At 44.6% G+C, this 70,578-nt stretch overlaps 3 protein-coding genes across 4 annotated transcripts; 1 reads left to right on the top strand and 2 right to left on the bottom strand.

Annotated features, from left to right (window-relative positions):
* The first annotated feature begins 4,504 nt into the window (after positions 1 to 4,504).
* Positions 4,505 to 17,895, top strand: DNAJC21 (DnaJ heat shock protein family (Hsp40) member C21). Its single transcript, XM_033163865.1, has 12 exons — positions 4,505 to 4,959; positions 8,265 to 8,358; positions 8,531 to 8,654; positions 9,518 to 9,640; positions 10,465 to 10,769; positions 12,158 to 12,303; positions 13,056 to 13,143; positions 13,380 to 13,538; positions 14,323 to 14,362; positions 15,525 to 15,715; positions 16,846 to 16,927; positions 17,582 to 17,895. Exons 1-12 carry the CDS (start codon positions 4,863 to 4,865, stop codon positions 17,750 to 17,752), a joined length of 1,620 nt encoding a protein of 539 aa, XP_033019756.1. The 5' UTR covers positions 4,505 to 4,862; the 3' UTR covers positions 17,753 to 17,895.
* A 1,084-nt stretch (positions 17,896 to 18,979) lies between these two features.
* On the bottom strand, positions 18,980 to 36,758 carry AGXT2 (alanine--glyoxylate aminotransferase 2). 2 transcript variants are annotated; one of them, XM_033163862.1, is made up of 14 exons: positions 36,634 to 36,758; positions 33,887 to 33,972; positions 32,800 to 32,984; positions 31,032 to 31,155; positions 30,287 to 30,381; positions 28,676 to 28,769; positions 27,774 to 27,867; positions 26,254 to 26,354; positions 25,196 to 25,288; positions 24,109 to 24,241; positions 22,963 to 23,051; positions 22,368 to 22,517; positions 21,080 to 21,178; positions 18,980 to 19,292 (listed from the first exon to the last, which is right to left on the bottom strand). In XM_033163862.1, exons 1-14 carry the CDS (start codon positions 36,725 to 36,727, stop codon positions 19,179 to 19,181), a joined length of 1,551 nt encoding a protein of 516 aa, XP_033019753.1. In that variant the 5' UTR covers positions 36,728 to 36,758; the 3' UTR covers positions 18,980 to 19,178. The 2 variants fall into 2 exon arrangements, with proteins under 2 accessions (XP_033019753.1, XP_033019754.1); XM_033163863.1 differs by lacking the exon at positions 36,634 to 36,758 and adding an exon at positions 35,962 to 36,055.
* A 7,372-nt stretch (positions 36,759 to 44,130) lies between these two features.
* Positions 44,131 to 60,366, bottom strand: PRLR (prolactin receptor). Its single transcript, XM_033164730.1, has 12 exons — positions 60,168 to 60,366; positions 58,632 to 58,764; positions 57,368 to 57,537; positions 56,024 to 56,190; positions 52,928 to 53,069; positions 51,021 to 51,150; positions 50,710 to 50,879; positions 48,948 to 49,114; positions 48,020 to 48,161; positions 46,673 to 46,772; positions 46,052 to 46,121; positions 44,131 to 45,317 (listed from the first exon to the last, which is right to left on the bottom strand). Exons 1-12 carry the CDS (start codon positions 60,364 to 60,366, stop codon positions 44,301 to 44,303), a joined length of 2,607 nt encoding a protein of 868 aa, XP_033020621.1. The 3' UTR covers positions 44,131 to 44,300.
* Between the last annotated feature and the right edge of the window lie 10,212 nt (positions 60,367 to 70,578).

A 70,578-nucleotide genomic window follows, 5' to 3' on the forward strand; every position in this document is an offset into this window, starting at 1 on the left:
AGAATTAGACAAATTCATGTTCAACAACATTTTTTTTTAATAAAGATTTTATTATTTTCCATATATAAACAAAAGAAAATTCAAAAATACATGATAAACAACAAACAATAAACAATAACAATAAACATAAGAAAAACACAAATACATAACTAAACATATACCTATCTCAATCTTCTTCTTAATTCTATCTTCTTTACATACTTTTAGACTTCCCCCGTTCCCCCTCCTGCATTCAAAACTAGTATATAAATTGGGTAGCTTTGTATATTTTTCCACAAATCTTAATCTTATCTCTCAATAAACTTTAAATTAATTAAACAAATATAGTTTCTCACTTAAACTCAATATCTTTATATAGTCTTACACATTCATAACATTTACCTCTAAACTTCTTCTACACTATTATATCTGACATAAACATGCTAAAGCCAATTCTGCTAGCTAACTCTGCTCAGATGTTCAATTTTACACATTTGACTAAATAGTCCTTGAATTTCTTCCAATCCTGCGACATCTTCTCCTCCCTCTGGTCTCGGATTCTCGCGGTCAGTTCGGCGAGTTCCATATAGTCCATTAGCTTCATCTGCCATTCTTCTACTGTCGGGATCTCTTCACCTTTCCAGTTCCTTGCCAATAAAATTCTAGCAGCTGTTGTGGCATACATAAAAAATACTCTATCCTGACTGGGAATCTCTTCATTGGTCATGCTCAAAAGGAATGCCTCTGGTTTCTTACTAAAGGTAATTTTCATTACCTTCTTTAACTCGTTATAAATCTTATCCCAGAAAGCATTTACCCCTGGGCATGACCACCACATATGATAAAAGGTACCTTTCGTAGACTTACATTTCCAACACACATCAGACATTGTAGGATTCATCTTAGCAATCTTAACTGGTGTTAGATACCATCTATAAAGCATTTTCATGATATTTTCTCTTAAACTATTGCAAGCTGTAAATTTGATACCTTTCTTCCACAATCTCTCCCAGTCATCCATCATAATATTGTGTCCCACATCTTTTGCCCAGTCTATCATTGTCGATTTAACCAGTTCATCTTTCGTATGCCACTCTAGCAACAAATTATACATCTTGGAAAGGTTTTTAGAGTTCGATTCAATCAGTTCTGTTTCCAGTTTTGATTTTTCCATTTGAAAACCAATTTTCTTGTCTGCTTTAAATATCTCATAAATCTGATGATATTGCAGCCAGTCTGCGACTTCGCTTTTTACTTGATCGTAGCTTTTCAGCTTAATCGACTCGCCTTCTTGCTGCAATATATCTGCATATCTCCACCATCTTGCAGACATATTAGGTCTCTTGTATGCCTTGGCCTCCACAGGTGAAAGCCATCTAGGAGTTTTCCTCTCTAACAAATCTTTATATCTCATCCAAACCTGATACAAGGCTTTTCTAATTATATGATTCTTAAAAGTCTTGTGAACTTTTACCTTATCATACCAAAGATAAGCGTGCCATCCAAACATGTTATCAAAGCCTTCCAAGTCCAACACATCCACATTTTCCAATTTAAACCAGTCTTTTAACCAGCAAAAGGCCGCTGCTTCGAAATAAATCTTTAGATCTGGCAGGGCAAAGCCTCCTCTCTCTTTAGAGTCTGTTAAAATCTTGAATTTAATTCTAGGCTTTTTTCCCTGCCATATGAATTTCGATAGGTCCCTTTGCCATATTTTAAAACAGTCCAATTTATCCACTATTGGAATGGCTTGAAATAGAAACAGCATCCTTGGTAATACATTCATTTTAATGGCAGCTATTCTGCCCATCAATGAGAGTTTCAATCTTGTCCAAATCTCTAAATCTTTCTTTATCTCTGTCCACAGTTTTTCATAATTGTCCTTGTACAGGTTCAGATTTTTTGCTGTAAGGTTGATACCTAGATATTTTACATTTTTAACAACGTTGAGGCCAGTATGATCTTGTAGTTTTTGTATCTGTTCTGAGTTCATGTTTTTTGTCAATACTTTGGTTTTCTGTTTATTGAGTTTGAAGCCAGCTACACGTCCAAACGATTCAATTAATTCCAAAGCCTTGGGGACACTGCTTTCCGGTTCTTGTAGGGATAGCATCAAATCATCCGCAAAGGCGCGTAGTTTGTACTCCTTCTCCCCCACCCTTATTCCTTTTATCTGTTTCTCCGTTCGTATCATATTTAGGAGGACCTCCAGGACCGTAATAAACAATAAAGGGGAGATAGGGCACCCTCATGTTCAACAACATGTCTCTGAATACCAGTTGCTGGCAACTGCAAGCAGGCAGTGTTGTTGTGCCCATGTCCAGCTTGAAGGCCACATAGGTATCTGATTGGCTACTGTGATAACTCTACCACTTTAGCAGTCATGGCTTCACCCACCTCTCAATTTTTGGGGACTGTAGCTCTTAGAGGTCCCCTAAAAACTACACCCATGAAATATAGTTCTCAGGATTCTTAGGGTGGGGGGGGGGAACTAGGACAATGGTATAAAGGTGCTTTAAATGAAAGTTGTGGATGAGACCAAACAATGCATATTCATAGTCTGTTCCTCTAAAGAACAGCTGAGTGTGCTGCACTTGCAGTCATCCAGTTCTACCTTCTCAGATAGGCTCGGCTCAGAGATAATAGCTGTAACAAGATCATGAAGTGACCTTTGTGGGTGGTGCAAGACCAGAACTGCAGTCTCCAGTACCTTGCACCGCTGTTTGGTATCACACTGGTTTGGCTCTGGTTTGTTGTTCTTTTTTTTAAATGGAAGGTTTCTAGTGCATTGCAAAAAGAGACTCACTGCTGTCTTCTAGCCTCTCACTATAAAAAATGGAACTTTTTACATTATGTCTACTATATTCACTGCTGGGGAAAGAGCAAATAAGCTCACCCCGCTTGCACAACCTCAGCTCTTGCTTATTTCTGAGCAAAATAACGGCAATTTTGCAAAACGACAAAATACCGCGTTTTTATTGGTCTCATTAAGAACAAATCAACCTGAGTCTACTTAGGGAGATAGTTATTCGGAAAAAGTGGAGAAAATACAAGTCTTGAGTGGAATTATTCATAAAAAAGATCTACTTTCCACAGAGGAGGCTTTTCAAAAGTTCTATACAATGGAATCATGCCTTGGCAAAGAGCTGGGAGAGGCGTTTGAAAGATGGTCTGAGATGGCTGGGCAAAACCGGGGAAAGCAACTGGAAATGGGAAAACTTACAATATCCAGACCCCGAGGTGGCAGCTCGGGGGCGAGGGACATGGAATTAGAATTTTTACAAGAAGAAGAAGCAAAAGAAACGGAGGAGCCCAGAATGCAGATGAGGAACGCCTTGAGGCTTGATGCGGGGTTTGCTGTGGATGCAGCCTGGATCTGTGGACACTTGGAGGAAGACAATGGGAGATTTGGCGCTGGAGTAAGACAGGAAAAGACAATGGACAGAGGAGGAGTGGGTTGAAGAACTAAATGTATAATCTAAATGGTCTGCCATGGTATCCGAAGTCGGAGTGTGAAGTCTCTTAATGATAAGTTTATTTTAAATAAGTAAGGAGATATTGAATTTTAAGTTAAAAGCAGCATGATAAAGGACAGAAGAAATAAGTTTAGCTATAAGAATATTTGGTTACGATTTAAGGTACAATGCAAAGATGGAGATAAGTATGTTTTCTTTTTTTTTTAAGTAAAGTTAAGTTTTTTACAGAGAAAAGTTGTTAAGGAAATAGTATATTGAATTAAAACCGAAGGTGAAAAGGCGGGGGAAGTCAAGCGTCAAGATTCAGAACTAGAAATTTTTTTTGTAAGGTTACAATTAAGAAGAAGAATCCTGACTTTATGTGTATTTGTAGTTGTTTTTGTATTTGTAGGTGTGGGGTTGGGTTTATGTTATATTATGAAAATGTTAATAAATTCTGTTTAAAAAAAAAAAAGTGGAGAAAATAAACATCATGAAACAATCGTTCTTACTCGCTTTTAACGTCAACGGTGTTCCCATGAGTTCTCCCCCCTCTACCTATTCCGGGGGCGTTTATAGCTTTAGCACGCACATCTACGGGCTGCCTCCCCTACATAGTTCTCGAACGTTCAGGTTTCCGGCGTTCTACTAACCCATGGACTGCAAGAAGATCAAACCTATCCATTCTTAAAAGAAATCAGCCCTGAGTGCTCACTAGAAGGACAGATCCTGAAGTTGAGGCTCCAGTACTTTGGCCACCTCAGGAGAAGACTCCCTAGAAAAGACCCTGATGTTGGGAAAGATGGACGGCACAAGGAGAAGGGGATGACAGAGGATGAGATGGTTGGACAGTGTTCTCGAAGCTACTAACATGAGTTTGGCCAAACTGCGAGAGGCAGTGAAGGATAGGTGTGCCTGGGGTGCTCTGGTCCATGGGGTCACGAAGAGTCGGACACGACTGAACAACAACAACAACAACTAACATCAAAGGAGTGTCCGCTGCTCCGGAACTTTCGCGTCTTGGGAATTCTGACGCCGCCACAGCGCTGGCACGTTTTGGTTTCCGGCGTTCTATCAACATCAAAGTGGTACCCGCTGCTTCGGAACTTTCGCGTGCCGAGAGTTCTCCCCGCCACCAAAGGCTTCTCCGCTCAGCGCTGCGCCAACTTCCCTTCCATCCAAGAGGCGTCCCCAGCGCTCACTCCAGCTGATCCCGATCTGCCGCTTCGCTCCGTCGTCAGCTCCGCCTCCCAACCCGGCAGCGGGAAGTGGCTTAGGCCTCCTGTATGGCTCCTCCGCTCCTTCCGGTCCCTCCTCTCCTCTCGCCGGCTGTTGTCTTTCGGTGCCCTCAGCACGAGGGTGCCGGCCCAGGAGGGCTCCCCAAAACGCTCTGCTGAGTGGCGCTGAGTCCCGCAGGCGCCTCCCAGGATGAAGTGCCACTACGAGGTGCTGGGGGTGAAGCGCGACGCCTCCGACGAAGACCTGAAGCGAGCCTACCGGAGGTTGGCGTTACGTTGGCATCCAGGTATTTATTATTCACTTGTGTTATAAATACACACACACACACACACACACACACACACACACACACCGCTTGGTTTGGGGATGGAACAAAACAAAACCCCAGAGCCGTTTTCAAAAAGATAAAACAATAAAATGGGAGCGGGGGTGGGGCGCGTTACAGTACATTGAAACACAGAGAAATTAATGTACTAAAACAGATTAAAATTCACAGCAGCATTTCTAAGCCTCTGGGTGGCCTTGTCTAAACGAGAATGTTTTCAGCAGGTGCCGGAAAGAGTATGGTGAAGGCGTCTGTCTGATATTATTAGGCAGGGAGTTCCAAAGGGCAGGTGCTGCCACACAGAACGATCGAATTATTACAAATGCGGTAATTGGGTGTTGTGTGGCACCTGTAGTGGCGTCAATTACAGCCAGGCCTGACTTGGGAGGGTCGAGGTTGTTTCTGTCTGATCTCGTGGGACCCACCTGGCCTCTGGGTTGTGCCCCCCCCAAAAAAAAATCTGGAAAGAAATGAAGCTTTGAGAGAGAAAAACAGCGTGCAGCGTTTATTTCCGATTGCCTGAGATTCAACTTCCTTTAGCCAGGTTTTGATCCTATGCACAACTACCTGGGAGTAAGCCCCAAAGGGAAAGCAAAGAATTTACCTCTGAGATGTAATACAGGTGACTGCTCTGTAAGTTTGTTTAATAGCTGCACCTAGCAGTTCTGTTAAAATGAAAATCAAAGTGTCTTACTTTTCAGCGTAAAATCATTGCATGCTCTGCTTAACAACATTAACAGTGACAATAATGAGGGCTACAGACTTGGTGCCTGTATATCATAAAGGTAAAGGGACCCCTGACAATTAGGTCCAGTCGTATCCGACTCTGGGGTTGTGGCGCTCATCTTGCTTTACTGGCTGAGGGAGCCGGTGTACAGCTTCCGGGTCATGTGGCCAGCATGACAAAGCCACTTCTGGCGAAACAGAGCAGCGCATGGAAACGCCGTTTACCTTCCCACCAGAGCGGTCCCTATTTATCTACTTGCACTTTGACATGCTTTCGAACTGCTAGGTGGGCAGGAGCTGGGAGCGAGCAACGGGAGCTTACCCTGTCGCGGAGATTCGAACCGCCGAACTTCTGATCAGCAAGCCCTAGGCTCTGTGGTTTAACCCACAGCGCCACCCGCATATATTATGACTAAAACTAAATTAAAGTTAGTAGCCTAAAATGAAGCTGTATACTTAATCCAACACCTGATTAGTTATTAATTCTTGCTAGCTTAATATCCTGCTTTTTGACCCTCTTACTGTCTGCAGAGGGGCTTACAACGGAAAACAGTAGTTTGATGTAAAATATAAAATAAGCAATTAAGCCATTGTTTGATATATTTCCAGGAGTGAAGCTTTGTTAGTCTGTTGTAGCAAAAATTAGCAAAGACTCCTGTTAAAGAATAACAAATTTATTATGGCGAAAACCTGCACCATAACCAATTTGTTAGCCTTTAAAAGTGCTAAAGAATCGCAGCGGTTTTCGTCCAATATATTAGATATATTGAATAGCCAACTAATATATTAGTTATACTCAGAATAGACCATTGATTTCAGTGTGTGTACTCTAAGAATGACTGGCATTGGGTGCCAACCATATTGCTTTGTTATGTTGTACTCTTGCATTATCCAAACACAGGAAGGGTGTCTCTGCATAGTTTATTAATTGTTTCAGTGAGGTCATAACAACTGTGGCTGGCAGCACAAATGCTATGGAGTGCGCTTTCTATGAGCAACCTCTGACAACATGATCCTATACATGTTTACTCAGAAATAGATCCCATTGAGTTCAGGGAGGAATCAGCAGCAGGAGCCCCAAACACTGCAGAAGCACAAAACCACCAATGTTGTGGGGGGGGGACACCCCAGAAAACAGCCCAATGAGGACTTGTAGGCTCAGTGGCTTTGGAAGACTGCCTGGCTGATATGGGAGCTTTTCGATGTTTTAAGGCACGTCCCATGTGGAATCTTTTATGTCTTGAGCCTAAGCCTTCCTACTTGAAAGCACATCCCATGAGAATCAATAGGATTAATAACTGCCCTTGATGGCTAGGAATGATTAAGGGTCTGGAATCCAAGCCTTAGGAGGAAAGGTTGAAGGACCTGGGTATGTTTAGCCTGGAAAAGAGGAGACTGAGAGCAGGTATGATAGCCATCTTCAGATATCCAAAGGGCTGTCACATGGAAGATGGAGCAAGCTTCTTTTCTCCTGCTCTGGAGGTTGGGATTCAATCCAATGGATTAAAAGTTACAAGAAAGGAGATTCCAATCAAACATCAGGAAGAACTTTCTGACACTAAGAGCTGTTCGACTCCCTCCCAAGTTGGTGGACTCTCCTTCCTTGGAGGTTTTTAAGCAGAGGTTGGGTGGCCATCTGTCATGGATGCTTTAGCTGAGATTCCTGCATTGCAGGGGATTGGACTAGATGACCCTTGGGGTCGAAACTCTACAGTTCTCTGAATCTAGGAATGCATTTCCAGTCCGGGCTGGTTCACCAGCTATGGCCCCTTTTGGCCAGAGATACTTGGCCACTGCACTTGATGCTCTGGCATGCAGCTTCCAGGTTGGATTACTGCAGAATGCTGTACGTGGGGCTGACCTTGGAGATGACTCTGAAACTTCTAAACGGATCCAAAACGCAGCAGACGGATTACTGGCTGGTGTGCCATTCTAAACCTGTGCAGCCCATTTAAAAACAGCTGCACTGGGCCCAGTTCAAGGGGCTCACACAGGTCCCTAAAACCTGAAAGACTCCCTCTCCTTCCCTTATGACTTTCCCTAAGCTGTGGAATCCCCTCCCCACAGAGGTGCACCTGACACCTGGATCATATCGCTTTCTCTGTATGCTGAAGACTCGCCTCTCTACCCAAACCTTTGACACCTGAGTTACATGAGTTGTAGCCAATGCTCACTCTCCTCCAAGTAGATTCATTGAAATGGCACCAGCCAGTTGGCTCCTGATTTGAGGGCCGTGGGTTCAAGCCCCACATCGGACAAAAGATTCCTGCATTGCAGGGTGGCAGGCTGGATGACCCTCGTGGTCCCTTCAAGTTCTACAGTTCTGTGATTCTATAAGTTGGTCATGCCTATTAATTTCAGTGGGCTTACTCTGAGGGAAACGAATATTGGATGAAACCCTACATTTTTTGGACCCACCCTGTTCATCTTGCTGTAAATTGTTTTGGCTGATTTAATATACAGGTATTTTACTTCCTGCCATGTTGCTGGTGCTTTCCCATTCTGGCCGTGTTGCTTAAATCCCTCTGCTGTCTCCGCAGACAAGAACCTCGAAAACGCTGAAGAAGCGGCTGAGCAGTTCAAGCTGATCCAAGCTGCGTACGACGTCCTGAGCGATCCCCAGGAAAGAGCCTGGTAAACCTCCTTGCCTTCTCCTCTTCTGGATGGTCGCAGTCTGAATCCCCACTCAGCCACCTATGATAAACTCTAAGCCAATGCCCTGGGATTGAAAGAGGGATGGTGATTTTCTTTCATTCTGCACTGAAAAGCTTCAGGCTTTGCTTTCTGACCTTTTTTTCCTCCCTAGGTACGACAATCACAGGGAAGCTTTGCTGAAAGGGGGCGTTGATGGAGAATACCAAGATGACAGCCTGGACGTCTTCCGATATTTCACCGTTACGTGTTACTCCGGCTATGGAGATGATGAGAAGGTAACTCAACATGAAGAGAACCACAGATTTAGGCAGTGTCCAGTGAGACCTGTAACAGATGTTGTTGCGCTGTGGAAGATTCCTGTCCACAATTCCAGCCAGCCGTGCCATTTTCAAGATACTACGCTCTGTTTCCCGTCTCAATATCCCTTTTATTTGTTTTATCAATCAACAGATTTCTGTGACTGCTGAGCTCACGGGACTCTTTCTCTCCCCCTCCCCTTTCTCCTTAGATTCTTCCCACAAAATATTTTTTGTGCTTCTGCAAACCTTGGCATTCCTCCAAGTCCAGAGACATCTACCTCCCTTATGCATAGGTTTTAGCTACCCAGAGAACAAGTTCACTAATTTGCAACCCCATTGATCCGGAAAATTGTGGAAGCAAAGCGATTCAATTGAGGGGGGGGGGGATACCAGCGTCCAGCTCTTTCCTTCTGTTTTCCTGGAGGAACAGATGCATGTGTCGTGTGCAGAAATTAGGGGGGGGGGGAGGGAGTAGCGACAATGCCCAACGATGTTGGTACCCTGCACCCACTGGTGTGAGAAAAATTTAGAATGACATGCCCATATATTGGTTAAAAAGTCACATTTCCAAAATGCAACACGTCCTGCAGTGTGAAAGGAACATTAGAAAACGGACCAGAAGGGCTAGCGTTATAATTGGGGAAACTAACAGGGTATTCCTCACATCTAAATGCACCTTAAGTGGGAATGGTTACCAACCAGGCCAACAGCTGAATTGTGTATCAGAAGCTTAGAAACCTGAACAATTCTTCCCGCACACCATCACCTCCCGTTTAGTCACCTGTGCAGGTAACTGAGCCCTGCCTTCTCTCTGGGATTGACCGTGCGATCTCTTGCAGGGCTTCTTCGCAGTGTATCGGCACGTCTTCGAAATGATTGCGAAGGAAGAAATGGAATCCATGCCGGAGGAAGATGCTGAAGAATTTCCAAGTTTTGGAGACTCCCAGAGTGACTATGACACGGTAAGAGAGCAAGGCTGTAGTCCTGTACACACCTACCTGGGTGTGAGTCCCACTGCACTCAGTGGGGCTTACTTCCGAGTAGACATATATAGGATTGCACTGTCGAATCATTGGCTCATAGAACTGTAGGGTCGGGAAAGGGACCTCAAGGATCATCTCGCCCAAAACCCTGCAATGGAGGACTAATAGATTAACAGCACAGCTTTTTGCATGGTGCATCTGTAGTTTTGTTTGCTGCCAAATCGCCCCCATGTGCTGGTATTACGTAGTGGACATTCCTCTTCTCCACCAGTGCAATTGTTTCTTTCCAGAAATTTAGACTGGTGATGGGGAAATTGACTCCTATGGTGAGCCATTCTGTATGAACACATTAAGATCTACCACGGCACCTCCACAGAGTAGAGGGCCCCCTCTTCTGATCCTGATACCCAAGAGAGTCTGTAGGGAAGGAGGTCGTCTTCCATGTCTTTTGGGGGCCTCCGTTATTTAGGTCTTCAAACTCTAGCGTGAGCATCTTGAATCGGGCCTGGAAACAAACTGACAGCCAGGGCAGCTGTTTGGAAACAGAGCCTATGTGAAGTCTGAAGGGTACCCTGCCACTAATCTGGCCGCTGCATTTTGGGCCAGTTTCTGAGTCGTCTTCAAGGGCAGCCCCATGTAGAGCACATTGCAGCAATCCAGCCTGTAAGTTGCTAGGCCATGGCCTACAGTGGTCAGGTCCTTCCTGCCCCAAAGGGGTTGTCAATCATCCATTTAAAGGACTAATTTTGAAACGTAGATAATTGTTCCTTCTGTGCTCTCCCCCTCCTCCTCCTCCCAAGTAGGTCGTCCACCCCTTCTATGGTTACTGGCAGAGTTTCTGCACCCGGAAGAATTTTGCCTGGAAGGAAGAGTACGACACCCGGCAGGCCTCCAACCGCTGGGAGAAGCGAGCGATGGAGAAGGAGAACAAGAAGACCCGCGACAAAGCGAGGCGGGAGCGCAACGAGCTGGTCCGTGAGCTGGTGGCCTTCATCCGGAAGAGGGACAAGCGGGTTCAGGCGCACCGGAAGCTTCTGGAAGAGCAGAACGCCGAGAAAGCGAAGAAGGCGGAGGAGCTGCGCCGGAAGCAGAAACTGAACCAAGCAAAGTATGGTTAGCCGAGAGCCCGTAGCTGATTTATTTTGATGGTTTATATCCTGCCCTTTGCAGATTGCGACAGTCAAATAGGGAAGGATCCATAAAAGAACACCACCCTTTGCAACACATAACAAAAAAATTAATTCATCCCTGCCTGTAGAAAACTAGCACGTCAAAGCAGAGGCGAGGCTGGAAGTTTCCTTCCTGAAATGCAGTTGTCTATTTGCAGGGGGAGACGTAGGGAAGGGCACTGTGCTGGCTCCCATGTTTTTTTGGGGGTGGGTGGGCTTGGGCAAGATGCACTTACCATGCCCTGTTTGCTTCCTCTAATCCTCACCACTGCCCAGAAAGGGAACTTGACATAATGATGGAGAAGCTGCGGAGCTCCAGATTGTTGTGGAACCTCAACTCCCATCATGCCTGGCCATAGGCCGTGCTGGCTGAAGCCAATGGGAGCTGGAGTCCAGCTTCCCCGCATATGCTTGGTCTGCTCGCTCTTGTCACTGCTTGCATTCTCGCTGGGGGGGGGACAGGCAGGAAGTGCAGAGGGGAGCAGCAGCAAGGGCACGAGCCTCTGAGCATGTGCAGTGGGCCTAGATGACTGTCCATTGATTCTGGACACCAGCCCTGAAGACAGAGACTCTTACCACTGTGCCCCCCTGTGCTCTGAAACGGTCCAGGGACTCATAAAATCATAGAACTGTAGAGTTGGAAGGGACCTTGTGGATCATTTAGTCCAACCCCCCTGCGATGCAGGAATCTCAACTAAAAGCACCCATGACAGATGGCCATACAACCTATGCTTAAAAACCTCCAAGGAAGGAGAGTCCACAACCTTCCAAGGGAGTCGGACAGCTCTTAATAGTGAGAAAGTTCCTTTCTTGTAACTTGAATCCATTGGTTCGAGTCCTACCCTCCAGAGCAGGAGAAAACAAGCTTTTGCTCCTCCTTCCACATGACAGCCCTTTAGGTATTTGAAGATGGCTATCTTACCTCCTCTTAGTTTCCTCTTTTCCGGACTAAACATGCCCAGATCCTTTAACCGCTCCTCATAAGACTTAGTTTCCAGACCCTTGATCATCTTGGTTGCCCTCTTCTGCTCACTTTCCAGCTTGTCAACATCCTTCTTAAATTGTTCTGTCCCTTCATCTCAGCGCTGGATTTAGGGCAGTGCCTATATTAGTATGGCTGCCTACTGAGAAGATGAATAAAAAAGCAACTATACCCAAAAGGAATTATTGTGAAAACAAGAAATATTTGTTGGGGAAGGAAGCACCAAATTTTGTCCTTGCTCAGGGTACTATATTTCCAGAGTCTTCCCCCTGCTTCATCTGCTGTTTGGTGAGGCCATTTTGATAGCTAAGCATGTCACACAAATCAAACCTCCTCTTTTCAAAGGCTGGTAGAGCAGTATAAGGAGCAGAGCTGGATTGTCATGTCCGATCTGGAGCGAGAACTGCAGCAGATGGAAGCCCAGTACGAAAAGGAGTTTGGAGATGGTTCTGATGAAGGAGAGAAGGAGGAAGAGCAGGAGTCAAAAGATGGTAAGGGAGAGATTGCCACTAACGGCAGAGCCAGGTAAATCTGCCAGTGTTTTCTGCTGGGTTCCAGACTAGGGAACTTGCCAAGCAGCCAGAGGTTTTCGAGTCAACTTGCAGCTGTAGTTTAAGACAGAACAAATACTCAAGTGCGTTGCTGTAATGTAACTGCAATCCAGTGGTATTTATTCCCAAGAGAGATTAGAGCAGGCATAGGCAAACTTGGCCCTCCCGATATTTTGGGACTGCAACTCCCATCATCCCTAGCTAACAGGACCAGTGGTCAGTGATGATGGGAGTTATAGTCCCAAAACATCTGGAGGGCCGAGTTTGCCTGTGCCTGGATTAGAGTGTCGGGAAAGGACCTGGGAGACCAGGGTTCAAATCCCCATTTGGCCACGAAACTACTGGGGAACACTGGGCCAGTCACTGCCTCTCAGCATAATCTACCTGGCAGGGTTGTTGTGGTGGTTAAATGAGGAGGAGAACTTGCCACCTTGAGCTCTGTGGAGAAAAAGCTTGGAATTTAAATGCTATAAGGAAATAAATAAAAAAATAACTCTGCATAGGATTACAGACCAAATGGGATTTCCTCTTGACTAGGCATGACTATCAGTCACTTGTAAGGCTTCAGTTCAAAATGTAACACCTATTAATGCCACTCGGTAGGACTTAGCCCTGAATAATCAAGCGCAGAAATGGAACAGTAAGTATCTTGAGTCATTTCAGGTTCCTCTGCTGTTGCTTATCCCTTTCAGATAAATTGAGTGAGGAGGGAGAGGAGGCTGACTTTTATGATGATCTCTACTGCCCTGCTTGTGATAAATCCTTTAAGACTGATAAAGCGTGAGTTTCTCTCTTTTTCTAACCCCCTCGACACCCCCTACAAAGAAAACTGGCCTTCCGGCGGGAATATATGGACCCTTTGCTTGTCACGTGTCGCAGACTTTCTTGGAAGAAAGTTGCATGGATTTCCAAGGCGCTTGTCCCAAGTGTGCCTGTGTTTAATCCACTTCGGCGCTTGTCACGCCGCTCAGGCCCAGCTGCTCTCTTCCTAATGCCTCTCTGACAACTCTTTGCAGCATGAAGAACCATGAAAAGTCCAAGAAGCACAGAGAGATGGTAGCCTTGTTGCGGCAACAGCTGGAGGAAGAAGAGGAGGGATTTTCTGTTGCTGCGGCTGATGAGAATGAACTGGATGCTGACGAGGAAGAGGAGACAGAAGAACTACCCAAACAAAAGTACTTATTGCAAGAAAGGGAAAGGGCAGAGCTCAGTGGCAGAGCGTCTACTTTGCATGCAAAAGCTCCCAGGTTCAATCCCAAGCATTTCCAAGGAAGGAGAGACTTCCTATCCGAAATCCTGGAGAGCTGCTGCCAGTCAGTGGATGCAGTACTGAACTAGATGGGCCAGTGGCCTAACTCAATATAAGGCAGCTTCCTATGTCCCTCAGCTGTTACTGTAAAAGCTCCTTTGGTAATGGGATTTTGTAAAAATCGATGTCTTTAATGCCACTGCTAGGCAGATGGGAGCGTGTTTGGGGTAACAAAAGCATGGAGCAAGATGTCTCCTGCTTGAATAGCGGTCCCATGTTCATGACCATAAAAGTGAATGGCTCTTACTTAAGCACTTGCTTTTTCCTCCTTCCTCTGGGTCCTTTTTCCTTGTGTGTTGTGTCTGTCTAGATTGTATGTCTGAGAGCAGTGGCCATCTCAGTACTGATTTTTGTAACCTTTAGGCCCCAGACAAAAACGTTCCTCTTTAACCAGGCCTTTTTGGGTGACTGACCCCTGATGCCTTTTTAAATGTGTTGCTGAAGGTGGCATTAATGGGTTGTTTTTGTACTTAATTTTATTTATTGTGGTTTTATATTGTGAACCACTGTGATATCTATTGGTATAGGGCGGTATACAAATTTAATTAATAATAACAATGACAATAATCTTAACTTTTTTAAAAATAGTGCTTCCTTTACCAGAAAAAAAAAATTAAAATGAGCTATCTTAATACTTTGTTTTTTTACAGGCTCTCAAAGAAGCAGAGAAAGAAACAAAAACCAAAGATGGTAAGAAATTTGTGTGTGTGTGTATTCCTGTTGCATGTCTTGTGTTGCATGTCTTGTGTTGTATAATCTCCAACAGCAATGGCTTTATTCACTCTTGAGTTACACCACTGCAAATGCCTTGGCTGCAAATTGTCTTTTCAGTTTATGTGTTCAATTAATTTACAGCATTTGCTCCCCCACTTTCCCCCAAGGAGTTCAAGGTGGCGTGCATGGTTAATCCCCCCACAACCCTGTGAGAGGTAGGTTAGGCTGACAGAGGCAATGACTGTGGCCCAAGGTCTCCCAGGGAGCTTCCTGGTTGAGGGAGGACTTGAACCCTGGTCTCCCAGGTCCAACACTCTTTTAAGTACTGTACCACATTGTCTCTCGGTTGACAGTAGGAAACGGCTAAGGCTGTGAGTACATTGGAACATAAGAAGAATCTGCTTGATCAGGCCAATGGTCTTCTTATAGTCTTAGGCTCTTATTGGCTTCTGTTGGTAGATCTGCAGTTGAAGGCAACCTGAATGATATCCTCGCTACAACCATTTCTCCCATTATCGCTCTTAACACATGATGAAAACTGGGCCTTGAGAGCATCCATGCCTGGGGGGGCCTCCCCAGGAATCTCATATCTGGTCCCCGGCTGCATGCCTTCCATTGCTGCTTTTCACCCTCCTTGAGTGTTTTTGCCTAGCTGGAATGTGTCATTGGATTCTGATTGTGCCTCCTACTTGCCTGGGCTAGAGAGGAATGAGTGCGGGTGGGAAAAGTTGCCTTTTGTACAATGGTAACATTTTGCACTTATTGCTCTGCTCACTTTTGCCTCTGGCAGGTGGCTCCAAGACGGTTAGTCTGGAGGGAATGAGGCCCTTGGTCTGAAAAGGACTCCCCAACCCTGATGGGGGGAGGGACAGGTTTTCCTGCCATTGCTCCAGGGATGGATCTACACTGGTCGCTTATAACGTTAAAAGCACATTATTAAAATGTGACACCAGAGGGTGCTCTAGAGCAGCCAGCCTTCGACAATGGAAAACTGCACTGAGTTTTACATAACGTTAAATTTGATAACGATTTTACAGATCAATGTAGATCCTGCCTAGATCTCAGAATACAGATTTCTCGGGTGTGTCTGCACCGCAGCGTCTCTTGGGTGTCACGAATGCTTCTCTTATTTAAACAGGCGCAGGAACACCCTCCCAGCGACAGAAGCCCAGGGGAGCCCCCAGCCGAGGAGTCTACGCAGGCCGGTAGCACCAAGCAGAGCAGTGAGACTGATGAAGCGGGAAACGTCAGCCAAAGCCACAACCTGGAAGATGCAAGCGCTGAGGAAACTGCAGAGCCCACCACAGAGCCCAAAGCAGAGGTGAAAAGGTAAGCGGTTAAAGTTGCGGGGATGGTGAACGCAGCAGTCTGCAATGCTGTTTGAATCCTTTGTGGTGCAATTTAAATTACACAGGTGCGTGGAAAGCTGTGTCACTGTCGATTTTGTTGGGACTCCTTTTCCCATCAGTCCCTACCAGCATGGCCGGCATTCAGGAATGGTGGGGGTGCATCCTGAGGACATCCAGGGCATTGGTTCCCAAAGTGGGCAGTGCAGCCCCTTGCAAGGGTGTCCAAACTTTATTCAAAGAGGGCCAGATTTGATGAAGTGATGAAGTGAACATGCGTGAGGGCCAACAGCAGGTCTGGGAGGAGGGCCAACAGCAGGTCAAAGAGGGCCACAGCAGGTCTGGGAGGAGCGCGGAAGGTGTAAAATGACTGCCAGTCTTCTAAAAGCATGTGCTGCTGTTATTATTTATTCAATTTATATATTGCCCTTTATCAAAAGATTCCAGGGTGGTGTACAATATTAAGAACACATTTTGCTGGGCATAGAAACAAAAGCATAATACAGAGCATAATAATAGACAACATAATCATAACAGTCCCCCCCCCCACACACACCAGCTTTAACGGGCCATAGATTATTTAATGGCCAAAGGCCTGGGTAAAGAAGAATGTTTAATGATGGTGCCAGGCGAGCCTCTCTGGGGAGAGCATTCCACAGATGTTAAGGTAATCAGTTTTGTACAGTTAATAAAACTAAATAGTTTTAATTGGATTTTGAGTAGATGTGCAATTAATCATCACTATTTTGCATTTTATCGTGGTGTTACCTTACTTAGTTAGCCATAAAATGAATAGTTCTTTTTATAGGGGGTGGGGCGCCACTGGTGATGAGTATGGAAGCAATGGGTTGGTGCGCCAAAAATGGTTTGGGAGCGACTGGGCTAAAGAGTCACTGGTGCTTTGGTATATATAGTGGGATCATTTTTAAGAATGTGCTGCAAAGGATTTTATTTTTTTAAAATGCTAGTTTCAAAGTCCTTGAATCCTTGCATGTGCCATTCCTGTTAATTCAGCTTCCATCTGTGCCACTGAACTCGAGAGTGGCTGACCAGGGTGCTCAGAGATGGCAGTGCAGGGGAAGAAAATGGCTCTTGTTCTTTTTTTTCTTTTAGCAATACGAAAGCGAAAGGGAAGAAAGCGAAAGACACAAAGAAAAGCTCTGCTGCAAGAGGATCTTCAGAGCATCAAACAATGGTATGTAGAAGTGCTTTAGGTGTGCATTATTATTTTTTACCACCTCTGTCAGCCCAAGCTGTGCGAGAGGCTGGGAGAAGGTGAGAGGTTCCACCCCCTTCTGTGTGAGATAAGTGTTAAGACAGGCATAGGCAAACTCCAGCCCTCCAGATGTTTTGGGACTACAACGCCCATCATCCCTACCTAACAGAACCAGTGGTCAGGGATGATGGGAATTGTAGTCCCAAAACATCTGGAGGGCCAAGTTTGGCCATGCTCTGGGTTAAGATCTGCCCTGATAGAGGGCTCTGCATTTTCTTTTTCTTTCTTTGGTTTGGTTTTTATTGTATGTTGAAAAGTTTCACTAAAAAATTGGAAACAAAACAGGGCTAGAAAAACTTTGGGGCAGACCCACCCTGAAAATTTGAAGTACATGGCTTCCTCCCCAGCCCCCCCCCCCAAATTCCTGGCAACTGTAGTTTAAGAATACAGGGAATTGGAGGCCTGCCATGGGAGAACTAGCTTTCCCATGATTCTTTGGAGGAGATCATGTGCTCTAAATAAGTGCTGTGGCTCTGGAGCCCTGTAAGGCGAAGTTAAACATTTGTGCCGTCTACGGGCAAGGAAGGCTCACAAAGCACTTGAACATTTCTTCTTCTTCTCCCCCACTGCTAGCACGAAGCTTCCCTCCAGTGTGTTACCTGCAGCTGCGAGTTCCAGTCGCGGAATAAGCTCTTCGAACATTTAAAAGCTACGGGCCACGCCAAAGCAGTGCAAGCGCCGGCTATGAACGGAGCCGTCAGCAACAGCAGCAGGAGCAAAAAGGAGAAGAGGCGGAACAGATAGCAGGACTTTCTGGGATGTGCGAGAGGAACTCCTGATCGGTTTGGAGGGCCTCCGTGGCAAAGGCCCCCTCGCTTACCCCAAGGAGGTACAGGATTTGCACCATGAATTAAACAGGGTCAGAAACACCTAGCCCCGTAACACTGTGCTAGCGCATTGTTTAAATTGTTCCTTGTTGTTGGGTGTTCTGCCCCCACAAAAAACCAGTCCTTTAAAATTGATGCCTCAATTGCGCTAACATTTCATAACCCCCCCCCCAAAAAAAGCACAGCTACACCATTCATACAAAGAGGATCTTCCTTACTTGTAAGGAAAGCCATGTACAGGAAGAAGCAATAAATTATTTTTACTGTACACTGCAGTCTATTTTTAGTGCATGCTGTTCAAAGCATCTCCTTGACTCACCCGCCCTTATGAATTTAGCCCAATTCTGAATGGTGTAATAAGACATGTGGAGAAGTGGATTCTGGTCCTGATTTAGCTCTTGCAGCATAGGGCGAGCTCCAGCCATGCCATTTGCAGTTTAAAATTGGCTTCTGCCAGCCTGGTGCATCCCAGAGGTTTTATGATACACCAGGACCAAAACACCAACACGGTGTGCAAATATAAAGAACAATTTTACTGGATTAAACACACTAAAATGCAATGTGCATGTCAAAGCCTGGAGCTACTTATAGACAAACAGTCAACTAATGGCACAATGTATATAATAATGTCATAGCGCAGTGCAAACACGCAAATTTTCCTGCAGATAGTTCTCTATTAGAAGCGCAGAGTCATGTAAATGGGAACGGTCACAGGAAGGATACTTCACATTGCCACGTGTAGAGGCAGGGGTCATGCGCAAGTAGCGGATGCAGACAGACACCTCCTCACCGAAAGCAGAACAGAAGACCTGTACTCTGGATGATAAGCAGGTTTCGCAACAGCTTCTTCAGTTCAGAATAATATATACCTAACACGATACATCAAAAATGTTCACAGGCTGCCCCGGCTTCTGACTGGGAAGCCACACAGGCACTGCTTGAATCCACAAAATGAATGGGGGCCCCAATGGACAGGTGCCAATTGGATGCTCCCCCATCTGCTTAAAGAAAGGCAGCTGTCACTCACATTCTAGGGACTGGTAGCAGCATTACTATTTATAAAGCACAGAAGAATCTCAAATAAAACCAAAGCAGCTTGACATACGTTTAAGGAAATAGAAAGACCAAAAAAGGGGGGGGGCTCATTGACAATTTATACAAACCATAAATCTCGTTGCTCAGCAGGTTTGCTGCAACTACCAAGTCTTCAGATGCCACAAGTTGGTGCAGCAAACGGGCTGCTACAATAAATGCGTCAACCGGTTGCAATTTGCCAGCTGTGGCGGTTCAATCTCAGGGATGTTTGTTCTTCGGCCCGACAGCTGGTGCAGCGAAGGGGGTTCTTATTGTGCCTTTGCTGTTCTCTCCCTGTGTTTTGTTAAAGCAGCATGGAAAACTCCCAGGGCAAAGTCTGCGTCTTCCTTAGTGATGCACAGTGGAGGTTTGATTCTAAACGTCTTGGGAAGAGGAAGAAGCCGAAATGAGGAGGAGGAAACTGGGGCGGCTCACATTAAATTGGAAATTTTTTTAAAAAAGGATACCTGGATACACACTGTGGTTACTAAATCGGAGCTGCTACAAAAAGGGGGGGGGAGAGGAAGCCACTTTATAGAAAGCTGGAGTCAGTGATAAACAAAATGGCTGAAATCGGGAAACACAGGAGAGAGAGAGAGAGCATAGGATGGTGCTTTGAACCTCAGACATTGTCTTATCTAGCCCAGTGCTGCAGACACTGACTTGCAGCAAGCTTCCCAGAGTCTCAGGCAACGATCTTTCCCCACCCCTAGTTGGCAATTGAACCCTTTTGCATGAAAAAGAAAAACATGCCACCTAACTGCTGCCTTTTAAACAATGTATTTTGGGCAGCTGGTACACAGCGCCTCACAAGGGCCTAACTGCACGTTATGTTAATGCTTTGATTAGCAACCGTGCCACTAAAGTTTTGAAAAATAAAATGCCAGGTTGTGGGGATAGTCATCAGCAGCACAGTATGGGAGGAGAGGAAATTCAAAGCTTTCTCTCCCCAGCTGCCTTCTTAGTAACACACACACACACACACACCCATAATGCATGTCAATTAGCATTGCAGGGAGTGGGGATGTTTTCCTTAGCCCCCTACTGCTAGTTCCCACACAAGGGTCATTTTATTTACTAAGACCGTGGCTTCAATTCCCCCGATGCTGTAGCACCATTAATGTTAATCACGTTATTAACGTAGCTTGCAGTTACCTAATATTTCTAACTTTACCAGTGCACAGCTTTGGGAAATTCTTGCTAAGCAGAGCTGTTAGGGTGAAGGGCTTGCTGGGGCAATCTGACCTACGGGGAGTTCATATATCTTCCCACTGCTTCCAGCCTGCAAAAAGCCCCAGTTCTTTTCCAAAAGCTGATCTCTTGCACTAGGGGAACAGAGAACCTTAATTGCTGCAGAATAGCGACATTCTCAAGGAGCCACGTTATCTATTCCGAAGTAAAGCCTATTGAATTCAATGGCACTCACTTCCAGGTTAAATCTGCCTGCCTGCCCTCCTTATGTGTAACCGGGAGCATGGCTTTGATGGACATGCTGAATGGGCCTTGGTTGGATCCAGTAGGCAGCTCTTAGGTGTTTATTCTGAACACCAAACCGCCCCCAAGGAAATGCAGCCATTGAAGCAAATCCTGAATTGCCAGCAGAGCGGCACTTAATTCTGCTTGGCAAAATCAGATCGGTGCGTTCCTGCTTTTCAGGCAGGAAGTACCAGGTTCAATCCCTGGCCTTTCCAGTTAGAACGATCAGGCACCTGGTTCTTGGAAAGGCCTCTGCCTGAGACCCTGGAAAACAGCTTCCAGTCAGACAATACTGGGCTTGATGGGAGTCTGCCCTGGTATAAGACAGTTTTCCTGATTTAGGGTTCACAGATTAAAAACAACAAACTGATCTGCAAGCATGCAGTTGTTTAGCAACTCCTGTCCCATCTAAAAATAAATAATGATTTTTCCCCTCTCCATGTTTTGTAAAGTCAAGCACACCTCTATTTTCTACTGGTGTCTGTTTCATTATTTCATGTCTCAGTACAGAGTTTATGCTTTCCTGTGAAAGAAAGTCACCCAGCTTTGCATTTCCAGTGGCATTTGCTTTTATCCAACACCTAAGGGAGGCATTACTGCTACAGCTGCCTATCTTTATAAACTGAATGTATCTAACTATAGATAGATATAGATATATATATCGGATTTATATATATCGTAAATAAAAGAATACCTGGAAAAACATTCCTCCCCGACCAATCAGCACTCCCATATCTTTGCAATCTTCCATGATCTGGTTCATCTCTTCAACTGGAAGCGGCTGACGAGTCTCCTGTGGAGAAAAAGTCAGCTTAGTTTTCTTCCACCTCTCCTGGTTCTTTTAATCAAAACTCATGTCGATTATGCCATTATTACATTTAGCCACTAGGTGGCACTGGACTTAAGTTTTAATCTGGGTGGAGGCAAAGGTCTCCTGTTACTGAGAGAGAACTAAGTTCTGGTCTGCCTTCCTGATTTGATTCCTCATTTTAAACCTTTCATGATAGCTGTTAAATTGTCAGCACCCTAACAAGGCCCCACTCCTGTCAGCAATCAGGCTGCAGCATTCTGCACTGCGTGCGGCTCCCAAATCAAGGGTGAGGGAAGCCCCACATAGAGAGCATTACAGTGGTACCTCGGGTTACAGACGCTTCAGGTTACAGACTCCGCTAACCCAGAAATAGTACCTCGGGTTAAGAACTTTGCTTCAGGATGAGAACAGAAATCATGTGGCGGCAGCGGGAGGCCCCATTAGCTAAAGTGGTAGCTCAGGTTAAGGACAGTTTCAGGTTAAGAAGGGACCTCCAGAACAAATTAAGTTCTTAACCCAAGGTACCACTGTACCGTAATCTAGCTAGCAGCTGTGGGGTGTGGAGGGGCTGTAGATATGGGCAGCGTCTAGAAAAGAGACAAGCTCTTAGCCTGTCTGCACAGGGAGCCACAAGGCTTCACCAGCATAGGAAACTCAACCTAGAGCACGAAACAAGAGGAACATCTGTGGCATGGAGAGCCAGGTATTCCTTGGGCAAAACCAAGGCAAGAATAGAGGCACCTAGGTAGCTCAGTTGGTTAGAGTGTGATGCTGATAATGCCAAGGTTGCAGGTTTGATCCCTGAATGGGACAGCTGAATATTCCTGCATTGCAGATGGTTGGACTGGATGATCCGTAGGGTCCCTTCCCACTCTATGATTCTATGAGTTGCCACATCTCCAACTAACTAATCATTTGTAATGTGTAAATAATAAAAGTTGTGGCCAAATTTCAAACCTCCGTATCAGTGTCTGCCAACCACAAAGTGCAGCTCTGGCACTGAGAAGGCCCATGGAATTAACTGGAGGGTGATTTTTAGTGGCCTCCATAGTAGGGCTATCTGAAATGGGCCTTTAGTTGCGACAGCCCAAGAGCTAAGACGGATCTATAAATCGAGGCTGCTTATACCATGATAGAGACCCATTCCAGACCCCCAAAGTGTCTTCCTGACCTTATTCTTGACCATCTCTATCCCAATCATAAGTCCTTTGCCACGGACGTCTCCGACTATTTCAAACTCATTGCGCAGCTTAGCCAGCTGTAACAGGAGGTGAGTCCCCACCTCCTTGCTGTTTTTCTGCAAGCCGTCTTCTGCTATTGCCTGAGAACACAAAAGCCACGCAGGAAATCATCAAATACTCTGAAATACCGTTGGCCAGGCACTTTTTAACTCTAAAGAAAGTAACACAGCATGTGGAGTTAATCTGATACACCACTACTATGAGTGTAAATAACTGCTGCACAGAACATACGGATAATCCTGTCTTAAATATACAAGGGGGAAATGAGACAAGGATAGGGAGCCTGGACGTTGTTGCATCAAAACAAGTGTCCCTCCCACAGTTTCCAGAGCATTTTCCCATTGCTTGTTGCAAAAGATCTGATCTGCTTGGGAAGCAAGCTTGTTGCACAAGATATTAACAGCACTTCCTGAATTTGCTAGAATGTGATTAAATCCCTCCCTAAAACATAGAGACAGTCTGGCAGTACTTAAGGAGGATGGTGGTGTACTGCAATGTTAAGATAAGTCACAGTCATTTTCTTACATCCAGAACTGCAGACCCAACTGCACAAGCCACAGGGTTTCCTCCAAATGTGTTGAAATGTAGGGTTTGAGCAAAGGCTTCTGCAATCTCTGAAAAACAAAGCATGCTAGTATTAATAACTGAAGCTTTACAGTAATTAAAGGCAGCAGCTTTTAATTTAATTTAAGGGTTCCCAAACTGTGGTTCATGGACTGAGCTTCATCCAGGTGGTCTGTGGTTGTCATGGACTGGTTGGATGCAGAGGAATGGTGGGAAGAACCAGCTGGGGATCCCAAGGGAAGAAGGCACAGAGCCCGGGGATTAGTGGTAGGATGATGATGAGTGGCCCGAGGAAGAAGACTGGGAGGAGGTGGTGTCAGAAGCTGAAGAGGTAGCAGGGCTTAGTATGCTGGGGGAGTCTGTGGCAGAGAGAAGTCCAGAATCAGAAGTAGAAGCAGGAGAGGAGGGAGACCAAGAGACAGAGATAAGTCAGACTGGTGAAAGAGGTATGGATGTCTCCCCCTCCTGCTGTGAAAAGCTCCACTCCCATCTGGTCTCCCAGGACCAGAAGAGGCATGAAAAGGGCAGGGAGAAGTTAGGGTCAAGCAAGCACAGTCTCAGATTGCTTGGGAAAACCACGGAGAGGAGGGGGCTTAGGCAGCTGTGGGGAGGCAGGGACCTTCAGTCTCTACAACTGCTTCATGGGGGCAAGACCTACCAGTGATGTGTTGCTGTGCTCATTAGGACTTACCCACCCACCTCGGTGCAGATCCTGTTTTTGCTAATAAAGTGTTAAATTCAACTTGCTCAGTGTGATTTACTGCTATCTCATTTCTGTCAATGGTATGTTTGCATTGAATATTCATGCAGATTTTTTGTCGTATATTGCTTCTTTTATTTTTTACATTAAAATGCAACATAATAAAAGAAGCAATAAAATTACAATTTAAAAAATCCTCCAGCATATTGCAAAGCACATTACAATTCTTACAACCGGCAGGAAAATTGTTAAGTGGTCCGCCAAGACCCTCAGCAATTCTGAAGTGGTCCATAGGCAGTGAGAATTGGGAACCACTGCCCTAGACAAAGCATAGAAGCAAAAGTCTGTTCTCACCAAACAGCTACGAGAGCCCCGTTAAACATCTGAAGTATGAAAGTTACTTGCACCTGCTGTACTGACAACGGCTGCCATTGGAAACCCGTTGCCAATTCCCTTTGCCATGGTGACAATGTCAGGAACAACACCGTGTCCTTCAAATCCCCAGAAATGGCTGCCTGTTCGACCAAACCCCGTCTGAACCTTCAAAGGGCAAATAATTTTTTTTATTAAAAAAAAGTTGCTTCGTATGTTTTGGGCTTGTAGTTCACAAAATACAGTTTTATTTCACAGATAACTTTTCTAGAGGAATTGTGTGCACCCAGTGCGTGCGTTGCCACAGGTGATGAGCACACAGTTATTTCACCACACCTACCAGCTTGTAGGAATCCTCTGCAACTGGGTCGCATAATACTGTATATGTGCATGCAATGCTCACATGAAACTGTGTATACCAGGGGGCATGCTGCAAAATGGTCGAAGAGGCTGTTGGATCAAGCCAATGGCCGATCCCAGTGGCCAACCAGATAGATTTGAGAAACTTGCAATGTGGATTTCGGCACAAGAGCACTCTTCTCTCCTGTTGTTTCCAGCAGCAGGTATTCAGAAGCATTACTGCCTCGAGCATAGCCATCAAGGCTAGGAAGCCATTGATATATTTCTCTCTCCACAAATTCATCTAATTCTCTTTCAAAGTTATCCAAGCTGGTGGCCATTACTGCACCCTGTGGCAGTGAGTTCCATAGTTTAACTGTGTGCTGCATGAAGGACTTTATTTTATCTGCCCTGAATTTTCCAACATTCAGCTTTGTTGGCTATCCACAGGTTCTAGTGTTATATGAGAGGGAGAAAAAAACTTTACTCAACTGAGAACATACCCAGCTTTGTAAAGCTGCCTAATCAGTTTTATCCAACCTTTTTGGGACCAAAGGCTGCATTATTCCAGAGGAAAAGTGTCAGGAACTCTGCTCCCATATGTGTGGGGCCAGGTTCCCACATAATCACACATCCTTCACTCTCTCACGCACCAAGTTATTTCCCATGGAAATAAAGGAATATGTATAATACTAGGTAACTCCCATTTTCTTCACAATATATATATTTTTAAAACAGATGTGTTGGATCTTTGGACAGGGGAAGTTAAGTTCAAGTACTCACTTCATCCGAGATGCACACACCACCTTTTTCGCGCACCAGCTGAAAAGCCTCTTTCAGGAATCCCTTGGGGTACTGAACTGTTCCGTTGACACCCTGCCAAAAACAAGCACACACACAAAAAAAGACACTGGTTTAGTGGCCAACAGCAGCTCCACCTTGGTGGAAATGTGCTTCCACTTGCACAAGCTGGAGCACCTGATTTCCACTGATACTCTCTCCCAGGAACCACAGCTCTCAGCATCATATCCCTTTCTGTTCCAGGAGGTCCCCCACCCCTCAGGAGCAGCTTTTGTGGGGAGCAATCAGCAAAATCTGAATCCCCCAGACTTGTAGCAGAGCATGCTTCACCCATACAACACATCTGCCACTAGATACCACACACTCTATGCAGCAAAACATGGAAGCAAAAGGATGCCCATTTTCTCTTGTGTCGGAGTAGCTTCCTTTTACTTTGAAACATGCTTTAAGAGAGAGAGGCATTTGGTGGCAAGCCAGTGGTGGCTGGTGTCCGTAGGACAAAAGGCAGGAATTCAAACAGTTGGTAGAACCAGTCACAGGCAGAGCCAAGGAATTCTAGTTTGGTCCCCATCCTCCTCCACCTCCCTGTTGACTTCTACAAGGGACAAGACTGAAACTAAGGAGGAGGAAGGTGACAGACCAAATAAACCATCGTTAAGCAAGGTTGTTAGGTTTGGACATGACAGCAAACCATAGACAAAACAAGCCTTGGTTTGTCAGCCAATTACAAAGCATCTTGGTTTGCTGGCAGAAAACAAACATGGTTACTCTGCTGGGCTGGGTTTGCCCATTAGAAAACACTTTGGTGCAAACCAATCCACTGACATAGCATGCTTTTAATTTGCTCTGAACTAATTTTAAGATGTATTTTAACTAACTGGTTGCCTGTTTTTATGTTCTTATGTTCTTTGTATACTGTCTTAGTTTCATGATGTTAGCCGCCCTGAGCCTGGCTCCAGCCAGGGAGGGCGGGGTACAAATAAAAATTTATTATCATTATTATTATTACTGCTACTGCTACTACAAAGGGAATCACTTACCTGAATTGGCTCAGCAATAAATCCAGCTATGGCCTTTGGAACACAAGTCGTGAGAGTGTCTTTGAGCTGCTCAATATACTGGTCTTTTGCATGGCAAGAGCCTGTATCGAGAGGATGGGGAGGGAGAACAAAACATTCACATGCAATAGAGGCCAAGGGTGGCTTCCTATGCTGCTTTTATAAAAAATAAAATATCCACCATGCATTTTGGCAACATCTGAATAACCTATGTTGGTCCAACCACCAGCATCTAATTACTCATATTCCAGAGGCTGGCAGAATAAATGCAATGTCTTTGTATTCAAAGACACATGTGCCATCCATTTCCCCTTCTATTCCTAATTTACAGCTTTAACAGCAGAGTCCTATGCCTGCCTGCTCAGAAGTAAGTCCCATTGAGCTGTATAGAGATTACTCACAGGGCTGCAGCTAAAAGCTAGAGCTATACAACTGTGATTGCTCCTAGAGCAAATATGCTGCACATAAATGAGTGCGTTTCCAAAGTCATTTAGTCATTTGACATATGTCCTATCTATGATTTGCAGTAGCAAACTTAGCCTGTATACACCTGGAAGGAAGTCCCATTGTTTTTGCAGGTCCCACTTGCACCTTTTAAAAGAGCAACTAGAATTGGATTGGGGGAGTTTGGCCACCATCCAAGTTTGCAAACTGTTCACAATTGATCCCAAATCCACCAGCACCCCTTTGTCCCCAGGGAAGCCCTCTAAAGCAGGCATCCCCAAACTAAGCCCCGCGAGCTGGATGTGGCCCACGAGGCTCATTTATCCGGCCCCCGGTGATCCCCGCCGCCCGCTGCCACCACCCACTCTTACCGGCACGGCACGGCACGGCACGGCACGGCTGCCCACTTTCGGGTTGCTGAGTGCAAAAAAATAGCTTGTGTGCATGTGCAAGTGTCATTTCTGGTGCACATACGGGTCGGAGGAGGCCCATGCGCATGTGCACAAGCTATTTCTGGTGCTCAGCAACCCAAAAGTGTGCTGGAAATCGTGTGGGCACACGTGTATGGGCGCGCACTGCCCCGCGCTCCGGCCCACCACACAATCGGCGCTGGAGGCACTGGCCCGAGGCCAAGTAAGTTGGGGAACCCCTGCTCTAAAGTGTCCAATTCTCAGCATGAAACACTTAGCAAAGACTAGCAGTTTAAAAGGAATTATGAGATGAGGGAGTTGCGTTGCAGTAGCTGTGGCTCAGCTTCAGCCCAAGACCCACCCACTCCAAACTCGCTCATCCCAGCGGATCTTGGGTTTGGATTTCATTGTCAGTACAATCATATCTGAGAGATATACTTTACATGCAGGAGGTGCCAAGTTCAATCTACACTCACAGTTAAAAGGATATTTGCCTTGTAAAACTGCTGTCAGAACTAATGGTCTGGCTGCGCATGAGAGGGTTGCAGATGTCCATCTGCTCTAGGCATATCCACTTTACTGCACTGAACCACCATGGTGTCATTCTCTTTCACCTCTGAAAATCAAGGCCTCTCTCATTGAAACAACCTGCAGAACAGGTGCATTTTCGAATGGTTTGCACTGGAGAATCTCGACAATGGCTTCCCCCCCAGGGACCGCGAAAAACATCAGGCAGCATTGTCTGAAAAGCACAACGGAGATATAGGTGTTGCAATGGGATTAACTGACCATGTCAGGATTTTATGCTATTTTCCACATTTTGATCTGAGATACGTACTCATCAAAATGCTGGTTCAGCCTGATTTCATAGATACAAAACATTTTGGCCACCAGCAGAAAGTTCACTCTTCATGAACAAGTGATCAAAAGATACCTGTATTTGGAACCAACCCAACTGTATTGCCTTTGATTGAAAATTGAGCAAATTTCTCTTTGTGCATTTTGTAAAACTTGGAGGAACTCAGAAGGCTGCACATTGCTATACTGTACCTACAGAATGTAGGTCTGATTAAAAAGAGAGAGAGGAGGTATAATTCTCTTCTCTGTTACCAGAGTGAAAACATTGTATTAAAGTGTCTAGTATTCTATTTAATTTTATTATTGTTTTATTAAATATTGCCTTCCACACATACACACACATACATCCCAAGGCAATGTACAAGACACAACAAAGCGGCTAAAAGACAGTGAAAAACAACACAGAAAGCAGCAGATACCTTAAAATAAAAATACAACGTAGAGACCTATAGCAGAGAAACTCTCCTGCAGACCGCATTAATCCACTGGATACATAAAGGACAAACAACCTGGCCCTGAGCTATTTGTGGCCTTATATGTCAGTGCCAATACTTTTTGTGCTTGGCCCATAGCAGATTGGCAGCCTCTGGACCAACCTGAAGAGGAGCATCACATAGGGAGGTTTAGGAAAAGTCAAGCAATTAAGGTGTTTGTTGTGCGACAAATTAGGAAGGAAGCAGCAAGAACCTCACCTTTTGGCAGCCAAGCCCACTGGCAAGTCCATGTTTGTAAGTTCCAATAGACGACAGGCCAATTGTGTAAGCACTGCTCCCGTGGTAGCCTCCTCTGTAGAAAACAAACAAACACCACAACCACTTTCAAGCCCTTCTGATTAATCTCCCTGTGACTGTTTTTAAAAATCAGAAAGAAACAAGAATAATTGAAAGAAAGGCAAGCTTCTGAACTGCACAGAAACAGTCTTCAGCAACCAGTACTCAGAGCTAACAATTAACAGAAAACCCTTCTGGCTTCTCAGTGGTTTGTCTTTACCAAACTGATCTGAAGAGGATGAGTGTTCAATACACAAAATTGCTAAGTTAGCACTAGCAATTGGCAACCACTAGCAAGCATAAATTTGAATCATCTATAGGAGAAAGTGGATGAAGGGAAGTTTTTTTTCTCCATCCCTCATAACACTAGAACTTGGGAACATCCAATGGATCTGAATGTTGGAAGATAATGTACTTCTGTACACAGAGCATCAATTATGGAATTAGATCCCAAAACAGGCAGCATTGGCCACCAACCTGGATGACTTGAAAAGAGGATTAGGAAGATTCATACAGGAAATGGCTATAAGTGTCTGCTAACCATGATGGATATGTTTTTCCTCCATCATTTGAGGCAGTATGTTTCTGAAATACAGCTGCTCGAAACACCAAGAGGAGGGAGTGTTTTTGCATCCAAGTTTTGCTTATAGGCCTTTAGTTGGCCACTGTGAAAAAAGGATGCTGGACAAGATGGACCACTGGCCTAATCCAGTAGTGCCTTTCTTATGTTTTTAAGTAGCATCAACCTGGGCATTTAACATCTTTTTATCTTGATTTTCTTACTTTGAACACCTGTGTTTCAGGAAGAGTTCTATGCAACTCAAGAGCTCACACCCAAGAGTTTGAACATCTTTTGGCCAAGTACGTAAGAGATCACTTCACCTGCTCCATGTTTTATGCTGAACTTAGAGGGACTCTGATCAGTTCAGAGTATGTGCTAGTTCAGCAACCTTTGGCATCCTGGATGGGCGCACCCCCCCTTTCACTTCTGTATGAATCTCGCTATTCCAAGGCATGCCAGAAGAAAGCATGAATTTTCAATAAATTAGAAGAAACCTAAAGTCCCATTTAGAGGACCATTCTGGGCCATTGACCAGTAATCTGTTTTAAAAAGGAATTGTCAGCCAGTAACACAACACACTCTAGAAAAAAAATAGATGAAGATACATAATTGAACAGTATTTCAGGGGAATTAAATATTGCAGCAGAATATTGCAGATAGGAACATTTGGACATAAATCTCTCCGACCTAGTTATGGAACAAGGGAAATCTTCTCACCCCTATATGGAACAGAAAAGCAGATCACAATATACCCAGATATCTAGAATGTTGATGTGTGTTTTAATCTGTTTTTTATTCTATTGCTGATTTTATTTTTTCAATGTTTTGAATTGTTGCCTTTAACTGTTTTTACCAGTAATTTTATTGTTTTATTTTTTGTGTAAATCACTTTGAGGTTTCCTTACAACCAAGCAGAGCATGGATTTTATGAAATAAAAATAAGTAAGGAATATACAAGGTGCAATAGCTACCTCAATCCAATGATGTCAAAGTTGCGTGTAAAAACCCTTGCCATTAACATGGCAAGGTCGTTGGCTTCCGAACCGCTGTTGGTTAGGAAAATCACCTAGAACAAAGATATTCGTCAGAATGCAGATTTAGGGAGAAGAGAAGCAAAGTTACGTGTAAATCTATTCTGATGCACAGTTAACAATCTGGCAAACACCATGGATTGTATTCAATGCAGCTTTAAGTACTTCATTCCAGGAGGAGAATGGCTTCTACTTGTGCAATGGGACTTTCCCCTGCCACTCACTGTGTGTGCTGCCTGAATCTGTTCTGGGGTTTCCCCCCCCCCCAACCCTCTGGAGTAGATTTGGGAATTGTCTGTGGTGCATGCAGAGGCAGGGGGGGTAGGAAAACCCCGTGTGCATTTGGAAGTCATCTGTTCTTGAAATTATTTAGTTAAATACCACCCAAGGGTTATAATTCCACTATATCAGGCATAGACAAACTCGGCCCTCCAGATGTTTTGGGACCACAACTCCCATGATCCCTAGCTAAAAGGACCAGTGGTCAGGGATGATGGGAATTGTAGTCCCAAAACATCTGGAGGGCTGAGTTTGCCTGTTCCTACACTATATCTTCTGAAATATATATATTTGGATTGGGGGGTGGGAATGGAATTACATCCCTGACGGACTCTCCTAGCTCTCAGAGAATCGCTGTAACCCACACATTTCAAACTGAATTTTCTCACTGTAGAACTCAGCATACCTTTAGGGGAGCTGGAAGCAATGAGGCCAGTTTCTCTCCATATTCCTGTATTGCTGCGTGCGCATAGAGGCTGCTTGTGTGCCACAAGCGACCAAGTTGTTTCTGGGCAGCTGCTGTTACCTTTCTGGGTGTGTTTGAAAAAAAAAAGTGATGATTTAAGTTTTCGATCCAATTTGTTTTTGATATATCAACCCCCCATCCCCCATCCCACTTTAATAGTGAAAGTTTAGTTTCATGCTGTTAAATTACCGGTAGGTTAGCTATCTGTATTGCTTTATACATGTTGCACAGACCTTAAGCCTGTTTTGAATTGATGTTTTATGCTTCTGTTATTGCTACATTACTGTTGCTGTGCTCTGTAATTTTTTTTAATAGTGTCATGTTTATGTGTAAACTGTTTTGAGGTCACTTGGGATGAAAAGTGATACATTACAGTAAGTAAGTAATTCAATTAAGTGGATATGGCATTCTACCAAAATATTAGTTGGCTACAGTTTAGCCCAATGAACAAGATACATAAGCAGCGTGTTGCTGCAAAGTAACAGAGCTCATCTGTTGCAGCATACCTACCGGTACAGAATCTAGTCTTTTAAACTGTTGCTGTTATGCTCTTTTATAAACAACCCAGGAAACACTGTGCAATATAGAAACTTTAAAAATGCAATACCAACAAACAGTAGCATCATATTGAGCTGAAATATTTCACGGACAAGAGTTTGCTTCATCAGATGCATAAAGCTTGCTTCTGGGTAGATATAGTTAGGATTGCACTGCAAACCTTTGGTCCTCCAGATGTTGCTGGACTACAATTCCCATCATTCCTGGCCATTGGCCATACTTGGTAGGAGTGATGGGAGTTACAGTTCAACAAGAGTTATATAGGTAAGAGCTGTTCGACAGTGGAACTGACTCTCCTTCACTGGAGGTTTTTAAGTGCAGGTTGCATGGCCGTCTGTCATGGGTGCTTTAGTTGAGATACCTGCATTGCAGGGGGTTGGACTAGATGACCCTTGGGGTACCTTCCAACTCTACAATTCTATGATTCTAACACCTGGAGTGCCAAAGGTCTCCGACTCCTGATGTACATGCACGTATAAGGAGGAAAACTACAAACACTGGGGCCAAATGGCCATGAAATGCAAGAAATGTAATCTGTGACAATTCTGTGTAATGCATAACACTCCCAAGAGCTGTAACAGGTGATAAGCAGCAAGGATCATGTGTCAGTTTTCATGGAAGAGCTTCAAGCTGATTAGCATGAACACGGTTGCCTTTTGAAAGGCAACATTTACATGGCACCATTAACCAAAAAATACTCAGTACACCTAATAGATCCTTTGTGACATCAGAGTAGGTAAGCCAATGGCAACAAGAGCAGTTGTGACATCTCCACCTGCCCCGATTCACTGTGGCACCCAAGCAAATTCCCTGCTTGTTTGCAGATGGCACTCAAGGCTCATTCATACTAATTTCCCTCTGCATTTTCTAGGCACAAATCTGTGCTTATCGGGTCCATATCCCACATGAAAGCCCACTCTTTAATGCTCATGTCCATCTGCGGAAAACCTGAATTGCTGTTTGTTCTGATTCAGCATTAAAGAGCAGGTTTCCATTGGGGGAAGTGCTCAAACATGGACTGGGAAAGTGCTTACTTGGGCCTAGTGTGTGACAAAAGTTAAGTGTGGATAAACCCTCATTACCCATGGTCTGTAATCATGCTAACATAATTTTACAGATTATTAGACAGTGGGATTAACCACATACTTACGGGTGGCAGTGACCAACACTAACAGTGGCAATTCCAGCAAAGAGATCAAGGTACCGACGTCCTTCCAAGTCGAACACCCACTGCATATGCCCCTGATGGATAAGCAGTGGTTTCTTGTAGTAAGTGACCAAGGAGGGGGACACATTCTGTTTCCGGATCTTCAGCATCTGCTCATAGGGATAGGACTGCAAGCAGGATGGACAAAAAGGCATTTGTAGATCTATTTCCATTGTAGAGAACTGACCCCCCCCAATCATATCAGTTGAGTAATCAGATTGTATCAACATATTACAGCCTTGAAATATCCGTCTGCTAATCTGGGCTGGGTAGAAAGTGCCCCAAACTCTCCCTGCGCCACTGAGGAAATAGAGCCACATATACAATACAGTACAACCACTACAAATGTGTGTGTGTGTGTGTGTGTGTGTGTGTGTGTGTGTTTCATACGTTCATTAGTAACACTAAATGGATGCCCATTTCAAAGTTTTTAGCTTGGTTTACTAAATAAACATACTACTCTCTAGGGGCATCAAGACAATTTCCCAATGCAAACTGGATTTTCCAGTTCGAAACTTCCCAGAAAACTCGCATCACTGGCTGTATGCCTATGTATACTGGTGGAGGAACAGGGGTATGGAGGGAGCAGACCACCCCAGCACCACTATTCCGGTAGGGTGCCATCGCAGTGAACCCTGAACATGCGCCGCACAACCCCTGCACACTGGGCACCACACCCCCACAGACAGTGCGTCATGCCCCCAGAACGCGCACCATGCCCCTGTGGGCAGTGCGCCACGCCCTTGCAAGCGGTGTACCATGCTCCCACCACGCCCCCATCTGCTCTCCGCCCCCGGTAGCGGAGCATGCAGCTTTGCCACTGCCTATGTACACCTATATGGGAATGTAAGCCCCTTTGAACTCAATGGGACTTGTTTCTAAGTAGGCACATATAAGATTGTACAGTCAGCCTGCATTAAGCATACTTTGCCTCTGCCTTGTGCACAGAACCTTGCTGAGACCTAGCAACACAGCAAAGCCCTCCAAACCCTATCCACCCACAAACAGGACTAGCAACTCACACACTTACCTCATATTTTTCAGGTAAAAAGCCACAAGGAGGCATTTTTGATTGCAGGCGGCAAGAGTTTTGCAGATTCTGTTGCCTGTATACCTCTAATTTTAAAATGCAAGTCGTTAGGATTATCCACACATATCAGTGTAACCCTCTGAAGTGCAATTTAATTTTATTCCAGTGTCATGTGACAAGCAGCTTTAACGTTTTGCTGCTGAGATACTGTGAAGCGGGCTTGGCAGAAAGTCAGTGGCTGGCCTAAAGTCATGGTAAGTGTTATGCTTGAGCAAGGATTGGAACCAAAGTCCAAAGTGTAATACCCCACCCACTGTACCACATTGGCATCAGAAACTATTCTTCTAGCACAGACTTCCCCTGTGTATAGATGGCATTAGACTGCCTCTCCCATCAGCCCCTGCCAGCATGGCCAATGCTCAAGGAGGATGGGAGTGGCAGGCCAAAAACACCTGGAGGGAACAAGGCTGGGGAAGAAAGTTTCAACACAAATCAATGTGGACCAGAATGATCCTGTGTACAAAGTGCTTCTGGCCTTAAGTGCAATTAGTCCTCTAAGGTGGCCCTAAAATTGCTTCTTTCCCTTCTTGCAGCATGGGCTGGAAAAGCAGGTGCAGTTCGTATGCTTGGAGTGTTGGCAGGGGATGAGATGCACATCAGGTATGTGGAGAAACAGCTACTGCAAATGCACCTAGTTTACAAATATGCACATTTTAAAAATGCTACCTCTTTGGGCAGCGGTACAGTTAGGTAATTTCAAGCTCTAGACTGAAAAGTTATAGATGGCAACGTGTATTAATTCAGAGTGCTTCCACATGGCAGTTTACCACAGACTTTGTGCCGCTCAGGCAAGCAAGTTTTGCGCAGCAGCCACACAACATCTTCCTTATCAAAATGCTGCCCCATTTTATTTTCCCATTTAATTCTGATCTCGTTTTCATGGAATATCAAAATGTGAAAAAGAAAGAGTGAAACTGTGGGGTGTATTGTTATTGTTATTGTTATTGATACTCCGCCCATGTGGCTGGGTTTCCCCAGCCACTCTGGGCAGCTTACAGCACTTTAAAAAATGGTAAACACCAAACATTAAAAACTTCCCTAAACAGGGCTGCCTTCCGAGGTCTTCTAAAAGTCTGATAGTTGTTTATTTCCTTGACATCTGATGGGAGGGCGTTCCACAGGGCGGGCGCCAACACCGAGAAGGCCCTCTGCCTGGTTGGTTCCCTGTAACCTCACTTCTTGCAGTGAGGGAACTGACAGAAGGCCCTTGGAACTGGACCTCCCAAGTGCTTCAGAGAAGCAGGAGTTCTGAAGCTCCCCAAAATCACACTGGTTCAAATCCCACACTCCTGCCATTGCCCTGCCCCCATCTGGTATCGAAGGGGTACTGGTTCTGAACGTGGAGGTTTCAATCAGCCATCATACTTACTAGCTTTGGTTGATAGGTATATTATGCATCCTCCATGGTTTGTAATGTTGAATTCAGTTGGGATAGCTCAGCAGAGCATTAAACTCTTAATCTCAGAGTCATGGGTTTGACCCCCAAGTTGGGCAAAACATTCCCTGGTTGCAGGGAGTTGGACTGGAGGACCCTGGTGATTCCATCCATGCCTACAGTTGCATGACTCTACAATACACATTAACTTGAGAGTAAAGCAGGCCAGATGCAAAAGAAGACAGGGTTTCTGCACCTTTTAATAAGTTGTGAAGAGGGAATTTCAGCACCTGCTGAAAACGATTCTTCTACAAGGCTGTTAAATGTAAGCGAGTTCCCTCTTATTTTGCATCTGCCCCCCCCAAAAAAATCTGGTGGCAAGTCTCACTAAATATATACCTAGCATTTATATACCGCTTAATATTTCAAAAAATAAAATAAAAAACTCAAACAGTTCCACAATACAGCCCACGTTTTCACTTCCCAGTAAACGTGTTTAGGATTAAGCCGCATTTAAGGCAGCGGGTGCAAGTCCCGAGCCTCAGCCCCTCCTGCGGCAGCGAGTTCCGCAGATTAATCACCTCTGCCCGCCTGCGGAGAAGCGCGTTTTCCGTACTGCCGGCTCCAAACCTCCTCCTACCTGTCAGCTTCGGCAGCCACCTCCGCTAGCGGGGCTGCGTGGGTGCAAATCGCCCTGCCGGCAGGAATTCTAGGCTCCCCTGGCCGGTAGGCATTGAAGGGGAAAGGAGAACTGTGTTTGTAGGTGCGGCGTTCCGAGTCCACGGTAACAAGAGCGGGAGCGGAGCTTTGCTCGCGCCTCAGCCCAGGAGCTTTTCTCGTTCCTCGGGGGAAAGCGAGGGCGCGCCTCTGAGGGCGTGCAGAGCGCGCTTCCTCCGAGTAGCCATTCTTCGCGCAGCGGCGGCGGCGGCGGAGGTGAAGGCTTTGCACAGCGGAAAGGCGCTTCCAGTCGCTCATCCCCTTCCCAGACGACGCCAAAGAGCGCGCTCGAGGGCGGGTCTGGAGAGCGACCTCCGCGCGCTTGTTGGAGAGGGGGGGAAAGGGCGCCTTCGTATTGTGGTGCGAATCCTCAAAGCCACTTTCCGCTGTGGAAAGCCTTCACCTCCGCCGCCGCCGCCGCTGCGCGAAGGATGGCTACTCGGAGGAAGCGCGCTCTGCACGCCCTCAGAGGCGCGCCCTCGCTTTCCCCCGAGGAACGAGAAAAACTCCTGGGCAAAGCTCCGCTCCCCGGTGCCCTCCCCCCCCACACCCGTAGCCCCTCCGGCCTGCCCCGCTCTCCGACGCCGCCTGTTACCTCTCCCCGCCGCGCCGGGCCTGTTTCCCGCCCAGAGCCAGGCCAGGCGGGGCTTCTGGCCCAGGAACGGCCCTCGGAGCCGAGCCGCGACCATTCCCTCTCTCTCTCGCTCAGAAACAGCAGGCTGCGGAGGGCGAGGTGGACTTTAAGGTCCGCGCGCGCCACCAATGGCAGCCGAGCAGCGGCCCCCGCCCCCGGCTCGAAGGGGTGGCTTGAGGCCGGGGTCAGGTGGCCGCTCTGCCCACATTAAATCAGGACATGACCGACCTGGTAATGGGTTCCAATGAACTAGCTGAAGGCCAATGCATTACAGATTTCCTGTTTATTGAGCATTCATCCAGATTTGGTTGCACAAAGCTTGCACGGACTATGCCTGCTCTTTTTTGAGCATTTGTTTTGATTTGTTTGTGAGGAGCGTTCTTCTTGGCAAATCATTAATTCAATCCACACTTTTCAGTGCATCCCCCCCCCAATCACCCTAACCACAAAAACCTGAGAGGTTTTTTTTTTAATAAATTGATTACTTGTGTTACAGCAGCCACTGAGGACTTTCAACCACTTTGATTGCATGGACCGTGAATTTCCAGTATGTGCTTGAATCCAAAATATAAGCTACCTAGTTGAGTTTTTTGCTGGAAGCCCAGATGACCTGTTACAAAACTGGAGACATGCTACTTTTGAATATAGAGCATGAATGAAGACCTTGGATCTCCTACGTCAGGCATAGGCAAACTCGGCCCTCCAGATGTTTTGGGACTACAACTCCCATCATCCCTAGCTAACAGGACCAGTGGTCAGGGATGATGGGAGCTGTAGTCCCAAAACATCTGGAGGGCTGAGTTTGCCTATGCCTGTCCTACATCTTCAGTTCAAAACTGCTGCCTTTCCTGTGTCTCCCCTCCTTTATTCTTTGGCCATTCCAGAACACTGACTTGGCTGAACCCTTCTCCTAGTCTGGATTCCAAACCATACAAGGGCACATGGCGCTGGTGGCTCTTCTAGAGGAAGACCAACAAGCCATGCATAATCTTCAAGAAATGGTTCAACAGTTCTATAATAGTTGTCCGGATTGTATAGATTGATTTGGGAGAGGATGGGGGCGTTTGTGTATGAGCAGGCTAAATCAGCCTTCACCAAAATGATTATGTTTTAGACTACAAGTTTTGTATAGGCTGGGGTTGATGGGAGTTGTGGTTCCAAACATCTAGAGAGAACCAGGTTGGTGAAGGCTGGACTAAATAGTAAGTAGTGAATAGAAAAGAGTGTCCCTTTACAATCTTAGGAGGTTGTAACTGTAAGAAAGCTCTAGTTTTTGACTGCTGAACACTGCCAGCAGATCCCGGTTCAAGCCTGACCAGGTTAGCACCTGTCCGTTTTGAGGGCAGAAGTTACTTTCAAACCTTTGGCCTTGAGACACTGGTCCCAGATAACGCAGCAGGTGCAATAAATGTTGTGGCTGCTAGCAATTAACTGAGAAAGAGAGAAGTGCTTTCTCATCGTCCCAGATTTTACCCAGAAATCTAAGCTTCATATTGAACCAAGGATTTGCAATGTTTTAAGTTTAGGCACAAGCCACAAGATCTAAGTACATATCTTGACCATTTCCTTTAAAAATCCTTAATTTATGTTGGGCGGAGAACACTTCCACATTTTTGCTCAAGAAACAGTTTAATACATTTTGTTGGATAGTAACAGAAAAGAAATCAAAACTAGCAGAAAGAGAATGGCAGTGGAAACAATGGACAAGTTTATCAGAGAAAAGTACATGACACAGCAGCAATATTGATCATGAAAACAAAACCAGTGGTAGACATTATTGTAATAACTTAATTGAAGCAAACTTCCCCCATTCACATTCAGCTAAACAATTTGTCCTCCAAACACATTTAACAAACAAGAAAAGATTCCTGAGCATTTTGTTTTGTACCAGTGTTCTGCAAACAATATATTAATTGCAGGGTTGTTGTTTTTTTAAATACCACTGTCCTATGTTTATTCTTTAGCCCATAAAACAGGAGGTTCAAGTCATCCACAAAAAGAAAACTAACATATGTGATCTGGAATATTTCTAGATCTGTGAAATAGATAGCAAATACTAGATTAATTAAAATGCCCCCACTAGACTAGCCACTGTAAAACAGAGCAGGCTAGTAATGTGTAGGTTTGACCAGAGACGGCCAGACTTCTCCAAATGAAGACGTGTGCAAGAGTGTGCGTAATCCAGTACATTTAAATAGATTTATAAATGTGACTTTTTAAACTATAGCTTAAGAAACCATCTAGAGATCTTTGTGAGCTACAAAAAAAATCTAGGGAAATGTAGATCTTTAGCATTCATCCGTAATATTTACTGCTCACTTCGTCTAGAAGTAGCATTTAATAAAATAAAGCTGCAATTTAAATGTGAAAGTGAGCAAGAATAAAAGGCTGGGAGGCATGCCGTCAGGTCCCAGATGAACATCACTAGACATCTCTTAGCAATGTAGAAAGCATCAAAACGGATTCGAAGGCTTTACTCCAAGATTGGGGAGGAGAAAACAAAGTATCAATAATAAGAATGCCTGTCCATAAATCTGTAAGGTTAGGACCCATTCATGGCTTTCTGTTTACTACTAAGAGTTGAATTAAAAGTCACAAGGTTAACAAAATATTGAGGGATGGGGAAATGCAATTTCCTAAGTGGTGGGAAAATGCAATTTCCTGAGCGGTGGGAAAATGCAATTTTCCTACAACAGAAAACACAGCCTTGAGCCTAGAAAGAATGTGCCGCTACCCTTCGACAACTGAGTAACAATTCCAATTATTTGGGGGAAAGGGACTTTTGGATCGCCTGCAACAACTAAGCACTACCAGCCTGGTCTATACAAGGTGTGACCCACCAAGCCCAAAGCAGCACCTGCAAGACACCTAAGGCTGCCTTACAGCGGCCTCAATAAAACTCCTGGTTTTGCTGCCAGCGTCAGAATGCAAAAACAAGAGAAATGCCTGGCAGCCCACTATACACAATTTGTGTGATTTAAGCTGTTTTTGATTTGGTGGGTCATCCAAGCTGTACACAGACCTGCTCAATCTGATGCAGGTACTTTCACATTATGGTCTGATTTCAGTCTCACATGTTGAAAACTGTTAGTTTAGCAGCATCAGAACCTGGGAAGAGAGAAGACACCCCTTTTGCACAATACAAAGCGAGCATTTTGTTTTCTGGCAACCCAGTCAGATGGGCAGGGTGCAAATAAAAAAAAATATTGTTGTTATTTCTGTGACCAAGAGTCTAACCCTGCATGCCCATGAGAGGAGATTAATCTTTCCTTTCTTTTCCTTCTTATTTGTTTTGCATATATGATCTTGCTCCAAGCACTTCAAACAAATGTGCCAATTTTTTTAAAAAAAACATTTTCCATAGGGTTCTCTTGCCCCTTGGATGGGGTCAAGGAATCAGAGCCTTGGCAAAATTTGGTTGGAAAGCAAGGGATGGACTCTGGACAGACCTTGCTAGGCCTGAGGCAACTGAGTGGTGGAGGCAGTGAGAAACCTGCTTGCATTATGGGTGCAATCTGGTAGGTCGTGATGGGTGACGCGAAGCAAGAAATAACTAATATGGAATCTCATCTGATGCAATCTTGCACCAATAAAATACCAGCTGGCTGGTGACGCTGTCGTGGACTAGTTTCCTTTGTACGCAGCTCAACACCACCAGATTGACCACCATTAGCAATGCCACTTGCCAGCCCCCAACTCGAGACATTATCTGCTTACCTTAGCCAATTATGGAGCTAAAACAATTGCTCGATTAATGTGCGCACACACAAAGAATGAATTCAGGTTTGAAAAAGTAGAGTTCCAGAGTTTCAAGTTACATTAATAAATATATGCAAGTTGGGAATGCACAAATAATGTCTGAAGAGTGCTACGTATACAAGCTTGTCATGGATGCGCAACAAACTATTTAAAAAACCATCTGCCTTAAATATCAAAGTGATTGTGAAGGGCTCAATATGCTCCTTTTAAAATACAGTACAGTAATTGGCAATTTGACATATCACTGTCTTTGTCATTCTCTCTCTTAGTGGGAAAAGGAAACCTGAGGTAGTATGATTTGCCTGTAGGTGGGAAAAACTTGTGCTTTCACAGCTGTCTTGATTGTAACACGACTTTATGGCTTTCCAGCAGAAATTCATTTAGCTGGTTTAGGTTACTTTGGTTTTCCTCCACAACATTCATGTTATTTCAACTCAATAAAAAAAAATCAACACCCACACCCACATTTACTAGGTAGAAATACATCCCCGCTGAGTTCCATGGGACTCACTTATCAATAAATGTGCTTAGGGTTGCAGCCAAAGGAAGTGACTTAAACTCTATCAACGTGAACTGTTTCTACAGAATAGTTTAGAAGTCACCATCGAAAAAGCTGCCAATGGAGTTTTAACCAACGGTCATTACATGTATGAACAACAACAAAACGAGGCATGTGTAGCTTTAACAAAGTTACACAAAAGCACATTAACAAAGTTAGGACAGAATTTGCTACTTCAATACCAGTCTGCTGGGGGTGTCAAAAATATTCATTGAACATCATATCGCACCACAAATAGCATACTCCAAAAATCTGGAGGGGTGTGTGCCCCCAGTCACCAGAGCATATCAATAACTCCAAAGATTATTACAGTATTTTAATCCAGTAAATTACATAGGAATATTTGTGCAGGGCCTCTTATAAGTTTCTGCTGGTTATATAAATTAATTGCCTGCCTTATTAAAAATGTAAGAAGCACAAATGCAACTGTCAGCAATAGTGCAGAACTAAAGTAGATGTTTTATTTATATAAAATGTGTAGTTCAAAGGCAGGTACCTGCTTGCTAAACCTTTATGTGCCATATTGAATAAATTTGTCTATTTCAATAGGACCTTTAGTGAATTGCAAGTCTTAACATTGTCTACTTAAAAATAGACTTGGATGAAGGTATTGTGGGGATGTTCATCAGATTTGCAGATGACACCAAACTGGGACGAATTACAAATTGACAAATTACAAGTGGACAAATGTACACTTAGGCACGAAGAACCAGCTGCACAAATATAAGGTAGAGACACCTGGCTTGCCGGTAGTACATGTAAAGACAGGAGATTTGATAGCCATCTTCAAATATCTCACGGTCTGTCTCATGGAAGATGGAGCAAGCTTGTTTTGTCCTGCTCTGGAGGGTAGGACCCAAACCAATGGATTCAAGTTACAAGGAAGGAGATTCCAACTAAATATCAGGAAGAACTTTCTGACAGTAAGAGCTGTTCAACAGTGGAACGGACTCCCTCAGAAGGTGGATGACTCTCCTTCCTTGCAGGTTTTTAAGCAGAGGTTGGGTGGCCACCTGTTATGGGTGCTTTAGTTAAGATTCCTGCATTGCAGGGGGTAGGGCTACATGATCCTCAGGGTCCCTTCCAACTCTACAATTCTATGTTTCTACGATGCTATGATTCGTTTAGATGTCTCCTCTCCCCTAAATGTTGCAATACTTGTAAGAACAGTGGTACCTCGGGTTACAGACGCTTCAGGTTACTGACTCCGCTAACCCAGAAATAGTACCTCGGGTTAAGAACTTTACTTCAGGATGAGAACAGAAATCGTGTGGTGGCGGCAGGAGGCCCCATTAGCTAAAGTGGTACCTCAGGTTAAGAACAGTTTCAGGTTAAGAACGGACCTCCAGAACGAATTAAGTTCTTAACCCAAGGTACCACTGTAATGCTACTTGTGCTAATGTAGTTTCTTTTAAACTTTGAGGAACTTGCACAGCAAATAATTCATCACAGTAAAGGAGGAGCGGGAAGCCAGTGGCCCTCCAGAAGTTGTTGGACTCCCAATCATGTCATCCTTGACCATTGGCCATGCTGGTAGGGGCTGATGGGAATCAAGAGTTTGGCAATATCCAGAGAACCACACAGATTCCCAATTGCTGCACTAAAAGCAGAAAAACGTAAAAAGATAACTCTCTGGCTAATACCATATATGATTTTTAACATCCAGAAAAGTGGGTACTTAATAAAAAGAAAGAAAAGGCAAAGAAAAATATATTATAAAAACTGTACTAGCATTTTAAACTTATTTAAAATACGTTGCAGAACATGAAATAATTTTGATTGATTGAATTTTTGCTAGTGCCAAAAATGGAATAATAATGCAATCCATTATGTTTTTCACTTGGGCGTTTACTTTTTGTTCAATCTGATATATTTGGCTAGTTTTCCTCAAGCAACAGCAAAGTATGTCATTTTCAGCTGGCCAACCTATGGCACAGACCAGGCCCACCATTGCTCTGTGGGTGATGACAATGGTACTGTTTGATAGTCATTGGTGGAACACTGCCGCCTCCTCCTCCTCTTGGGCCTTGCATACTCTTTGTGTCTGGTGGAAATAAAGAGGAGGAAAGGAGCTCCCCCTCCCTGTCACACATCTGCAAAGGCCCACCAGCAGCCTCCATGATGAGGACTCCCTCAAAGCTGGAGCCAGCTTCAGCACAGATGCCACAAGCAGCACAGACTGTAGGGGCCTGAGGCAGTCTGGACAGGAATACTCCTGGGCTTAGCTATGGCACAGAGTTGAGGCCTGCCCATTTCTCCTGCCTGTTCTGGTCCAGGGCACTCCCCAATCAAGGAAATGCACACAGCCGATAGTTAACCCTTTGTCATCAAACATAACACAGTCATTTCTATGGCTCTGAACACCCCCCACACCAATCTAGTGTCTAGGCGGCTGTTCCCAGGTCCATGGTCTATGGAGAAGTTGCAGCAACAGGGGACCACTCCACCTCCACCAGTTTATGTACTTTCACCCAATAGGCTGCACACATGCAGCCAGAGACTATGCCTATCCTCTGCTCATCCCTCTTCAGTCCCCTCCTGGTTCTGGGAGACAGTGGTGGGGAAGGACCTGGCCTCTCACTTGCCTGACCTGCCTCTTCCTCCTCTCCTTCCAACCCATCCTGTGCTCCACTTGAAGCTTCTCTTGCCTCCTGGCTGGTGCAGTTCCCCAGAAATCACTGGCCCCCTCTCCTGAGTCAAACCCCAGTGCCGCTTCCCCCGACGCACGCTCGTCAGCGTCCTGCCAGTCCCTGACGTGTGCTCAACAAACTTGAGGACCAAGCCTCTCCCTGCACACAAATTTGGTATGATGGGTAGTCCATACGCAGCAGACACAGTCTCATATACTGTACTTGCAGTGTGTAACACACAGTTGCCAAAAACAGGTCGGACACTACAGGTGTTCAAAAGTCTGATAACCAATGTAATTTTTTGGATAATATTTTATAAGCTCAGCCTGCGTCTCTTAACCAGCATCATTTGGTGATCACCTCAGGGTTGCTTTTGTAACATCAACACAGAAATCCCTCCCTGTTTTTTTAGAATATAACAGAAATGGATGCTTGTGTTTTCAAAACAATGCCACAAACTTTAACTTTTCTGCAAATCACTCTTCACAAAAAAACTGTAAAAATCACAGGTAGGGGGGGAAACTTATCTGCAATTAGCAACCAGCATGTTCTTAAGTGATTGGCTATAAAGTGAAAGAAGGCATGAGCTACCACTGAGCTGAGCCAGACATGTGAGCAGTTTTGTGCCAACACTTTATTTTACTTGTAGTGTTGTTACCTGTAGAAGGATGGCTAACCTTTCAGTTAAAGGGGCACATAAAATTATTTGGATCCATGTAGTCTAGCCCACCAGTCTGTACTTTGCAGGTGCTTGGAGCTGTGAGACAATAGCTGAAATTTAACTCTGCTTGGCTCTGCTGACAACTCTGGGTGAGCTCTTTCAGTGGCTCCTGAAAGGAAGACAAAGCCTCCGCTTTGGGATCTGGGAATAACACCAAAATATGGTTGGATACGACTGTTGAAACCTTGGTGTATTCATTCGTATCCCCAGGGACAAAAGGCCTTTCCTTTTTGCCTACAGTTTCTTTCTGCTTTGGTAGTACAGCCAGAGCTCCGTCTTGGTTGACTTTGTGAACTTCCACGTAATCTGCGGGTTTTGTAGACAAGAATGGCGGCCTTTCTGGTGGGAGTAGCCACAACCCCACTTGGCCGTGCTGAGCATTTGAGAGTAGATCTGCTGCTTTCTCCAATTTGCCTGGTTTTCTTTCACCAAGAGTCTCAGTGAGTTCAGGATATTGCGAACAACACTTTCCTTCCTCGCTCCCCTTCCTGTTTGCATTCATGGCACTGGCTGCCCTTTTACATACATCCACTGTGTCATGGTAGGAACATTTAGAAGTCTGGCAGTTAGGGAGCTGACCTCCACACCACGTGGATGGCCTAGGTTCACCACTGTTAATCCAGGGGAGTTGACCTTCAGCGTCCCCTTTTGGTGACTCCTGCATGCTGTTTCTATGAGCGTTTTGCACCCCAAAGGTATCTGGTATTTTCAATTCCAAAAGCGGGTTTTGGGCTTCCTTGCGCTTCTCTGTCAACAGAGAAGGGCTCTCGCAGCTTCCTCTTCCCGAGTCGCTGTCCGGTTCCTGGTGCACCAGCTTCACATTTTTATTGGGGTGGCTCCTTTCGGTGCTTGGCATTAGCTGCTGGTCTTCGCTGTCATCTATCTCCAAAAATTCTACCAGCAGGTCCTCATAACCCGGTGTTGGAGGGAATCCCTGGCAACCAAGAGCACTCAGCAATTCTTCCGTTTTCCCTGCCTGGTGTGAAGAAACATACAGGGGGAAATATAATAACTATAATATTAATGGGGGGGAAATAACTGGGTACTGAACTAAAAGGTGCAAAAGAAGAACTTACACCCCAGTTAAGAGTGGCCCATTAAAGTATGCTTCCCGCAGAGTTAAAGAATAAATCCAACAGAAAAATTAACTTGACTAAAGCAGGCACCAGAGGGGGGAAAAGGAAGGCTTTTTCAAACTAGAGTTTAATTTACATAAACAAAGTAAAAAACTCTCCGTCAGTTTCTAGCCTTTTTCAGAGACTCTGTTACACTAAATCAACTGTACTTTATCTAAGAACTTTCACTCCCAACCTTCAAACCCCCACCAACTCCCAAAGCTAGGAGCACTAAATGCTTTGCAACACAGCCTTATATACTCAGAGTAATGCCCATGCTTCAGCCAATTAAAAACAAAACACCGGCACCTGTTTCTTCTATTTTTAAAACAAACAGTACTGACATCAGACCGGCTTAGGTATAATTTCAAACCCAACAAATATTTGCATTATGTACTTGATTATGTCTGAAAATGCAAAGGAGACAGATGTGGTGCAGAGCACTCAACAACAACGATGATGCATGCTTTGATCTGAATTCAAGCAGATTAGCATCAGCAGAAGTGTTAACAGGTTAAAGGCTTCCAGTGAGGCGTTTTCTTTTACCCCCCCCCCTAAGAAAATGCAAAACTTCTCTAAGTGCCCAAACACTTACTTCTAGCAGCTGGGCGTCAAAGCCTTTTATCTTTGGTCCTGGGACTGGTGGTAGAAGGCAGGCCACCATGCTGAAAAACAAGAAAGAGGGAAGGGGTTGGAATAAAGAAGTGAAGGAAATCATTTGCTTTTGTACTTGTTTTCGTTTTCTTCTGATAGATCTGAGCATACAGAAAACCCTGCCTGCTGGAAAAACAAATATCCATGGCTATAAAGAGTGGACCCACAGGATATTCCAATAAACTGATTTCACTTGTCCGTAAGATCTCAGGCAGCTGAACCAAGAGTGGTCTCTTGAGTGGAAGATGAATTCTACGCCCGGAAACTTGTTTTTTTTGTGTGTTCGTGGATTGTCAGAATAGAGCACCGGCAGCAAGCTTCGCAGTTCCACTTTGCATGACCCCAACTGGATGATGTATTAAATGTATGTTTGCATTTAACATGTCTGCTTAAAAATAAATAAATAAATAGCAGTTGGTGGAGGAGATGGAAGAAGAATCACAGCTGCGACCACAATGTATGGAGAAGGCTTTCCACCCCTTTCTCCCCTTGCTGTGGCAACAAATTTGCTTGTTTTCTTTTTTTAATACACCACCTTACAATGTCAGAAGTAGCAACTTACTTAATTTTTTTCAAAGCCAGTGTCCAGATCATGATCAAACATACGACAAATGATAAAAAAGCCACGAAGATCCAAACAAGCATATCCTTCAGTCTGAACTCTAGGAGAGAAAATGAGAAGGGATTAAATTTTGTGCAGTTAAAGAGTTCATTTCAAAACATTATTAGCTCAGGGCAGGGCAGGTGGCATCTCTACCATTTTACTCCCACAACAACCCTGGGCGGGTAGATCAGTCTGTAATGCAGTGATCAGCATAAAATCGCCCAGTGAGCTCGGTGGTGAGATTTCAGAACAGGGGGTTTCAGCAGGCGTAGTTTACACAACAAGCTGTACCTGCATAAGGTCTCCTTTCTACACAAATAAAGCTGCAGAAGCCTTGCCTCCTTTGCATCTGGCCAACTTAATTTAGTTCAAGGGCAGTCAACATGGATACAGATGTTGCAAATGCCAATTCCCACCACCCCTAGTCAACATGGCCACTGGTCAGGCACGATGGGAGTTGTAGTCCAAAACTTCTGGAAGACAGCAGCTTGGATCCCCCTCCACTAGCAGTCTGGAACTAACACAGCTAATATGTTTACCAAGTTGTCAGCTGAACTTGCCCAGATTTCCCAAAGCAGACCAGCAGGCAATGTTTTGTAAGATGCACACGTCTAGTACCAGCTTCATCGTATGTCAGCCCTATCCTTGTTTTGTTGTGTTGCTGATATCATTGAACTGTGTTTTTTGTGATGTGGGATTTTATTTTTATTCTAAGGGACTGCCTCTCCTGGTATGTCCCAGGTAGGACCTTAAGGTCCTCAAATAATAATTTGTTGGAGGTCCCGAGCCACAAGGATGCTAGGTTGGCTTCAACTAGGGCCAGGGCCTTCTCAGTACTGGCCCCGACTTGGTGGAACAGTCTGGCACAAGAGACCAGGGCCCTGCGGGATTTGGCATCTTTCCGCAGGGCCTGGAAGATGGAGCTGTTCCACCTAGCCTTTGGGTTGGTTTCAGTTTAACCCTGATGTTTCGTTCTTTTGGGGTGATTGGTGGGCTACCAATTTACTAGATTTAGTTTTAAATTGTATTTTAATCTGTATTTTAAAGAACTGTTTTATGTTTTTGTTGTGATTTTATTGGTGTTAGCCGCCCTGAGCCCGGTTTGGCGGGGAAGGGCGGGGTATAAAATTATTATTATTATTATTATTATTATTATTATTATTATTATTATTATTATTATTATTATTATTATTATTATTATTAGAAAAGCAGGATATGAATAACAAACTCCTCAACTAGGCTTTCTAGCACTTTCACATGACTGGGGTTAATTAACGGAAGGTCACCCCCAGCAGTTGTCCTCACCTTTTCGGAGCTTAATAAAACTTTCAGGGCTCCAGTCGCTCCATGTTCCATGATCTGATCTGCAGCGAACTTTTGCAACATACTTTTCTCCTGGATTTACACTGAACATCTTATATGTTGTTCTCTGACCAACAAATATTTTCTGGAAAGATAAGAAGAACACAGATTATCCGTGACCCTGTTTTTTCAGATACTGTTTCTGAAACACAGAGCATTTGGCTACTACCAAAGATGCTTCCAGGCAGCCACTATTTTCAGATGGGATTAACTGGTTGCACAGTTAAAGTTGATTTGGCATTCTTGCACAACATACCTTCAATTCCTCCCCCAATTAGGCTGTGTGCAATAAGGAAAATGCAATGGGGAGTGTTGGAGAAAAATTGCTTGGGCACAATGTTGTACACCTCTCTGTAAACAAACCAGGGTATGTGCTCATTAAACAGGTTGTCAGGAAATAGGGGCGGGGGCAACATCCAATTCAGTTCACATGTAAAGGCATATCTGCCAAATCCACACTTTGTGAAACCCCAAGAGAGCTGAAACTCAACCATCCTTTGCGGTTCACACTAATCCGAATTTTGCGATGCAGTCTTCCAACCAATGTTTACAAAAATGCATATATTAAGGGGAAGTGTGGGTGAAAATGAACATGTTATTGAAAGCAGCATACAAGAGTGCATCATTTTACAGAGAAATGGCTTGCAGAACTGTGTGTATGTTAGCTGAAGCTGCTGACAAAAATGTGTTTATTGGGATAAATTCACATTAAAATGCTGGTGGATGTTCAGGAGGATTATCTATTGGAAATGGCTGCAGAAATGTGGAGAACTGGGTTTAGAATTGGGAAAATGAGAAGCCGAGAGGGCTGAAACTGGCAAATCTACACATCCCCATCTGGAAGTGGCTCAAGAGCTTTCACCATTCTCACCTCCCACTCTTGTCCCCCTTCAGGCTTTATATGTAACTCATATTCGAGGGTTAGCCAACCAGATCTGATGTCACCCAGGGAAGGTGGAGACCAGTTCAACAACAGATATTTTCCATATACTTTTTTCTCAAATTCCATGGAGAGATTTTCAGGAGGGTCTGGCTGAACTGGAAAAAAGAAGGATCAGAGAATATTTATTGATCAAATGTATATGGAGGGAAATCAATCCAATCCTCTAAGGAGGCTTACACAGCAGATATAATCACAACACAATATTTTAAAATGCAACGTACAAGAACTTTAAACAGCAAAAAGCAACAATGTAAAAATTTCCCGCTAGCGGAGAAAGCTCAGTTTAAAAGCATACTGTGGCAAGAATGAGACCGTATTTTCCGGTCCATAAGACGCTCCGGACCACTAGATGCACCTGTTTTTTAAAGGAGAAAAACCAGGGAAAAATATTTTCCTGGTTTTCCTCCTCTAAAAGGCAGGGAGGGGTGCGCTGGAGGGGGAGCCCTTCACAGTGGCTCATCCCCGCTTGCTTTAAAGGTACATGGGGACGAGGGGAGAACGCTCCGTTTCTCCCCTCCTCCCCATGTCCCTTTAAAGCATGCGGGGATGAGCCTGCTTTTGGCATCGGCGCGCGGGGTGGTGGATAAAGCGTGGGGTGGTGGAGGAAATCCTCCACCAACCTCCCTGCCGCCCTCCGATCCCAAAAGCAGGCATCGCAGCTGCTTCCCCGCACCTCCCACCAAACGCGGTGGGGGATGGGGAGAGGCAGCAGGAAGCGAAGGGGATGTTGCTGGATCGTGCCCAGCACCTCCGTTCGCCGAAAGAAGCTTCTTTCGGCGAACGGAGGTGCTGACATGATCCAGCAACATCCCCGTCGCTTCCTGCCCGCCTCCCCCCCGTTCCACGCCCTTCATCATAGATAGAAAGAGTCACACTTCAAATACCTCACATCAATAACAGCTTCCTCTCTCTCTCTCTCTCTCTCTCTTTCTTTCTTTCTTTCTTTCTTTCTTTCTTTCTTTCATCTTCATAAATTTTCATCAGAATTTTGGTGTGAATTTCTCCTAATAAGCACATTTTTGTATGCAGTTCTGGCTAATGCACACATTTTTGCAAGCAGTTTGCCTTAATATAATGCATTTTTGTATACTATTTTCACTAGCATATGCATTTTATTCATTTTTTTATACCCAATAGGTATATTTTTATGCTCACTTTTGCCTAGTATATGCACTTTTGCTTTGTCAGAGAAATGCATTGCAAAATTCAGAGAAGTGCAAATTTCAAAGGATAGCCATGCGTTTCGATTTGCGTTTCAGTTTATGAAGCGCAAACTGGATAGTTTCTCATTAAATTGCAAACAAATATTCTCCACTATCCCTTATCAAGACACATGACTGATCATATTTAGCTGATGGTATATAAGATGCATACAGTCGTACCTTGGGTTACGTGCGCTTTGGCTTACGTATTTTTGGGTTACGTACTCTGGTAACCTGGAAGTGTCTTTTGGCATGTGCGAGATCCGCGCATGCACAGAAGCGGTTTCTGTGGTCTGCGCAGTTCGCGCATGCGCAAAGCACAATTTTCAGGTTGCATACTTTTCGGGTTACGAACGGTAACCCGGAACCAATTAGGTACGTAACCCGAGGTACCACTGTATAGAATTCTGGGTCACAACTCTTAGGACTGTTGAGATTCCTCCCCCCCTTCCAGGCTTGCCTTGCACACTTATGCTTGCACCACATACCTATATTAGCCACATCCACATAATATGGCTGAGATGAAATACTCCCCATCTCATTAGTCGCTGTTATGGTAAAATTGTATGTCATCCAGAGCGAAGTGTGTTTTTTATCAAAATGACAAGAGTTGGGTCCCGCTGTTGTGTAGTCCGGGCATTCATAATATGCCCTGTCTCTGAAAAACACAATGGTTGGCAGGAAAGATTTAGAAGGAAATACAAACACAGCATTCTCATTACACATCGCTTAGAAAAGAATCCACCTTCTCTCAGAGATGCAGACTGAGACAACCATAAAGCCATTTGTAACGCCTTACCCTTCCTTGTTATAGAACAGGGTGTAATTGCTCGGCAAACCTCCATCGGAACTGGGCTTCCACCAGCAAGTAAAGGTCTCTTTCTCAGGTGAGCGACATCTTATTAACTCTGGCTTCCCTGGAGGTTGGCCTGGAAAGAAAGAGATAGACAAGTCCTTTTGGCAAATAGGGTCATAGTCACAAAGGTGGAAGGGGTCACAGAGGTCATTCGGTCCAACATCCTGCTGAATTCAGGACCTACAATGCAGGATGCAACTAGGGGAAACCTCAACAGATGGATGTCCAGAATCTGCTTCAACACCTGCTATGATGGAGAGCCCACCATCTCCTAAGGCAGTCTGTTTCACTGTCTGCCAGCTGTTACCATTAGGAAGTTGCCTAATGCTTAGCTGAAATCTGCTCCTTTGCCATTCTAACACATTTGATTCTAGTTCTGCCTCTGGGAACTGCAAGCAAGGAGAGAGTTGTTGCTCTCAAGTCCTGATTTGCAGGCTTCTCACAATGGGCATCTGGTTGGCGACTGTGAGAACAGGACTAGATGAGCCATTGTTCTGATCCAGGAGAGTTATTCTTATGTTCTTACTAGCATAGCTGTCAACTTTCGGATTTGAAAATAAGGTATCAGCAGCCTCACCTATGACAGTCACATGGCAGTGGTGGGCGGAGCCAGAATCAAAAGTGGGTGGAGCAGCTAGAACGCGGCGTCCGCGCTCTTCCCTAGATCAAGCTGCTTTGGGCTGCTGCTGCTGCCGCCGCCGCACTGTCTTTTGCGTGGCCCGTGTCGCTTTAAGAGCTGCAGACCTTCAACTTGGGCCTCTCCTCACTTTGTCAGACACTTTCTGGCTGTCTAGGTGGTGCTAGAGGAACTCCTTCAAGCGCGGGGACTCCCCCTTTCCCTGCGCACGCGGCGGCGGCGGCATCTCCGTTTGCCCAGCCAAGGAGGACGGGAGAGCCCGGAAGGTTGTCTGCGCACACTCACCTTTCCTGCAAGCCCTACATCTGAGGTGCCGGGAGGGGGGCTTTCCTTAGGAGAGGTCCTTTTATCCTGCCCCCTCCCCACTCTGTCTGTTTCCAGCAGGGCAGATCTGCGCTGCTCCTCCTCCTCCTTTCCCCTCCTCCTCCTGCGCCGCAAGACAAGCCAAGCACAAGGTTCCCAGGGACCAGAGCGCGATCACGCCGCCTTTTTTCCTCTTGTTCCCTGACAGCGGCATCTCCTGCCAGGCGGCCATGTTGGAAAACAAGCCCCGTGTCAGCTGACGTTTCTGCCCTATCTAGTAGCGTTGACGCCTCTCCCGAAGGGCCAGAGGGCCTCGGAATGGGGCGGAAGAAGTGACCCTGTTCTTTCAGGGAAGCCTTCATTTCCCCATGGCAAAGATGGCTCCCGTTCCTTATAATTTCCAATGCAGTTGAAGGCAGAAAGCGCCCGCTTCCCCCACCCCCGGTAAACAGACATGCGGTGAAATGGGAAGCTGGGTGCCTTTTGAAAAGATGGATGCTTTCCTAACAAAGCTGCAAGAGGAAGCTCGGATGCCCTTACTTAAGATGGATCATTTTGACGTGCGGAAACTTGATTAAACTGTTCCTCCTCCTCCTCCCCCCTCCTCTGTCTGCTGCCTGTCTGCAGCTAGTCTGGCTCTTAGTGACAGCAGGCAAAGAACGGGGGAGATGGGGAAGGAAGGGAGACGGGGGCATGCGGCCGGGCGTGAGCGTGCGGGCGGCGGAGTGGGGGAGGGGAAGGAGAAGCTTGACAACCCGGGAATATACGGGTTTTTGAGTCATCCGGGACAGCAGCGGGAAACGCATTTAAAAACGGGGGAATCCCGGCCAATACGGGATACTTGACAGCTCTGCTTACTAGCTTATTTGGCCTTTCAAAAGAGAAAAAAAAAGATAAATGATTGACTCACCACTGTGGAGCTGGAGGTAAGTTTCTGGGCTCCATTCGCTCCTTTCACTATGCTCTGTTATACAGCGAACCTGAAAAGTATATTTCACTGCTGGGTGCAGCTGGGATATTTCATACTGTGTTTGCTCTCCAACAAAACGAGTCTGGGAAGCAGTAAAGACAAGGGAAACTAAGATAATTGTAGAGCACACGGATTTTGCAAGGATGCCTCTATACAAGCAGGAATCTTTGGCACCCTGGGCAGTTGGCACTGTAACATCTGTGACTCCAGAAGTCCTAGTCTTTTTAAGACTGAAGAACAGGATGGAGGGAATACATACTGTAAATAAATAAAATACATCAAGGATGAAGCCTGTGCAATATGTGACCTGTCCAAACCAGCCCACGGATATCATGTCTTGTGGCTTGCCAAGGAGGTTTATCATGACTGGTGTGATTTGTTTTGCTTGGGTCCATGAGCTGTAAACCCATTTTAACGACCACGATTCCCCCTGGTGCCATCAGGACAGGTCTTTTGGGCACACATCCAGGGCTGAACTGAGCAAAATGAGGAGCCCCCCCCCCAAAGCAGTAAGCGAAATAAATATACATTGTGTGTATTCGCGCAAAATGGCAAGCCAAGGTTATTGGATCATCAAACCATACTTTTTGTATGTGCTGGTGCACATGCAACTTGATTGCTCCCTGCTCTGGCACGAATGAGTAAACAAACCAAGAAACAAATGTTTAGTATAAAATATGAACAAAAAAATTATGAGTTTCTTTTACCCTAAAAAAATCATGACTGATGAGCATCCATGGTTTGTCAGGTCAAAGCAAACCATGATCCCAGGTCTGGATATAATGCCAACTTTTTGCCTTTCTGGCTTTTTTATCCACTTGCACCAGAAAAGTGACATAGAAATGATCAGGCCACATGGACAACATGCAGCTTATGCACATTATTAAGTCAAGAACATAGGCTTACTGTTACCTGTGAAAACCAACATTGCGATCTAAAGAGGTGCCCCCCATATAAGCATTAAATTCAGAGTCTAAAATTAACTAATTGCACCACTGCATGATTTAGCCACCCTCTCTTTTTTAAGAGACCTTTCAAGGGGCATTTTTTTTGCCAGGAAAAATACAAACACAGTGGTACCTCTAGATACACTAACCTCTGGTTTTTGTATCTTTCAGGATGTGAACGCAGCAAACCCGGAAGTATTTTCCCAGGTCTCGCCCCGTGCGCATGCGCAGAAGTGCTAAACCATGCCGCACGCATGTGCAGAAGTGGCACCTCCGGTTGCGAATTCCTCGGGATGTGGCCGGACCTCCAGAACAGATCCTGTTTGCAACCGGAGGTACCACTGTATGCACAAATTTCTGGTGACCACTGGGTACTTTTTCTGGGATGAACATTTGCATCCATCTCACAATGAACTGATGGCCAGTATCTCTGCAGTATCATTTAACTTGCTTCAGTGCCCCTGCTTACATTTACTTTACTGAAAAAAGATATAATAGCCACCTTCAAATATCTAAAGGGCTGTCACATTGAAGATGGGGCAAGTTTGTTTTCTCCTGTTCCAGATTCTAGGACCTGAACCAATGGATTCAATTTACAGGAATGGAGACTCTGACTAAACATCAGGAAGAAATTTCTGACTGTAAGAGCCGCCCGACAGTAGAATGGACTCCTTTGGAAGATGGTGGATTCTCCTTCCTTGCAGGTTTTTAAGCAGAGGTCGGATGGCCACCTGTGATGGATGCTTTAGTTGAGATTCCTGCATCGCAGGGGTTTGGACTAGATGACCCTCGGGGTCCCTTCCAGCTCTACAATTCTCTGATTCTATTACCTTTGGAGCACTTTTCAGAGCTCCCAGTCTAATAGACATGTTTCTTTCTTATTGCCAACATGACAAATATAGCTTTGCAGTGCTCATTAATCTAAACAGTTCTCTGGAGGAAGCTTTGGAATGAAGGGTGGCCTCCTGTTCCATAGCTCTCTCTGTGCATAACATATTAATCATAACTACTTCAACATATTCCTTTCATGATGCCTGAGTCACTTTCTGGTGCTGGCAAGAACACCTGATTCATTTCCTTTATTTTATCCATCTTGGAAACAGAATCCCTGTTGCAATCAAACAGATCCATATGCAAATACATATCCTAGGAACACCGAGAAGCTACCTTACACCAGGCCAGGTTGGAACACAGAGTACAGAAAGCTGCCATATACACAAGTACACAGTCAAGACTGTCATACACACAGTCAGATTATATCTGGGGCACCAGCTCTATGGGGCCGAGGGGTATTTGGTCCCCTCAAAATCTGTTGGGAGAGGGCCGGGCCCCCTCACTGTTGAGGGGGCAGAGGATGCTGTGAGGTTTCTGTAGCGGCTTCTCATGAGTAAAGACTCCTGACTCCGGATCCTCTTATTTACAGGATTTATTGTACAACTATTTACATTGAAGAACTCAAAAGTCCATGACTGTCTTAGTCACTCTCAGATCCTGGAAGTGGCGCCTTTCATGAGCGCCCCCAACAAAAGAACTTGGGCACCCCAAGTCTCCTTCTCTCATCCCTGCGTTTCACCCCTCTACACAACTGGGGCCACGGAACTGCCGCTGCCCCCTCCTCCACTGAGTCACTAGGTCGGTGTTGGGGACCTGGTGCATCCCACAGCCCCTCCCCCATGGAACTCTCCTCCTGCCTGTCACTCCCGCAGGATGTCTCCCTGCTGCTCCTGTGGTGTTGGGAACCTTCAGCCTCACAGAGCCCTTCCACCACCCCGCTGGGCTCTGGCGGTTCCCTGACAGATGCCATGTGTTAAGATACAGAAAAATCACAGCTACAGCACAACAAATGTTGTGTCTGGAGAGTATGGATCAAAGATGTCAAAAATAAAGTCAGTTTGGTGCATCTGGATAAACTTGATTGGTGTAATTAAATGTACATGGCGGTTTAAAAAGTCTTGCTTTGCCCATGGCATACTTCCACTAGCCACTGTGTTTCAGGGCCTCCTTTGTAAATATGGGAACAGCAACAGCATCTGCCTGTCTATCTCCTATTTATAAGGTGCTTGTGAATGAAAGAACGGAACTCGCTTACCTCCCATTCTTTCTCTCCTGTAGGCTTCAATCGCAACTCATAATTGCACATTTGCCCTCTTGTTCCATCATCAACCAATCGAGGTGGCGACCATTTTGCCCACACATACGTTCTCTCTTTCAACTGTTTGACTTCCAGAGATAGGTCTTTGGGAGGGCCGACCTTAGCTATACAAAGGAAACATTAGTAAGTCAGTATTGTTTGCTTCTTCTGCCAAGGAAAACCTCTGTTAGCTATTCTGTATGTAAACTAATAGAATCAAATCAAAAGACAACAAGAAAAATATATACAAGGAGCTGCTGCATATTGAGCTACACGCACAGGGAGCTTATAGCCCTCCAGATGGCATTGAACTCCAACTCTGAAAAGCCCCAGTCAGAATGGCCAGTGGTCAGGGAACATGGGATTGGAGCCCAACAACATCTGGTTAACTTTTCCAGAGTTAGATCAATAGTTTGTCTAGGCCAGTACTATCTAGGGATGTAACTTTTGGTTTCTCTCAGTTTCTGATTTTTCCATTGTTAAGTTTTGGTTCTCCACCATCAGTTTGTGGTTTGTTTGTTCTTAAAGTCCTCGTGAAAATTCATTGCATTTTAGTGCCAATTTCTCCTAATGTACCATTTAGCATGCAATTTTGTCTAATAACACACATTTCCAAAGCAATATCCCCTAATACAATGCACTTGTGTGTGTGTGTGTGTGTGTGTGTGTGTGTGTGTGTGTACTGTATATACTTGTGTATAAGCCGACTTTTCCAGCACATTTTTAATGCTGAAAAAGCCCCCCTCGGCTTATACTCGAGTGAGGGTCCCCAGCAGAGGCTGGCAGTGGTGGCGGAGGAGGAATGAGCAGCCTGAAAGCAGCCCTGTTGGGCTGCTCCTTCTTCCTCCTCCGCCTTTGTCTGGGCTGAACTTCTTTTCCCATCCCTAGTACTTTCTATCTTGAATGGCAAGAGATCTCCAGAATTTCAGACCAAGATCTTGCCCTGCATGGATTTCCAACAGGCTTTTTAGCCAAAGAGGTCAGGAACCAAACCTGGGACTTAGAAGATGTGAATTATGTACCCTATCTAACACACTGAATTAGTTCTAGATCAGGAAATCATTTAGGTTCAATAGCCTTCCCTCTTCTGATGTTAAACTAAACTAACAACTAACTTGTTTCAATATTGCATTTCCTCAAAACACCTTTGGCCTTTAGGTTTGGACAATGTTTGAGAAAATCATGGTACTGAAGTATCAGTCAGTCCCCATCCAACACCCCACCCCACCCCACCACAAAGTGTTGCTTTAGAGTAGAGTGGGAAGTTGTGTTTCCATGTGGCTTCCTGCTCTCCCCCCTTACCTAGGGTTTGAACATCCACATAATGAGGGTCGGAGACATTACTTCCCATGCCATTGGTAGCCTTCACTGTGATATTGTACGTTTTCCAAAGCCTGGTGAAGCTCTTATCAAAATAACATGAACTGGGGCCCCCGGTTTTATAGTCTGGACATTCAAAGGCATGCTTTCCACTGAAATAAAATAATTTAAAATAGTAGTTAATAGGGACCTGTCCACACTCAACAGAATAAATAAGAACAAATGGAAATACTCAACTCACTAGTCATATTCAGCTTAATAAACTCACCATTGCAAATGCATAACCTGGAGTCAGTGGGGATTAATTTTTATAAAAACCTAAGAGCCATACCGGATCAAACCAAATGCCCTTCTAGGAGATGCTTGTCTAGGTTTAGTCTATTGGACAATAGCCAGACAGGTTCTTTCAGAAAACCCGGAAGGAGAGCACAAAGGCAATAGCTGTCCTTCCCTTGGTTTGGTGCGAAATGTTGGCAGTTGCATGAATGGCTTAAAAAAAAGTAAATTACACAATCTGAATTGGGAGTCTTTCATGGGGCACGGGGGCATTAATTAAGTGGTATATAAAATTTTGTTAAATAAGAACAGTAAACTGTACCATGGGCTTCTTAACAAATATGCAGAAAATAAATATGCATTGGTCTTCTTTGCAGGAGTGGCTAAAGATATACCTGTGATTGAACCATGTTTTTTGAGGGAGGGCATCTGAAGGAGCCAAAAAAAAGTGACCAAAGATGAAGTGGCTTATATACCAAATTATGTAGCATAATTTTATGCACCTCTATCATGCCCCCTTACTCACATTTCCCTCTAAACTAAAAGCTCCAAATGCTGTAACCTCTTTCCATTGGGAAGTTGCTCCAGCCCCTTGATAATTTCCATTGCCCCTTTCTGAATATGTACCAATATGTTTGCCCACAGAGCTGTAATTGGCTACAGTATGTCTTTGGTTGGCTGAAAATAATATGGAAAAGGGCAAGTTGTATCTCAGTTCAAGCTGAGGACACCCTTGATTGCACCTCAAGCAGTGGGACTCCAGCAAAACTCTTATGTGAAAGCATGTTTTATTTGCAGTTCTTGGAAAACAGATTAACCCTGGAACCTCAATAAAGATCTCAAAGGGAAGAAGGTGCCACAGTTACTCATCACTTCACCTTTTAACTGGGAATGTGTTGTCTTCCTCTCTTGAATCTGTGCAAGGAACAACAAATGACTTAAAAAAAAAACACCTTAAACATTTCCCTACCCTTCTGTGTTGTACAGCAGAGTGTAATTTGTAGGAAGTCCACCATCTGAATCAGCTTTCCACCAGCAAGTAAATGTTTCATTTCCTGAAGTTCGACAACTCCTTACTGTAGGCTTTCCAGGAAGCGACTGACCTGAGGAAATGCAATCACAGATTAAATTATCATCACAGGGGCTCTGAGCAGCTAGGGACCTAGAGTCGTGGTTTAAGTCTATTTTCGATAGCAATGGTGGTTCTGAGGCTCTATTTTCCTCCCTCTGTTTTTAGAGAGAACTACTGCAATGCAGTATTGTGCCCAAAGAACTGAGCTCAAATCAGAAAGACTCAAGTTAAAGCTCACTGGGTGGTCTTGAATAGGTTGGCATGTCTCAGGGCTACCACTGCAACCCCCGAGACCCACCCAGCAAATGTCAGGCATCAGAGAGGGCCATAGCGGTCGCACCCTGCTTGTAGGCTACCCAGAGGCATCTGGTTGGCAACGTCAGAAAACAGAACACTGGATCAAGATGGGCCTTTTATGTCATCCGTTAGGGCCCTTTCAAGGCACACTGCAGGAACAGGAAAGTGGTTATTGGGGATTTAACTCTATCAGAGCAGACAAGGCTCATATTTACTAGACAAGTCCCCAAATGATAGATTCTTAAAAGTGAGTCTTCAACCATAAGAAATATTTTTTAAATTTATATTCTGCCTTTTTCCCTGACAGGGACTCAAGGTGGCATACAGCTAAAAACGTAGAAAAAGCAATAATCAAGAAGCAGTTAAACATTAATAGAACATATGTGTTCTATTAAAACATATGTCTCATCCATCCATCATGGCACCAGCTATTTTTCATTAAAAACAGTCAGTTCCCAAAAGCCTGTTTGAACATGATGGAAGTCCTTCACCTGTTGGCAGGACAACAAGGAGAGATCCAGTCTGTATGTAATGACTTACATAATACCTCTGGGTATTTCAGTTACATAATTTTGTTATGTCTAATTTCATTGGTAGATTGTGAAATGGGTATTCACATACATATCAGGGACAGCCAATGTGGGGCCCTCCAGATGTTGTTGGTCAGAGCTCCCAGCATCTCTGACCATTGGCCCTACTTGTTGGAACTGATGGGAGTTAGAGTCAAGCCAGATTTGTGGCTCTCCCCAATGTATGGTTACATTAACAGTTTTTGGGACTTGGGGAAGTTAGCATCTCCAAAACGGTATGGGAGAATGTGAAGCTAATGTTCAATAACAAGAAGAAGGTTTTGTGTGTTGAGCATGCTGCTTTATGGAAGTGAGTCATGGGCAACTGAGAACCATCAGGAGCAATGCCTCAACACCTTCCACATGTGCTGCATTAGGAAAATTTTGGGTATCACATGGCAGGACAGAGTTTCCAACAAATATGTGCTCTCCCAAGCCCACAGGATGTCTATGCTGGCTTGGTCATGGCCACAGAATGGAAGATGGCAGGATCCCCAAGGAGGTGCTCTAAAGGGATGCGTTTCTGATTTTAAGTTTTAAAAAGGGTAAGGATGTTTTGAATGCTCACCGTTAACAAGCCATGTATTTGGAGCAAGCAGAAGAATCAATGCAACTGATGGTGACATCTCCAGCCTCAAGTCGGCCTCACCTTCCTCCTTTTCCTCTTCCACCACCTCCAGGAAGGAAGGAAAGCTCACTAGGAAATAATTGATAATAATAATACTACTAATAATAATACCAGCCACATTTACTAATGATGCACACATTCATTGTCCAATGTTTTTTGGCCAATGCGCACATTCATTGTCCAATGTTTTTCGGCCAATGAATCATTTTCACACACCCAGGTGTCACCCAACAATTTATAACGCTTGTGTTTTAGACAGAATTGTTAGCTCTGGAAGATGAAGGTGGAAGATTCTGTTCAACATAATCAAATCCAGTCAGATGTTAGAAGACTCCAGGGCTGAATTAGAGAGGCATAAAGAACAGGATGCGGGTGGCGCTGTGGGTTAAACCACAGAGCCTAGGGCTTGCCGATCAGAAGGTTGGTGGTTCGAATCCCCACAATGGGGTGAGCTCCCGTTGCTCAGTCCCTGCTCCTGCCAACCTAGCAGTTTGAAAGCACACCAGTGCAAGCAGATAAATAGGTACTGCTTTGGTGGGAAGGTAAACGGCGTTTCCGTGCACTGCTCTGGTTTGCCAGAAGCGGCTTAGTCATGCTGGCCACATGACCCAGAAGCTGTACGCCAGCTCCCTTGGCCAGTAAAGCGAGATGAGCGCCGCAACCCCAGAGTCGTCCACAACTGGACCTAATGGTCAGGCGTCACTTTACCTTTAAAAGGTAAAGGGTTACATGCACAGTCCAACTTTACCAATCATGAACAATTCATTTTCTTGTAGGAAGGCAAAAGTTGTTTGTTTTTTGTTTAATGAGCAAAATAGTTCATTGGTTAATTTCTAAACTGTGTATTACTCTGTTGAACCACACTGAGATCTTCAGAGGAATGGTGGAATATAAATTTAATAAAAGAATAAAATATGAATGGAAAAAGCCAAGCCCTAGACCAAGCTGCTGAGAGTGTCCCATGAGCAGACTTGCATTAAGGGATGTTTCTACTAGTGAAAGGAGAGTGACCTCCCCCCCCCCGAACCCTTTCTGCACCTAAATATTCTGTTATGGTGGGATCCTTTGGAGCAGGATAAAAGGGGAAAGGACATAACTCAGTGGCAAAGCATCTCTTTGCATGCAGAAGGTCCCAGGTTCAATCCCTGGCATCTCCAGGTAGGACCGGGAATGTTCCTTGCCGGAAATCCTGGAAAACCACTCACTGCCAGTCAGTGTGGATAATATTGACCCAGGCAGGCCAAAGGTCTGACTTGGTATAAAGCAGCTCCGTAGGTTCTTATGAGAGGTGGTACAGGTGGCTGCTGGAGAAAAGCAGAGATGGGTGAAAAAGGCCACCCTGCTCTAGAACCATAGAATTGTATTGTTGCAAGGGACCCTTAGGGTCATCTCATCCAACCCCCTGCAATGCAGGAATCTCAACGCATTGTCTCCCATCCATTCTGAAACCATACCAGACCCTGCTTAGCTTTGCAAATGTGCTAACAGTTTTATTGCTGCACCTCTAGTAGGTGTCTTCTCTGGATCCCAGTCTCTTCTCAAAAGTAGGAGGAACTCTTTCATTCATATGGGGTAGTTTGGCTCCAAGCCCAAGGGTGTATCTTTGGAGACCATTAAAATTGATATAAATTGATATAAAGCTGAATGATTACATTTACATGGAAGTCTAAATGGAATTTAATGACTGGTGTAGAATTTGGAGTACTTTGACAAAGACCTCTGAATTAGATTTGCTCTTTACTTTGCACTTACTATATAAATGTGTTGATAACAACTACAGCTTTGGTTCCTCTTAGCTATTCTCTCCTCTCTTCCAAGGCAGCCATCAGCTAGCCGCAGTTAATTTATGAACTGTTTCACATTTTTCTCATAGCACTTAGAGAAGAAGAAGAGAGTTTGGATTTGATATCCCGCTTTATCACTACCCGAAGGAGTCTCAAAGCGGCTAACATTCTCCTTTCCCTTCCTCCCCCACAACAAACACTCTGTGAGGTGAGTGGGGCTGAGAGACTTCAGAGAAGTGTGACTAGCCCAAGGTCACCCAGCAGCTGCATGTGGAGGAGCGGAGACGCGAACCCGGTTCCCCAGATTACAAGTCTGCTCTTAACCACTACACCACACTGGTTCAATTTTCTTTTCTCTAAAATACTGATCAAGCAAGTACCTTATTCCCTCCCCTAACATTAACAAGTCACAAGGGATTGTAGAGAAGCTTAATTAATTCCTTGCATCTGTGAAAGATTCTGGACTGATATCCACAGCTGAATCCAATGCTTTTGGGAAAGGTGTCTGAAGGCTAGAGAGGCATTCTTCTCCCTTTGCCATGAGCTGACATCATCAGCTCATGGAAATCCATGTTCTCATCTTCTATCTCTTTATTTTTTTGTAGAAGAACAGCCTCTCGGTGTCACACCACATTTGGATCAGAACCAGGGCACTGGGAAGGGTGGTTTAACCCTTTCTTTCTTATCATTTTCCAGATGAGAACCACCTTCCCCCAAAACTGCTATGGCCCCCATTAAGCCTTATCCAGATACAACACACACAAACAATACATTTTTTTAAAAAAACAACAACAACAATACGGTGTACCCCTAGGAAAGTGGAGGTGGGTAGAAAAAAGTTGTGTATTGTCCATTGCCAGTGATGTTGCATGTGGTATCTGGTAGGTGCCACAACGTTTGAGGCAAGCGCAATCTACATTCTACTCAATGCTTGCAAGGGCAGTTGATTTGGCACATGCTAAGCTCTTCTTCTGCTCCTTTCTTTCCACTGTCTCCCTTTCTCTTCCCTTTGCTCACAGACACAGAAGACAGGAACTCGGGTTTCTGCTGGGCAAGTCTTCGCAAACAATCCCTGGAAGCAGGGGTGCCATTTTAGATTTCATTGGCCCTGGGTGGCATTCGGGTGCTTCATAAGCAAAAACAAGAGGTGGGCTAGAGTTCCTGAATCATGCGTAGTTAGAAAATTGGGCACGGCCATTCCCCACAAATACCGGGCTCCACCAAGACAACAAGGGGTGTGTGCACTGGTGACACAACCCACTGAGCAAACACAGCTTTTTGCAACATATCAGGCTGTAGAGGTTTCTGTCTGTAATTGCTTCAGTTAAGCACAGCCCTTCCTTTCCCATTTAATAAAAAGAGAAGGCCCCTTAGAGTCTAGAAGACTACTTTTCACTTCCCAGCAGGGAAGCCTGTTTCTGATTTATTCATTTTAGTTTGAATCAGGCCGACTTGAAAACACAGACAAGATAATGCAATCATGCAGTAAATGGTCTGTGGGATGACACTTTGAAACATGCATATATTAGGCACTAATAACTTGCCTGCGCAATTACAGTTCTTTTCAATAGCCCTACTCTGTATTGTGTTTTTTTTTTCTGTTTGAGCACTTAGTGCCTTAAATTTCCATTTGCTAATTGTCTCTTTGCTTTCAAATTCGGTTGTATGTTCCTGAACATTGTATTAGTCACTTTCCAAATCTCTTTGTGTCCCACCTCTCGGTATTTATTTTCTTAAAGTGGAAGTTGTTGGGAGGACAAAGAGCCTACCCAGAAAACTAATTACACCCACAGACAACTGCTTTGTATGCCACTCAGCCTCCCTCCATGTCTCCCTCCTTCAAGTCTCTCCTCAAAACACGCCTCTTTAAGTACAACATTTACAGCAACAACAGTTCTTAAAAACATTTAAAAAAGGGTGGTGGTGGTATCTGGACCGGGGCCAATGCAGATGAGGAGAGAAGGTTCAACTCCCAACCATGATGGCTATGATCTACCTCTACAGTTGGAGGCAGTAAGGTTACTGGAAACTCATAGAATTGCAGAGTTGGAAGGGACCATTAGGGTCATCTAGTCCAGGGGTGGCCAACTTCCAAGAGGCTGCGATCTACTTACAGAGTTAATAACTGGCAGTGATCTACCCCCTTTGGGGGGGGGGTTCTGGTCAAAGTTGTTGAGCTGAGCTTTTTTTTTAGAAAGGAAAGCCCTGTTTTGTGGGGTTCATGTAAAAGTTGTTGAGCTTCTTTAGGGAAGAGGAAAATGACATTGAGCTTTTTTTTTTATTAAGGAAAGCCCTATTTTGGGTGGTTCAGGTCATTTTAGGGGTGCAGGGCAAGGATGTTGAGCTTTTTTTAGGGGAGCCAAAGTTTTTTAGCTTCTTTGGAGGGAGCCACTGATCTACCGGTGATCTACCACAGGCGTCCAGTGATCTACCAGTAGATCACGATCTACCTGTTGGACATGCCTGATCTAGTCCAAAGGCTCAGACCCGTGCTTTCTCTGTAGAGGGAAGTTTTTTTAAGGTTGGTTTTTTTAAGATTTTGATATCTGTTGGAAGCCACCCAGAGTGGTGGGCCAACCCAGTCAGATGGGCGGTGTTGTTGTTGTTGTTGTTGTTGTTGTTGTTGTTATTATTATTATTATTATTATTATTATTATTATTATTAGCACAATTCAAAGTATTGGTGCTGACCTTTAAAACCCTAAATGGCCTCGGTCCTGTATACCTGAAGGAGCGTCTTCAGCCCCACCGTTCAGCCCGGACACTGAGATCCAGCGCCGAGGGCCTTCTGGCGGTTCCCTCACTGCGAGAAGCAAAGCTACAGGGAACCAGGCAGAGGGCCTTCTCAGTAGTAGCGCCCGCCCTGTGGAACGCCTTCCCATCAGGGGTCAGAGAGATAAACAACTACCTGACATTTAGAAAATACCTGAAGGCAGCCCTGTTTAGGGAAGTTTTTAATCTGTGTCTTTGTATTGTATTTTAATCTTTGTTGGAAGCCGCCCAGAGTGCCCGGGGAGACCCAGCCAGATGGGCGGGGTACAAATAATAAATTATTATTATTATTATTATTATTATTATTATTATTATTATTAGCATGGGACAAGTGCCAGTGTCGGTGAGCCCTTGCCCGGTACTTAGTGTTCCATTGGTTCCTGTGTTCTATGTCTTTGTTGCATCCCAGTGTCACACTGTGACATAATCAAGAAATGGAACATGGATAAATGGGCAGGGCTATTTAAAAATGAGTAGGTGTGATTCTTAATGGCTTCCATTCAGTGCTATGGAACAAAATAACCAGGCTGCAATCAAAAGCAGTTTTTTGGGGGGGAATGAATTGGTTCTTCACAGGAAACTGGGGCCACAAGTTGCTTGTTTCCCAACATTGTATTCCTAATGTTGTACGCCATTCTGGGATTTTTGGATAAAGGGTGGTATATAAACTAAACTAAACTAAACTAAACTAAACTAAACTAAATTAAACTAAACTAAAGCATTGCTTGAGTTTCTTTCCCTTCTTTAGTCAGCTTCCTCCTCCTCAGTCTCAGCATAGCTGTCAACTTTTCCCTTTTTTAAGGGAAATTCCCTTCTCAGTGTTGCTCTTGTAGAAGGGGACAAAATTAAGAGGAGTTGTTGTTCCCTCTCATTGGCTCAGGCTCCACCTACTGGTGACCTCCCTGCCTTCCACCCTATCTGCCTCAATGACCGCTGGAAACGACTGCTACCCATAAATCTGAATTTTCTTTCGATGACTAGAAATGGCGTACACCAGGATGGTCAATGTTGCGCAATCTTCACTTGTTTTGTTCAGCATCGATACTAAACCAGGATGTGTATATTCCTCCTCATTTAAAGCTACAATGGGATAGTGGTGTTGATCACTGAAATGCCTCGTTTGACAGTGGGTCAGCATAGCTAGACTCTCCATGCCCTAACTTCTGGCAAAAGACTGGTATTGATTTGCTGGAAAGATAACCCATGGCACCCTTTGAGCAATGGATAGAAGATATGACAACTCTTGCAATATACAAACAGATATAAAGTTGTGTTTCTAATTTTACATTAGTTTGCATAATTGCATTACTTATATACCCATATTTTGTATTGTATTACAATCTCATGTACAGTATTTTTTTCTTTTTCTTTTTGCCTTTTCTTTCAATACACATGCGCGCACACACACACACAAACACACACAAACACATATATATGCATCAGGGATGAGAGTCAGGTAAAAGAGTCCTCCAAAGCTGATAATGAATTGATTCTCAGCTGATCTCAACATGTGTATCTCAACATGTGCATCTCAATCCCCATGCTACAGAAGTGATACAGAGTGATATGTCTGGCTATTTCTGCATTTCATGTGTGCAGACAAGCATTCTTTGTATAAAGACTAGACCGTGCAAATGTATGATCAAGGCATCATTCTGTACTTAATGCAAAGAGTGTCCTTCACTGATACATAAGAAGCCAGCCTACTTACTGGATTAATGTGCTTGTTCATCTTCAGATTTTTCATGGAGGCCTGCCAAATCAGATGACTACCTAGAAAGAAGGAGGGAAAGCTTTTTGAATATGTTTAAGTCAAGGAAATTCATTTTCTTTTCAAAAGTAGATCGGACTGTTGGCAGGAGAGAAACTCCATTGGCTTACATAAAACTTTGTTGACTTATAATGTGCAATGATCTGTCCCTTAGAGGAAAACAAAACACCCTAAGGCTGCAACCCTACACTAATCTACCAGGAGTAAGCCCCAGGACCCTTACTGGAGCTTACTTCTGAGTAGACAGATACAGGATTGCACTATATTTTGTTTAGTTTCCTCTTTATAATGGGAGAGAAGAGAAAAACTGAAATAGAGGAAACTGTGAGATTTATGTGTGCATTCTAGCTCCTTGACTTTATGAAAGGCAATGCCATTTTATATACAGAACACAGGGACCATAATTTTCAATCCAGATATTTCTGAACATTCCTATTGAATTCACTCAGACGTTTCTGGCACAAACCATATGGGTAGTTCACTTAAAGGACTTAACAGCAGCAGCAACAACAACAATTTTATTATTCATAATCCGCCCACTTGGCTGGGTTTCCCCATTTCATAATAGTTGCATTGATTGCAAATAGTGAAGATTTGCAAAGCATAATTTGAAATGACATAATTAGGTAGGCAGACAGATACAGGGCACTCCCAGAAAATATGTTTATTGAGCATTCATCCTGATGTGACGGGAGGGAAGTTAGGTGACATTGGCTATTTGATGAGCATTCACTCCTACATGTTGACGTTGCGTCAAAGCAATAATTGCCCCGCCCTTCTCAGTGCCTTTTCCTGTCTCTTTCCTTATTGCAAAAAGTCTGCTCTTTGGAGGAAGCGGGTTTCTTGCACAAGAGATTTCATTGTGCAACTTGAATTTGCCAGGATGTGATCGAGCCCTGCCCCAAAACAGTGACAGTCTGGAAGTGGCCCTAGAGATTAGAAATGGATGGAAAATGGAGCAAAATAAATATAGATATATCGCTGGTTCATGAATCCAACTGGATATTCACATAGCCATGGCTTACAATTTTCACTGTTCTTTTATTACACAAAGATTCCACTTAACACAGAGACATGCAAGGACTCGTATCCTTAATCATGTTTCACTTCCAATGCAGTGCACTCTTCTGTCCTCTAGAGGGCTCATGCGCACCGGAAGGCTCAGTGTGTGCCACCCCCCCCCCCCCAGCTGAGTCCTTGTCAGGTACAAAGTTATAGTTACCATGCAGCAAGCAATTAATGCACAGGTTGGGTTAGGAAACACACCTACCCCCCATTCATGCTATGGCAATGGCCACTTATCATAGTAAGAACTGCTCCCTGATCTGTTTACACAGCTGGTATTTGCGGCAGGCACTATGTTGGTCTACATCAACAGGCTACTTCAAGTTTGGGGATCACAGGGGAACTCCCTCCTCCCAGTGCTCAGAAAATGACAGTTCTCTGCTGACCTCTTTCTTCCTCTGCCCTACACCCCCCCTTGAAGCAATACCCTTCTCTCCTTTTCCATGCACGAGTAAGTTATCAGTGCAAGGGTGAGTGGCTAGAGAAAGGGCAAAGAGTGCACTGGGAAACAGCTGAGATCCTTCAGCCATTACACTAGAACATTATTCATATCAAGATGAGTTTTTACAACCACCCCGGACACTCTACGCAAACCATATAAGGCAAGGGTTGGGGAGCTCAAACAATAAGTTGCCAGATCTCAGTGTGTTTAGCACCGCTGCTGCAATAAACTTGGTGGTAAGGATAAGAAATCCAGCTTTTCGCCCAAGAAGTACAATGCACTGTGAAACTGGGTTAGTTGACAGAAGCACCTTGTGCGTGCAAGCCTTGTGTGTGCAGCGAGCCTCTTTGTGTACAAGTAGATGCAATAAAAATGGAATATGATAAGCTATGTTTATGTTATGACAAAGGCTTGAGCAATCTCGCCTGATGTAGCCCGGGCTGAAAGATTATGTGATACAGAGTTCAGAAAAACAACTTAGGGACATAGGAAAACCCTGCTGGATCAGGCCAATGGCTTGTCTAGTTCAGGTTCCTGTTGTCATGGACTGGCGGCATGCAGATGCAGCAGCTGGGGAACCCTCAAGGGAAGACGGCTCAGAGCCAGGGGACTGGTGATGGGACGATGATGAGTGGTCAGAGGGGGAAAAGGGAGAAGACTGGGAGAAGGAGGTGATGGAAGCTGAAGAAGCAACAGGGTAAAGGAAGCCGCAGCAGATGCACCCTACACCAGTGGTTTTTTGAACAGTGTGCTGTGGTACCCTGGGGTGCCTTGAATGATAGTCAGGGGTGCTGCGGGCAACACTGGCCTCTGCCCCTTTGTGTCCCCCCCCCGATTAGCTTTAAACTGACTTTTCCCACCACACTTTTCTCAGTTCTAGCTCAGCGTCTGGCGAAGAAGTCTATCGCCTGAGAAAGTTTACTATGCCATTTTTTTAAAAACAATAAAAACCTTACAAAAATACGTAGTTAGAGACATTTTCTCCTCCTTCCTCCTCTTATTGCATTATTTTGCAATAAGGAACAGAACTGCCTCAGTGGGGGCAACTTACACAAACTAATAATATTGTAAGTTGTGTGCAATTTGCATGTTCAGTTCTGCTGGGGATGCATATGCATAATTTAGCTGTGTAATGCCAACTTGCAGCAAACAGATCCATAAATGGCCAGCTATTCCTGATGGCTATTTAAAAAGCCATTTTAGCACAATGACCTCCTGCCATGCCCAGCCTCATAAACTTTAGATTAGGTCCAGAGGACTGAGAAAAGATTGGAAGGGAGGGGGAAGGAGAGAGAAGCTAGGCTGTGAAAGACCAGGTGCCTTTTTACAAGCGCAAACATGCCCAGTTCTTAGCAACGGCCACCAGACACAGCTGACTGCTGTTTGCTCAAACATTCCCTCCTTTAAGTGGATCTCTGTATGAAAGCCTCCCTCTATTTTGCTATTAAAAAATTAAATCCAATCCAAGTATGCTTCAGGCTTGCAGTTCTGTAACAACAGGAAAGCTGTTCTTCAGCAGTAATGAACTAAGCGACTGCCAGACCATTTGAAGGGGAGGTGGATGTTTCGGTTTTAAAAAGAATCTTCATGTAAGAAGTTGCCAAACTCAAACTCTCCTATAGAGGGGCTATTATATATTTAAAGATTGCTTAGGAGGAGTGTTGGTACTGGTGAACAAAGCCTGATGTAGCTTAGGACCAGGGTACCTAAAATATTGTCTCACCCCTCATATACTCAGTTAATCACGGCACTCTGCATTTCATCTGGAGGTCCTTTCTGTATATGACATAGGAACTGGGCTTTTAGTGTGGAGTCATCTGCCTTTTGGAATCCCTTCCCACTACACATTAGACAGCTGTCGTCTCTGTTGACTTTTTGGCAGCTGCTGAAGATCTTCCTCTTTTAAGAAACCTTGTAAGTGGAGATATTTATCCCAGTCTGCATCTGTATTGGACCATATATATATCTAGAACTATTTTTTAACTTTTTTTATATGCAATTGTTTTCAAGTTTTTGCATCGTCTTTATATGTGGAATAGTTTTAGTTGTTTTAAACACAGCATTGGCTTTTTATTGTTTTTTTTTACAGTTTCTTTGTTCTTTGGTTTTCACTGTTTCATAACCGTGTATTCTATTGTTGCAATCTTTTCTGGGGCCATATGGCAAAGGTTGGGCAAGATACCAAACAAATAAAGTGATGTTCATTTCCAGGTCTCCACAGTCATAATTTTGCAGTTGCCTGAGAACAAACCAGACATTACAAGGTTTATTTATATTTAACAAATTTCTGATCCAGTTTTTTTTTATAAAAAAGAAAGATTCTTCAATAAGCAGCCTGTGATCCCCAGGAATTGAAATTCAGAGGCATATGACCTCTAATACTGGAGACAATATAGCCATTATGATGCTGAAGGTTATAAAATCACCATGACTAGGAACCATTCATAGTCTTATCTGCCATGATGTTACTGAATCATCTTTCAAAGCTATCTAAGTTGGTGGCCATCACTAACTATA

This window comes from Lacerta agilis, chromosome 11 (assembly GCF_009819535.1).
Source record: "Lacerta agilis isolate rLacAgi1 chromosome 11, rLacAgi1.pri, whole genome shotgun sequence".
NCBI classification, from domain to species: Eukaryota; Metazoa; Chordata; class Lepidosauria; order Squamata; family Lacertidae; genus Lacerta; species Lacerta agilis.

Excerpts from the sequence above, each read along its gene's own strand:
- PRLR (XM_033164730.1), bottom strand. The coding sequence starts at position 60,366 with ATGTGTGCATCATTAGTAAATGTGGCTGGTATTATTATTAGTAGTATT. Across the intron at positions 56,191-57,367 it reads TGTGGATGTTCAAACCCTAG|CTAAGGTCGGCCCTCCCAAA; the intron begins GTAAGGGGGGAG and ends TCCTTTGTATAG. Across the intron at positions 49,115-50,709 it reads TGTGGATGTGGCTAATATAG|TTCAGCCAGACCCTCCTGAA; the intron begins GTATGTGGTGCA and ends TCTTTTTTCCAG.
- AGXT2 (XM_033163862.1), bottom strand. The coding sequence starts at position 36,727 with ATGGTCGCGGCTCGGCTCCGAGGGCCGTTCCTGGGCCAGAAGCCCCGC. Across the intron at positions 30,382-31,031 it reads TGCTTCCAGCTCCCCTAAAG|GTGATTTTCCTAACCAACAG; the intron begins GTATGCTGAGTT and ends TCTTTGTTCTAG. Across the intron at positions 25,289-26,253 it reads TTATTGCTGAGCCAATTCAG|GGTGTCAACGGAACAGTTCA; the intron begins GTAAGTGATTCC and ends TGTTTTTGGCAG.
- DNAJC21 (XM_033163865.1), top strand. The coding sequence starts at position 4,863 with ATGAAGTGCCACTACGAGGTGCTGGGGGTGAAGCGCGACGCCTCCGAC. Across the intron at positions 8,359-8,530 it reads GATCCCCAGGAAAGAGCCTG|GTACGACAATCACAGGGAAG; the intron begins GTAAACCTCCTT and ends TTTCCTCCCTAG. Across the intron at positions 8,655-9,517 it reads GCTATGGAGATGATGAGAAG|GGCTTCTTCGCAGTGTATCG; the intron begins GTAACTCAACAT and ends GATCTCTTGCAG.